The sequence below is a fragment of the Liolophura sinensis genome, chromosome 7, assembly GCF_032854445.1.
Source record: "Liolophura sinensis isolate JHLJ2023 chromosome 7, CUHK_Ljap_v2, whole genome shotgun sequence".
NCBI lineage: Eukaryota > Metazoa > Mollusca > Polyplacophora > Chitonida > Chitonidae > Liolophura > Liolophura sinensis.
In genome coordinates this window covers 17,536,713-17,606,362 of record NC_088301.1, presented here as the reverse complement: position 1 = coordinate 17,606,362, position 69,650 = coordinate 17,536,713, and the positions used below count along the sequence as shown (strand labels likewise).

General features: G+C 38.7%; 2 protein-coding genes and 1 long non-coding RNA gene across 3 annotated transcripts; all 3 read right to left on the bottom strand.

Moving 5' to 3' along the window:
- Window positions 1-38,414: 38,414 nt before the first annotated feature.
- Window positions 38,415-51,509, bottom strand: LOC135470699 (receptor-type tyrosine-protein phosphatase kappa-like). The gene is made up of 15 exons (XM_064749733.1): window positions 51,435-51,509; window positions 51,102-51,138; window positions 50,572-50,634; window positions 50,436-50,533; window positions 49,515-49,640; window positions 46,200-46,351; window positions 45,380-45,515; window positions 43,938-44,087; window positions 42,902-43,001; window positions 42,700-42,773; window positions 42,348-42,482; window positions 41,470-41,592; window positions 40,980-41,128; window positions 40,560-40,695; window positions 38,415-39,707 (listed from the first exon to the last, which is right to left on the bottom strand). Exons 1-15 carry the CDS (start codon window positions 51,507-51,509, stop codon window positions 39,633-39,635), a joined length of 1,629 nt encoding a protein of 542 aa, XP_064605803.1. The 3' UTR covers window positions 38,415-39,632.
- Window positions 51,510-52,440: 931 nt separating this feature from the next.
- On the bottom strand, window positions 52,441-54,485 carry LOC135469691 (uncharacterized). Its single transcript, XR_010444349.1, has 3 exons — window positions 54,243-54,485; window positions 52,866-53,023; window positions 52,441-52,532 (listed from the first exon to the last, which is right to left on the bottom strand). It is a non-coding gene; the product is annotated as an uncharacterized LOC135469691 (long non-coding RNA).
- Window positions 54,486-54,958: 473 nt separating this feature from the next.
- LOC135470698 (multiple epidermal growth factor-like domains protein 10) lies at window positions 54,959-68,497 on the bottom strand. Its single transcript, XM_064749732.1, has 9 exons — window positions 68,437-68,497; window positions 67,532-67,577; window positions 65,412-65,485; window positions 63,717-63,956; window positions 63,207-63,416; window positions 62,370-62,519; window positions 60,486-60,638; window positions 55,257-55,368; window positions 54,959-54,962 (listed from the first exon to the last, which is right to left on the bottom strand). The coding sequence occupies exons 1-9, from the start codon at window positions 68,495-68,497 to the stop codon at window positions 54,959-54,961; spliced, it is 1,050 nt and encodes a 349-aa protein (XP_064605802.1).
- Between the last annotated feature and the right edge of the window lie 1,153 nt (window positions 68,498-69,650).

The following is a 69,650-nucleotide window of genomic DNA, read 5'->3' as shown; positions in this document are numbered from 1 at the left end:
AATTCATTTGTTAGACATTAAAAATATGTACACAAATGTTGGTACGTTTACGTTTAGTTTCACTGTTTCGGACTTGAAGAAAGAGCAGACCTGGATATTATTTTCCAAATATGAGCGTCAAGGCCTATCCAACAGATAGGAGACTTTGTGTATGCACGGCGCCAGTAAAATATATTAAGCGCACAAATAGTCTTAGAAAGAGTGAAACCAAACAATTCATCGGTTATGTTAAATCTCATTTTTAAAGTCAGTAAAGACACAATTTGTAGGTGGTTGAAAATTTGCTTGCATGGGTCTGGAATAGATGTTAGTAAATATAAGCTTTATAGTGTGATGGCAGCCTCTGTTTCAAAGGCCAACCAGTGTTCATTACCTATTGACAGAATTACGAAAACCGCCGGTTGGTGGTCAGAGTGTACTTTTGCAAGGTAAAATAACAAACCCATCAAGAAAGACACCACAGGATATGCAAACGCTGTGTTAACGTAATTGTAAACCTGCTCCAAAGAGAACAAACATAGGTTAATTTCATACTTTGTCCAAATAAATACAAGTGAAGGTGACATTCTGATTCAGTTTTGGTGTTTTTTCTTGGGTTTGTTATGTGCGCGACTACCGTCAGTTTCTAAATGTGGCTTGCCACTGTTTACATGTGCTGAGTTCGGGGAGTGCTGTCTGCCTCTATCTTAGAATATTCCAGAATGCGCTCAGTTCGGTGCCTGTTTGTTTACATCAAGTGTTCAGGAATTTTCTTATTCTGGACAATTCCACCAGGCTATATAAGACGGGAGAGAACAGAGAGCGGAGAACGGAGAATTATTGAGAGTTTGGATGCTTTCGCTGTGTATTACTTTAGTAGGCCTTTTGTGCTGAATTTTGGTGTCTCTATAGCCTCTGGCTTTGTTATATCCTATCTCCACCGAGCACTTGTTCAGTCTGAACTTGTATGTTTAATTTGTGATCTTGTATACACAGTGCTTATTAGTACACGGACCCTGTCTGTGGAATTTTGTGTATATTTCGTCATACACTCAGTTGTACTGTGGATTTTCCCTCTTGTGAATTTGCCTCTGAGCATTTATGCCTGTGTGGTATATATATTGTGGAATATATGCGTCCGTTTGGACTTGACACCGTAAGTACTTTAGTATTTGTATAGATACTGCTATCCTTTCTTGATAAACTTAAGTACTTTAGTATTTGTATAAGTCTTATTATCTGTTCTTGTTAAGCTAATAAATTGTTGTAAAATAAAATCTGCTGGTTTTTGTTACTTTTTTGTGCGGCTAAACTGTCGTGTATTTCGAACAAGCCATCTCTTTATAATACAGACAGTTTGGGTCGTAACAAATTGGGGGCTTGTCCGGGAAGTGAATTTGAATTGGAATTGAAAGGATTTTGTGTAAGTTGTGTCATTTTTCTAGTCTTTGACTTTGTAGTAAATTTTGCCAGCAGATTTTATTCATCATGTCGGATTTTAAGCCCGACGAGTTTATGGAAGCGCCAGATCAGGATATTTTTGATGTGTTAAATAAGAATGATTTGTATGCTTTAAGCAAGTACCTGAATCTTAATATCAAAAGATCCTTACGTAAGAAAGATATGCAGTTTAGTATTGCTAAGTGTTTGGTAGAATTAGAGGAGTTTGATGAAAGTGCATTAGTTGCGTACAGGCCTGAGGGCGATGATTCCACTGTAATAAGACTGAAAGAGTTAGAACTGAAGGAAAACGAAAATGAAAGGTTGTTTAAAGATAAGGAAAATGAAAGAGTGTTCGAATTGGAGAAGTTGAGATTTCAGAGCGAAATTGAAGCAAGAAAACTAGAAGGAGATAGGTCTGGTTTAAGTTTTTCTGATATGCCTCCAAAATTTGACGTCGCTAGAAACATAAGATTGGTGCCACAATTTCGTGAAACTGATGTAGATAAATATTTTCTACAGGATGAGAAGATTGCTCAGAATTAAGAGTGGCCTATAAAGTTTTGGACTACCCTTTTACAGAGTGTGTTAACTGGCAAAGCTATGGATATATACACAGAGTTATCAACAGAACAGGCTGCAGATTATGATTTTGTGAAAGATGTTATCTTAAAAAGATATGAGCTTGTGCCAGAGGCCTATCGGCAGAAATTTAGAAATTTTGAGAAAAGAGATCAGACTTACATTGAATTTGCTAGGCAGAAGGAACAATTGTTTGAGCGATGGTGTTATGCTAAAAGCGTAGATAATGATTATGAAAAGTCGAAACAGATCATTCTGATTGAAGACTTTAAAAGGTGTATTAATGATGATGTCAGAACTTTCATTGAGGACAAAGAGGCTGATACTTTAGAAGCAGCAGCCACTGTGGCCGATACATACACGGTTACACATAAGGTCTCATTTCAGAAAAAGCCGTCTACATTTAGAAAGCCTCAACCCTTTTCCAGCGGTTCATTTAGCTCAAATTCAGGCCCACCGAAACAGGCTCAAAATTTTGACAAATCAGGTGATTAAAGAAGACCTGTTAATTCGAACACTACTCAACGAAGGTCTGACCATACATTTACTGATAGACAGTTTAGCAGGGTTACATGTAATTTTTGTAGGAAGCCAGGCCATGTCATATCAAATTGTTATGCTTTAAAGAGAAGGCAAGAACAGGAGGGTGGCTCCTAGCCTACTGGTTTGTGGGTTACTGCTAAAAAGTCTGATATAGTGAACAAGGTTGATGCATTTGATTATGTTAAAACTCCACCAGTAGATTGTACACAGAATTCACAGGATAATGTTATGAAGGTTTTTGAGCCATTTATTTGTGACGGTAAAGTCTCACTTAAAAGTGACATGTCTTGTGATACAAAGATCAGGGTATTAAGATATACTGGAGCTTCTCAGTCTTTATTGTTACAAGATGTTTTGCCATTTTCTGATGAGTCATATTCTGGATCAAATGTATTAATTAGAGGTGTAAGCTCTGCTGAATTTGAATCTGTGCCTCTTCACAAAGCTTACTTGTCATCAGATATTATTTCGGGTCCTGTTACTGTCGGCATTAGGCCTACTTTGCCTTTTAAAGAAATTCATCTACTACTTTGCAATGATCTTGCTGGTGACAAAGTAATGGTTAATCCTATTGTGACTGATAAACCTTGTTTAAATCAAACTGTTGATCCTGTTGAGAAAGAAATTCCAGATTTGTATCCCTCTTGTGCTGTAACGAGGTCTATGTCAAACAAACTTTCTGATAATGGCAAAAACACAGTAACGGACTTACAAGATACATTTCTTACACAAATGTTTACTCAAGGTGACTGCATTGATAATGATAAATCAGACAATTATCCAATACCTCGTATTGATGACTGTATTGACGCTGTTGGTCAGGCAAAACATGTATCAAAGTTCGATCTGTTAAAAGGGTTTTGGCAGGTTCCTCTTACTCCTAGGGCTCGTGAAGTTTCAGCGTTTGCTACGGCCGATGGACTCTTTCAATACAAGGTAATGCCATTTGGAATGAAGAATAGCCCAGCTACGTATCAACGCCTGATGAATGAGGTCACTTCCAGTTTGGATGGGTGTCGTGTCTACATAGATGACGTCATTATCTTCGCCGACACTTGGGAAGAGCACATTTCCAGAATACGCCAGTTGTTTAAGAGACTTAGTCAGGCTAAACTTACCGTCAATCTTGTAAAAAGTGAATTTTGTTGTGCCACTGTCACATATTTGGGTCATGTTGTCGGCCAAGGTCAAGTTTAAAACTTCGCCTGTGTTGTCAGCACCTAATTTTGAGAAAACTTTTAAGTTAGCAGTTGATGCAAGTGATGTTGCTATAGGTGCACTTTTGCTTCAGGAGGACAATCTTGGTGTTAATCATCCAGTTTGTTTCTTTTCTCGAAAACTTAACAAGTTTCAGAGAAATTATTCAACTGTTGAAAAAGAATGTTTGTCTGTTATTTTAGCTCTGCAACATTTTGAAGTTTATGTAACAGCTTCGAAACAACCTGTGATTGTAAATACTGATCACAATCCACTTGTGTTTCTACAGAAAGTTAAGGGAAAGAATCAGAGATTGTTCCGGTGGAGTTTATTGTTGCAGGAATACAATCTTGAACTCAAACATATAAAGGGAAAAGATAATGTTATTGCAGATTGCTTGTCTCGTGTATAAGTTGTGTATAAATGTTTAATTACATGTGGTTTTACAATGTTGTATATATATTATTGTTTAACATATATTGTTCAACATATATTGGAAGTAAAAAAAAAGTTAGGAAAACTTTTTTTTCTTGAAGGGTGGGTGTGTTATGTGCGCGACTGCTGTCAGTTTCTAAATATAGCTTGCCACTGTTTACATGTGCTGAGTTCGGGGAGTGCTGTCTGCCTCTATCTTAGAATATTCCAGAATGCGCTCAGTTCGGTGCCTGTTTGTTTACATCAAGTGTTCAGGAATTTTCTTATTCTGGACAATTCCACCAGGCTATATAAGACGGGAGAGAACAGAGAGCGGAGAACGGAGAATTATTGAGAGTTTGGATGCTTTCGCTGTGTATTACTTTAGTAGGCCTTTTGTGCTGAATTTTGGTGTCTCTTTAGCCTCTGGCTTTGTTATATCCTATCTACACCGAGCACTTGTTCAGTCTGAACTTGTATGTTTAATTTGTGATCTTGTATACACAGTGCTTATTAGTACACGGACCCTGTCTGTGGAATTTTGTGTATATTTCGTCATACACTCAGTTGTACTGTGGATTTTCCCTCTTGTGAATTTGCCTCTGAGCATTTATGCCTGTGTGGTATATATATTGTGGAATATATGCGTCCGTTTGGACTTGACACCGTAAGTACTTTAGTATTTGTATAGATACGGCTATCCTTTCTTGATAAACTTAAGTGCTTTAGTATTTGTATAAGTCTTATTATCTGTTCTTGTTAAGCTAATAAATTGTTGTAAAATAAAATCTGCTGGTTTTTGTTACAATTTTGTGCGGCTAAACTGTCGTGTATTTCGAACAAGCCATCTCTTTATAATACAGACAGTTTGGGTCGTAACAGGTTTTAATCTCAAAAGCTCATGGGACCTCTTAAAAGTATGGCGTAACAGGCTACAAAAAAGTTAAGCGAGACTTATTAATAAGCTGAAGTTTAACTTGGATTCTATGTAGTCATATACCTCTGAGGGATAACATGCCCAGGCATCTAGGCAATAATTGTTAATAGTTGGGGGTCATGGGGCTTAGGTTGCTCTTTCGACAGTAAACAATAGCAACCTCATGTTATCCCTCAGAGTTGTATGACTAAATGGAATTGAAGTCAAGCTTCAACTTTTGGATTAACCCGTCTGTTGCAATATCTGGGATCAGACAAAATACTCCGCTTTTCATTGGGCAAAAAGTCGCCAGGGGTACAGATACATTCTCAATTCCTGCAGACGACGTCAAATGTGTCTTGTATGTAGGTTATCTCCCTTTCTTGAGTCATGTTATGGCCATATCGGTGAAGCGATTGGACTATACATCTGTTTTTTGCACTGAATTGATGCGACTTTGTGGGGTAAATTCGTTACGACTGACGCCTCGCCCAGTATGAGGATTATTAACTCCATATATTTGCTTATCCTATCACTGAGTAACCATGTAACTAATAATATACAATGCGGTAACATTGCAACCATTATTGAGCCATGTGTGCCCTAAAAATGTACATAGTTTTCGTCAAAGGGGCACATACACGTTGTACATATTTTTTTCACGGTAAACGTAAATTGCAAAGCTGTAAGTGTTACAGGGATAGTAACATGTAATCCACAAATCTAGCACCGTTGTTTTTGAAGGAACACAGAGTGACTTTAATGATTCTCTCCTGGACAGTTTCAAAAGACAATTGTAGGGAAGGTCACTAATGCCAGTCAGATATAAGCTTTCCATATTGCATAGTAGTTAGGCTGAACTAAGAAAGGGTTAAAATTGGTGTCTTTCTTTTTGAAACATGATTTTAACAACTTAGTTCAAGAAAAGGCGGAAAAGTGCAGAACGCTAAATAACAGCATACTCACCTTTTACACAATCAGTTCCGGTATATCTAAGGTCACACCGGGGATTCCCTGTCGTTACAGGGCATTTACCAGTGACAGCGTTACACTCAATTTTGTTGTAACATTTTCCACATGTCTCCTGGCAATCTTTCCCCCACGTGTTGTTTCTACATTCTGCAAAGCACGTCATTTCATAGGCGGCATTTTTATTATTTTTTTAATAATATTATTTGATTTTTTCCTATTTTTTTGTTCCATGCACTTGTGGTGGAATTTGTTCAAAGCTTCCATATAATTTGTTTAAGGCTATGTAGTTTTGTCTTTTTGAAATACAAAATAACACATGCATTTTTTGGAAACCAAATTTTATTGAAAGCTAAGGGAAGCTGTATTATTGTCAACAGTTTTATACTGACTGCGTCTTTCATGCATCACTAAAACGTTACGTGAAACCATTTGGCAGGTACCACACTTTAGTCGCCGTTCTGGTTTTACTCTATATGTTTTTTACATTGTAATTATTTGCACGGAACAACCACTTCGGTTGACGCCTAATACACATCTATTTCAACGCATGGATGCCTGGCATTTTGCCAATTTCTGTTCGCCCTGAGATAAATTCACAAAATTGAAATATATAAGAACAGCAAGGAGAGAGAGAAAAAATTGCTGAAGAGAAAATATACATGTAGCCTGAGAAATTTATGTCAAGGTGGGTGTAGTATCAAGATGAAATCAAGGTGAACCAAATGCCGGATGCGACATCACACATATTTTATTGGACTATGTGGATTCTGCTGATATTCTTTAACATGCAGTTCTACACCCCAATCCTTTAGTCCATTGAGCTGGCTGAATGCTTGTGATACCAGCGATCCTGTCATTTTGTATTTGAAGAGCTTTAGCCTGTACCATAATGTGTATTTCTAGAATATTAAAAATATAGAATATTTAATAGTATTTCATTGTATTATTGTGACTGATAGAATTACCAAATGGCTGTAAAATTGTTGGTGTTTTCTGTCTAATTTCTCGTTTAATTTTAAATATTATTATTCTCACCTGGACGACAACACACCTTCTTTGTTCTAAAATGTTCTCACCACTTTGTGACTATCACATTGCCGGTTTTTACGTTCTAATTTTTGTTATCGTTTCATCTACCATCCGCTTAATGTATAGTGTGCAAGAGATGAACATGTGACAATGATGATACCGACCTGTGTCACATGCCACACCGGAGTATCCAGGTGAGCATCTGGGCTTTCGGTCAGGGCAATGGCCGATCGTAACGTCACATACAGACTCCCCCTCTGAGCAATGACCACATTTTCTCTCACAGTCTGATCCATATGTCCCAGGTTTACAATCTGAAGGAAACACGAAACATCCGAGTCTGAAGCAAATTTCATATCTTTAAATACAAATGAGGCTTACTAAAATTGTACAATATTTAACTGTCGCTTAAGAAGATAAAAACCTGTGATTTCATTTATTGATTTATTTATTTGATTGGTGTTTAACGCCGTACTAAAGAATATTTCATTTATACGACGGCGGCCAGCATTATGGTGGGTGGAAACCAGGCACAGCCCGGGGGATACCCACGACCATTCGCAGGTTGCTGGCAAACCTTCCCACTTACGGCCTGTGATTTCACAAAATAAGATCACCATATGACACAAGTGAAAAAGAATGTTGAGAACATTCAACATTCACAAGCGAAATGAAGAACACCAACAGTATATACAAGAAGTTGAAATGTTTTAGAAAAGTAACATATTCTTCTGTATAACAGCGGGCTACGACTGACCACTGTCCACTGTCCACTGTTTCTGCTGGAAACAATGTCAGTGAAAGCAAAATAAAGCATTTGATTGTAACTGGCGATCAAATCAAATGAAACTAACTTGTTTTACATGTTGGAGGCAAGAATCCTGGTTCGCAAATAGGCGATATCTGTGGACAGTGCCCGGATGTTTTCTTACACACTAACGGTCACTCTTTACAGTTCCCACACCTCTTCTTGCAGTCTGGTCCATATGTCCCATTGGTACACACTTTTACACAAAGAAGAATACATGTATAGATATTAAATGGATGCTATTTAAAAATGATGCTGTATATATGCGCGGAACACATTGTGTACACATGTTATTGTGTCGTTTTAGAGAGTACTGCCTTCTGCTATGCAACAAGCAACTAGGAGAGTAAAGCAGGGGTGTACGTGTATTGTCCTGTAGCCAATTGCCTCCTGTCGCTGGGTTTCCAAATTATCACACTAAACCCTTAGCCATATCCAAATTCCAGGAAGGTTTTTAGATGGGAATCTTACAGAAATCTCTAGAAGGTGCTTTGTACAAGTATGTGCATATAAATAAACAGTTTTGTTTCGTTTTTAGCATAGGGCTAAAACGAAATAAGCCCAAAACACTTGGGCATTGTTTCACCTGTAGTTTTGACGTTTGTAAAGGTTACGCTATCGGAGAGTAAAGATGAAAACCAACTGGCTTGTTTAACTCTTAGATCAGCGATTGGCGTCACACATGATCCAAAAAAGAAATACGCAGACGCTTAAATGTCCAATACGTATATTTGAATAAACTAGGCAAAAATACAACTGACAATAATATACAAAACAACATAAATAATTACAAAAGTAAATACAATTCTCATTGAAGATCTAGATAGCATGACAGTCACAATGTTATTCTTTCCACACAGCTGCCCCAAAACTGAAATTCGGAATCACCCAGAATCAACCTTTACCAAACATGTCAGGTTAGATTTCGGTAGCTCATCATGGATTGTAACTGTTGATTTGACCCATTTAAATTACTGGGTTGATATGGCGCTTAGTTTTTTGGCTGATGTGCATGTACATTTCATATAATATTGAATATACAATTAGGACTGATAAAATACACTTCATGTGACTCTCTTTTAAAACGATAAACATCTGTGCTCTCATTACTTAAAGTACCATATCATACATCCGACAGATGGTTTTGAGAACATCCGACATGTGTGGAAAATGAAGAACACCAACATAATGTACAAGATGTTAAAGTAGTTTTAACTTAAAGTTTTTTTTGTTATGGTAATACATTGTTTTGTATTAACTCGAGCTTGGGCTAACATAACTGGCCATTGTTCCTGTCAAATAAAAAAGTTTCCACATCTCTTCCCACAATCTGGTCCACACGTCCCGGGGGCACATACTTTATACATACACAATCAACAACTAATAAAATAGGCCTACACATCAGGAATTTTTAATACAACCTCAATACACATGTGGACAACAGATTGTCATATCTGGTTTTATTATACACCAAAGTGTCCAGCGCCTACTATATTATATAATAAACACAACTGCCCAATATTTTTAATATATTGGACAGTTGTAACTGTGACGTCACACGGACGGACTACATTTTGTTTGTCAACAAGCAGACGACACAACAAGCATGGCTGCAGATCAATCAGATTCTGACCCTTTTGATCTCACCGACGCTGGAATTTGCATAGTACTTGATCCATTTGATGACCCAGAGCTGGACAACATTTTAGAAGCCAGTTTTACCGCACACCAATTCCCGAATGTCGCCTCAAACCTGATGCAGCTGTGTGGTATTACTCCACTCCAATGGAAAAGCATCGTTAGGGAAAGCTAATGAAGAGGGCAGCCGAGGCTGCTAGGCTGAAGGGCCGGAAAACTAATCACTCGGTCCGAAAAACAACCACCCAAACCCTTGTAAAATATGGCGTCACTGCACATAAAATTTTGCAGGTCACCGGACACAAATCCCTTGCTAGCATCCAGGAGTATGATTCTAAATTAGATCACGTAAAGCAGAAGCAAATGTCGAGTTTACTTCAGGGCATTCGCGCCTTCAGGCAACCATCTCCCTCGCTTCCACCCCCTGGCCGGTTAGTTCAAGTGCAAACAAATGAAGTTTTCACGACTCCGATGCCATCAACTTCCGCACAGAATCCCCAGGATAATTAGCTAACTGTGTCAGCAAACTCTACTTCTCTTTCGTCCTCATCCTGTAAAGATTACACTAGTCTGTTCGGTGGCGCAGTTTTCAATAACTGCACTTTTAATTTTCACTAAAACGTCTGCATTCCTTTTCTTTACACTTCTGTTTGTAAAATACTGCTTCGACCATGTGCGCCTGACCCAGTTTTCCGTCAGCCAATGAAAGTGCTCCATTCAGTATTTCATATTCATCCGTAACCGGCTATCGGCTATTGTTACGCGATAAAAAAAAATTAGCACGGTTTTACCCAATTTGTTTAGAGTTCGAGTTTATTTACTTACGTTTTTGACAAGTGCTTGTATAATAAATAGGTTATTGGATTGTATGGTCCTGTATGGACTCGTCCATACAGGGCCATACATTCCAATAACCTATAAACATACAAGACAGCATATTTTGGGTAGCTGTGGAAGTTACAATGATAAAGAGAGAGGCAGACAGTTTGGTAGATAGATGCCTTCATTCCTCACTCATGAAAGAACCAAAATTCCACAGTTAGCATCTCTAATCCGTACCATGGTTTCTTTTTGTTCTGGGGTCGAATACGCCACAGAACAGAAGCTTAAAAAGGAACTAATATAAATGCCCTCGAAGTGGGGTGATTATGATGCTTTAATCAAAAATTATAGGATAAATAAAAACGGAGCTCTACTTGTGGGCTGAGGAAGTGCATTGTCAGAAACTTCACTTATTTCGCAAATTAGCCTCAAAAACAGTAAGTTGCGAAGATTCCACTCTACTTCGTGGTGCTTGTGCAGAAAACTTATTAAAATATAAGATATTTGGAGTTACTGTGAAGCTATTTAGCGCTGCGTACTTCTGCTAAGTGTGACAAAGATATTCATATCCAATTTCTCGTGGATTATACTAATGCGGTGAGGTCATGTCAATCGCATAAGAGGAACAAGGTCAATCCTGATTAATGATCTGGTGTACAAATGTGGAAATGGTGTATTTTAAGAGACATTTGGGTCTTGATCTATCAACACATTTAAAAACATACCTGAAAAGAATCATCAAACGACAGGCTTTAAGAATAGAAATTTCTATGATCGCACAGAGTGGGCGTTACGCAAAGGTGTCTATTAGAAAATTGTGATGTGGTTTGGGAAGCCACAGATCGATTTGTTTGTATCTCGTCTAAATGCTAAAGTTGGACAAATATGCATGCTGTTCATGTAAATGCTTTTACAGTGCCTTGGCCTAATATTTATTCATACCCATTTTCACCTTTTGGCCTCATCCTAGCGTGTCTACAAAAGATTAGGGAAGACGGGGAGAATGGCCTCTTCATAGCCTCTGCCTGTCTTATAAAAGCCTGGTTTTCTCCCCTGCTGCACATGCTGACAGCAGTGCCATTGTTGCTTCCACAAAGGCCGGATCTAGTGACTTTTTCCCACAGCTCCGCCCTGCACCCCCTTCACGGGAAACTGAAATTCTTAGCATCCAGATTGTCAGGAGATCTGTTAAAAGCCAGAACATTTCAACACACGCTGCCGATATCATCCTACATTTTCCTGGAAGCCATGAACTCATAAACAATACAACACCTATGTGTCCAGATGGGCGGATTTTTGCAATAGGCAACAAACAGATCCAGAGCCAGGAGATGTTATGTAGGTTTGTAAACGACACACATCTGGAACTTCCTTTAGAAATAAAATCTATGATGACCATTTTCAATGTCCGGCCTCCTAACCCAATATATTCAGAAATATGGGATGTCATTAACATGATATGGTTCATTAAAACTTTATCGCCAGTTAAATTTATTTCACTCAAAGATCTCACCATTAAGACGGCAATATTGATTGCTCTTGTGCCTCCCCATGAGCCTTTTTGAAGAATATAAGTATAGCTTAAATACTGCAGCGGAAAATTGGATGAATTAGCTTAAATGTTTGAACTTTACGATGAACTCTTGTAATGTTTACATTTCAGTAATTGTTCCTCTTTATATAAACTCAGATGTTTTTAAATGAGGATATATATTTTTTTCCACAAAAAGATCCCGATCATTTACCCCACATATAGAGAAGCAAATGCGCCGCTAATAAATATCAAAGGAATAACTCTATGTTCGAGGTACAAAGGTCAACTAGAAGATATTTTAATGATATACCTCTTGTAATTTGTTTGAGGGTCGGTTTGTAGCCTGAGGAAAGGGGTACGAAGCCAGCGTTTAGATGGGTACCCGCTATCTCCGAACTGATGAGTGTGGATGAGTGTGGAAGAATTCGAGCGTCATGTGTAGACCCTGACCATTTTTAGACCATATCCAGAATGTTGTACTTCGCATCGACAACAAGTTGAACGTTAATATTGTGGTATTGGTGCAGATTAACAAATTCGTTTTCATATGTGCGAAAAGCAGTGATTTGTACATGTATCCCATCAATAGACCCAATAATGCCTGGAATTGGGCAACAGCGTAGAACGCTTCCTGTTTTTCTCGGAATTCGCGAGCTGTCAGTGGAAAACGAATAAAATGAAAACAGACTTCGAACGGTAGCTGTGATAGCCCTAGATACAGACGGATGTGATACTCCAATGTCATCACCATTGCATACATGCATTTCCTAGTTGCCAAAAAACGAAGAGTAATCAACACTTTTTGCATTGGATTAAGTGCACAGTTTCTGTTCGATGCACTTACAACTTTCAACGTTATCCCTAACTAGTGATTCGATGTACCAAATTCCTGTGCAGCATCCAGACGAAACCTATCTAAGAGCTCCCTGTTAATATACTCCTTCGAACAATTTAGTTGAACGGCCCCCATGTGTTTGTTCGTTAAAAAACTACATAAGAATTTAACAAAAAGATAAAAGTGGTCATGGGCACACTTAGAATTTAAGAATTCCTAACACTTACGTTTTTTTCATGAATGGCACTTAAGTTTTTCTATTAATTGAAGAGTGTTTTAGTGGGTTTAAGAATTTTTTTAACACTAAGACATACCTAAATATCTTTATGAATACGCGCCCTGGTATTTTGCCAATTTTTGGTCGCCGTGGGGTAAATTCACAAAATTCAAATATATAAGAACAGCAAGGAGAGAGAAAAAATTGCTGAAAAGAGAATATACATGCAGCTTGAAAATTTAGGTCAAAGTGGGTGTAGTATCACGATGAAATTAAGATGAATGAAAATGCCTGGTGCAACATTAAACACATTCTATTGAACTATGTGGATTTTGCTGATATCCTTCGACATGCAGTTCTACATCCCGATTCCTTAGTCCATTGTGCAGGCTGCATGCTGGTGACACCATCGATCCTATAATTTAGTATTTTAAGAAAATTAGCCCTTTACCATTACGTATATTTCCAGTAGATTAGAGGTATTCACTATTTAAAGTGCTTTAAATGATAGACCTAACAACTGGCTGTAAAATTGTTGATCTCTTTTGAATGTTATTATTATCAGCTCGAGGAGAGCACAGTTTCTTGGTTCTAAAATGTTCTCACAACGTTGTGACTATCATATTGCCGGTGTTGATGTTCTAAACTAATCATTTAATTTATCGTTTACTAAATGTATAGTATCGCATGTCACCATGATGAAACCCAAACGGGTCACATGTCACATCAGAGTATCCCGGCATGCATCTTGGTATCCGGTCAGGGCAATACCCGACTGTAACGTCACTGACTCCGTCACCTTACAGCAATTTCCACATTTCATCTCACAATCTGATGCGTGTGTGCAAGGGTTACAATATGTTTGTATGTTTGGTGCTAAACGTCGTACATTGTACTTAACAATTTTTAGCCATATGACAACGAAAAGTCATTACCTTTGTGCACATGTACATATAATATATCATCTGGCCGGGCTAATCCATGCCGCCAAAATGCTGCCGCCACTGATCAGTATCTTGCCACACGTACCGGACCAGTCACACTATACTGACATTGTTCCAACCAGTCGTTTGTCCCTCCTCCAACCTAACAGTGCTGAGCGACAGAGATCCCAAGATCCATTTTTAAAGTGTTTGCTATGGACTCGATCTAGGTTTTGATCCTGTGTCTCCCGATTTCGAGGCAAACTCTGTAACTATTAGGCCACCGAAGCCGTCATCACAGCTGAGTACATGTAATTGTATACAGTATTTAAAATGCATCTAAGGTTTTTATGAAATGCACATGATGTGAATGTCTCAAGATAAACACATGTGCTTTCATTAATTAACTACTATAGCATAGCATCCGACAGATCGTTTTGAGGATATCCTACATGTGTGGGAACTAAAGAACACCAAATTATGTACAGGAAGTTGAAGTATGTTAAAAATTAATGTATTACCTCGATCTTTGGATGACATAACTGTTCATTGTTCCTGCCGGATTTAAACATCCTCATATGATAAAAAGGAAATGGAGAGGAGTATATTCTTCAATGGTGAATTTCATGGAAAGTGATTATAATATTTCACTCATACTTTGCTCCATTGCTTTACAGAAAAAAAACATGTAGCATTTGTTTGTAACTGGCAAAAAAATTTTAAAAAATTACCTGTGTCACATTTTAGACCAGAGTATCCCTCCATGCACCTGGGTGTTCTCTGTGGACAGTGCCCGGCTATTGTGTTACATACAGACGGTCCCTGAGCACAGTTCCCACATCTCCTCTCACAGTCTGGTCCATACGTCCCGAGGGCACATACTGATACATACACAATGAACAAACTTACATAACAGGCCTACACATTACGAATTCTTTTGATAGGACCTTAACACACGAGTAGAAAACACAGAAATTGCGAAAGTCAAATGAAAAAGTGACTGTGAGGTCATTTTTATGTCCTCACGTCAGTCAGAAGACAATGCAATACCTTTTGTAAGTCAAATACATCTAACACATATTTAGTTCCACTCTTCTCTTTACTCTAACTCAATGCTGATCCGAGATTTACTGTAGACATGTTGCTCATGTTTTTTTCACTCTAACCTATTTCAGTAGAAGCTTTTGCATAACAAAACGCTGTATTTACCCCACCGAATACGTTATATTTCTTTTCTTAACCTGTAGCTCAAAGGTAAATGCATTATTGCCAGTGGACCACTGCCGATAAATATATTATCGCCTGGAAACCAAAGCCAATAAATACATTATCGCCACAGGTCCACAGCCAATAAATACATTATTTCCACCGGTCCAACGACGGGCGGCACTGGAAACGTATACAACTTCCCCGGTGATCAGCGACATACAACATCATGAGAAAAGTCAAGTCGTCGGTTCGACAGACTTAACCATCTGCTGGATTGATGAGAGCCAGTTGTTTGTGTGCTTTTGTGATCTCATAAGTATGGAATCGTTCTCACACTATTAATTTTTATAGATGGTGTAATTCGTTGTTTAAGAAACTTACCGAAAATCTGTATTTCACACAGACTAAGTGGTTTGTATATCGAGATATTTACAGTGTCCCCAAACACAGGACCACTGACGTTACAAAGTGCGTTGATGATATCTCCGGGACCTTCTTCGGCTGTGGTGTTATCCTGGTAACAGATTTTGTAACTCTGGGAGGAATTTCCAACGGACAGAGAGAAGCCGTTAAGTCGTTGACCACCTGAAGCAAAAACAACAGAATTTGTTGTTGGAGATAAAAATTAGAACGCATTTTTAAATTCATAGTGTTAAACTGCATATGGGGACTGGTTTCGATATTAAGAACTCATCCCTCCAAAAAAGCCTGGGAAAACCAGCGGAGTTTGGCAACTAATTGACAAACCACCTGGCTTAAAACCACAACAAGAACAACAAAGGCTAAATTTGAGCTTGCAACCTCACTGGAGATTCATTACTGAAAGATAATATGCATGGACTCTCGACCAGGTCAACTTTTTAAGGACACTAAAAAGTTAAGTTACACTGGCCGGGACAGGTATTATCATTCCTGTTATATATCCTGAACCTATAGATGTTGTATTGTGCATCCAGTGTCACCGTCCAGAACGCAGGATGTGGATCCCTGTAGGTGTGAGTACATGTGTATGGTGTCGTGTAAAGCTGATGTCCCAGTCTACCATCAACGGCGCGTCCGGAGGTGAGCTGAACCCTCTCTCGCTATAATCCGAAGACTGTGTCGTGCTTTGGTTAAATGCCACATTTCCTGCCATCGGAAGCACAGTATTAGCATCAACATGGTGTTAGATATCATAGTTACATGTTGCTGAGTATAGTTTGATGTATTTTATAAATGATGTTATGTCAGAGCAGCATCCTTTTCCATGTTAATTGTTAAATGGCCAACATTTTTTTCTACACACATACAACAAAGGTCCTTTAGTTATTAATGCTTAGAAATGCCTCAAAAATGCCTCAGAAATGCAGAGTATCGTTTCTTCATTGTTAAACAAGAATAAAAAGTAAACTAGACTTTATTTCAAATTAAACCCTCATCCAAAACATAATTTTACTTAAATGATAGCCAAGTTTTAAGAACAAGGAAACTATTGCACATTGCCAGGCTACTCACAAAAGTACAGACATTAAGCCTTAGACACATAAGCAGGAGATGTACACGTCAAGGTCATGTATGTGCGGACTGAATGATTTATTTATTGATTTGATTGGTGTTTTTACCCCGTACTCAAGAATACTTCATTTATTCAACGCTAGCCAGCATTATGTTTTGTGGAAACCGAGCCCTGGGGAAACCACGACATTCCCCAAGTTGCTGCAAGACCTCCCCACGTACGAGCAGAGAGGCTTCCAGCATGAGCTGGACTTGAACTCACAGCGACCGCATTGGTGAGAGACTCCTGGCTCATTACGCTGCATGTAGCTCGCGAAACAACCGAGCCACGGAGGCCACGTACTAAATGGTGGTTTCCACTACAGCACCAGCAAAAGGTCAGAGAATGCACTGGATTGTCCTTCAACAAAGATTTAGCAAAAGTCAGCAAAGTTTTTGATGTACAAGTAATCCTGCCGATAGGATTCTCATTTTCCTTTTAGGTGCTTCATCAGCTTTCAGCAGTGATTCCAGCAGATATTGAGATGAGACCAGGAGGTAAATATGTAAAATTTCACCAATATCTCAGTATAGACTACACTCTTATTTTCATAAAGTAAACTAACTGTAATCACATTTTACTGGCATATAAATGAGCAAATGCTGATTTTATGGACCACTACTGAGGCTGCAATTACAGATTTTGGTTTTGTTAAGATCAAAACTTACAAGCAGTTGATAATACTCCTAATACATTGAAATATATATATATATACCTTTTCGTCTTTACATTATGCCAGATATAAACCTATATCACGTAAAAAAGCCTTTCAAAAAGAAATTTGACATGCTTTTGCTGTTTTCTAAACACATTGTCTACTGGCTCTGTCCCTGTTCTTCCAACCATAATTTTGACGGAATTTGAAATATTCTTGAGTACGGCGTAAAACAGTAATCAAATCAATCAATAAATAAAATAATTTTTTACTTTGCCTTACGACTGTAGGTTGTTTAATATATAAATGAAAACAGCTGACAGATGAAAATTTACCTAAATATGTAACAACATGTACATGTATATGGATGCTCACACATCATGTATAAGTTCATGTGTTTGGTATTGTGATACTTACGTCTGGAACAAGTAGGACCATCCCAGCCAAGATCACACTTTCCGGAACATTCTCCGGTTTCCTCATTACACTGACTCAAGCAGTTGCCACACAGCTGGCCAAAAACTGAAATTAATAGACACCCATAATTAACAATACATTTTCGTCAGGTTAGATTTTATTACTTCTTTATGTAAATGTTAATTTGGCCCATTTAAGTTACTGGGTGGATAAGGCACTTAGTTATTGGACAATAGGCATAGAAATCTTATATCTTAATCTTAACACAGACATAACACCTAAAACTGCAGTCATTTTCTTCCTGTTACCATGAGTTGTGAAATGAATAACAATACAGAGTGGCAAATGCATTATTTCTATTGAATTTAAATCTTTTTTGTGTAATTCTCTGATGTGCGTGTAACAAAGTTTAAAGATTGTCATGTTTAAAGATGTACGGCCCTTAGCCTGTACACCCATCGCGTTGAGTTAGATCGCCACGTTTGGTATACAATGCATGAAGAGTTGGAATCAAAGCGCAAACAAGATGCATATTTTATTATCGTCAACTTACATACTAGATTGATACGCGATTTGAATACTGATTTCATTTATTCGCCTACACCATACTTTATGTCTTTTTAACATCTGCTTCTCCTTGAATGGTCCAGTCCTAATCTCCTACATTATATGCATTCTTAGTAGTTCAGTAAGGTCTGTTTGGAGTCATACGTTCTTAATGTTAAACATGATGATTGTGGAACAGATCCAATTGATTGGCTCTCGCAAATGTTCTATTTTATAAATTTAATTAGTCGGCACACTTAATTTATTTATGTTTTACGCCGTACTCAATATTATTTTGCTTATACTACGGCGGCCATAATTAAAGTGGAAGAAAATGCGGAAGAGACTGGGGAAACGACCGTCCACAGGGCTGTTGGCAACCATTCGCATGTACGACCGGACAAGCCAGCAGAACCTTGAGTTGTCGGCACACTGAATATCACCAAAAAATCACTGGAAAATGTGACTATATACTACGACCTTAAGCGGTAAGACTTGAAATTAACATAGCGGAGCGAACAGTTCATCAAAGAAACAAAACCGGCACGGATAGCACAGTTGGTAGAGCGTCCGATTCGGGACCGGTAGATCCAGGATCAATCCTTGGTCGAGTCACACCTAAGACTTTAAAAGAGGAAGTTGTAACTTCCTCGCTTGGCGTTCAGCATAAAGGGGACAGTGCAACGACTGGTTGACCCGTATCAGTATAATGGCTCGGGCGGCGCGGCTTACTTGCCTTCGGTAAGTCGTCTCAGTGATGCAGCACTAAATAAAAGAGCGGTGGAAATCCGTCCTGCAACAAGGAGGCACATTACACGTGAATGCACCCTAATGATTCCTTCGTCGTCATATGACTGAAAAATTGTTGAGTACGACGTTAAACCCCAAGCACTCACTCACTCACTCAAAGAAACAAGCCGTCTCAGGCGTGACACAATAGCCCGACTGAGGTTGCCGTGTAGGACAGGTCCTCGCCTGGGTTTTTTTATTGATCTTTTTATATGTATGCGAACCATTTTTCTATATTGTATACGACAGTACTCTACAAACAGTTCTCTATACAAATACCTGGTGTACATATACAGCATGGGTTTTGCCATCGAATTACATACACTCACCTTACCTGTTACTTTGTAAACATTATACTGGTAATTATGTATCCACGGGGTTTATGCCACACTTAACAATTCATCACATCAATGTGTGTGTGATTGATGTTTGGGCCCTTGTAGCACTATAGCTGTGAAAACACACAAGACGGCACTGTACTTTTAATTCTCCACACTTTATGTAACTACACAATCCGCATTAAATGTGAGTACAGTTTAGGTTTTACTCTCAAATATTTTTACAGTGTGGACAAGTAAGACTACTCAGGAGGGGTAGGAGAATAGTTATATTCACCAGCATGGGACTGATGGCATACACAATAGTCTGTTACTTTCAGACAGTCGCCTATATTCAGCTGGCTGTAAATCAGTCATACTCTGTATATTGTCTTTAGTCAACTGTACGTTACAACACGAGCTCTACACATCGATATGTTAAAAATTCATATCCTTACAAAGAAAATGAAGTTAGATCATTTTTTTTCAAATAATAACGTTAAACTGCACAAGCACAGTTTCGACGGCAATACATCACTGACATGGGTGACGTCAGATTTATTCAAATCCGACTGTCATGCTCTGGTATGTCTTGAAGGAAAGTGACACCAGATACCTAATCCCCTATCAACTTCGCTCTAAGCCCTGTTTCTGACACTGCCGTATTTGAAATTATTTACAAGTGGTAATGTAATATAAAATAAATATATAAAGCATATGTTATATTTTGTAGTATAGGATCAATCGGCAGAAGGATTTTAGAGTTGCATGTCAGGAAATTCTGTAATGAAAAACAATGTAGATGGTGCGCGAAGACAACAGTGAAGACTGGGTGTATTACTAGATGGAGTTTGTCCTAAACCCATTGCTGTGCACCTACTGTAAAACAAAATAGTCTAAATCATTTTTTTTTTCTGGTAATACAGCACTGGAGAACAACTTACAAAATAAACAGTAGCTGAATCCACCATCTACACGGACCAAAACAAAATGGCAACAGGTTAAAATGATGACATTCCTTATTAGTAACTTGGAGTGCTAACTTCCAAGCCATTGCGCCGTTTTGATGCTACAGATACTGTGTGTATCTTCTGGTGTCTCAGCTATAGTCTATGTCCGGGTTATTGGTTTCATAACTCTCCTTCTCTTCAAGATACAGGCGTAAACGTCATGATTAGTAATTTGAGATGGTTCACTGATGAATAACTGTGACAGCTTTTTTGATTATTTTACAGAGGGGCCTCCGTGACATACTGCTGGCCGCCGTCGTATAGGTGAAATATTCTTGAGTACGGCGTAAAACACCGATCAAATAAATAAATAAATTATGTTACGGATGTTATTTTAATATAAGCAAATCTGGCAACTCCGTCCCAAACTGGTCTCCATAAATTATAATGGCATGACCTCTTTGGAGATCTGCTATTCAAGTCCTGGACAAGCTTGTATATAAACTAACCATGAAATAAGTAACTGTTTGCAGCATGGTGACTTTACGGTTGTTGTCATCAGCATGGAGAAGTAGGGAGGCAGAAGTGGAAACATATCGCCAACGTGTTCAAGCCAACATCAATAAGTAGGAAAAATGTCATTTAAAAGCCTGAGGCCACGGCAACGAGATAAGAGAAAGTCACATTTATTTCCTCACCTGTCAATACAATGGCTGTACTGGTTTTAAATCTACTTACCAAATGTTATACCCATCAGAAGAAGAAGAGCTCGGCTAATCAGTTTCTTGTGATCCCTCATGTTTAAGAGCAATCCCTGGTCAGTTCTAGGGGCAGTTTATATCACTGAATTCTATTCTGCCCTGAAGTAATTTGCCACACAGTAGGAATTCTCACAGTATTTGACTTTCTTGAAGCTAAATCTGTACAGGTGTAAAGTTCTTCCCACATCTACTGAACAAGTTCACTGAGGTGTGTGGACGATCACCAGAGCTTATTCTGATAACTACAAGCCATATATGGACTAAGGCAGACATGATACAAGACGCCCCCACAGTTGTGTATGAATATACAAGCATCTAGGTAAAACAGTGTCGTCAGTGTTCACCTCTTTGTCAGTATACGTAAGGAAACGCTTGGTGAGCTGACCCTCTGACCCTCCCAGGGCAAGCTCTGTCGTCTGTGCACGTGTGGTTACTCACATCACGAATATTTATATCTAAACATTTCAAAAGACTTTTCAGTGTTAAACTCCCCCGTGTATTTACTATTACACAGGGCTATGTTGTCGTAAGACCGCTTTTCAAAAAAGGAAACCTGAGACACCCACTTAAAAGAATAGTAAATACATAAATCATTTGAAAAGAACACTACACGTGACAATGAATTCACTTCTATTAGTTGTATATGTTTGTGTATGTATCGGCTGTGACCCGACAATGTAAGATGTCCCTTATGTATGACAGTTTTCTTCTACTAGATGTAATTATGGTAACACAATTTCGGGACAATGAAACGTATACATTCGCTTCGTAATAACGTAATCCCCCTTCGGTAAATTAAGGCGAGTTTTGATATTACTGACATACAGGCACTCCACACAACTTAGATTAAATTTAGCAGATGATTTAAACGTTAATATATATTGTTTACAATAAACTCACTTTAACTGTGATCGATAGGCATAAAATATGCAGAATTCCTGTCTTCCCTGACTATGTATGTTAGGTGAACTTGTACCAGCTTTAAGAATAACTGGGCGAGTAGATCTGAGTAAAAAATAACGTCAAAGGGATTGGAATGGCTCGTTAGGGTTAAAAAATATGTATTAAATCTGATGAAATGTGCCTAACTCCTGAAATGTTCGACAAAGGTTCTTCAAAGTCTGGGATTCATTCCATTAGTAGATTTGAATAAAATGTCCAGAATACAATCGTAACTTAATTCTTCTTTAAAACAAAAGGGGCTCTCAACGGGCTTTGGACAGGGACATTGTGGCTTTCCCGTCCCCCTCCACCCCCACCCTACACCCCTCGCCTGTTAATTTTGCACGTATGTAAGACTGCCTTTTGAGCGACATACGATGGCTATTTTCATTCCTAAATGTGTGTAACGAGTTTTTGCGTGAGTATAGCGGTAGATATTGGTAAACAGCACAAATCACCTTGTTGTTTCTCTGTAAATCTGGTGCATGTGTGGTGGTTGACATACGGTCATTCCATAAATTAAATTTGCCTAATGATCTAAACGTTAACATTCATAACTTTATTTAGGATTTCTGTTATGAAGATAATAACCATAAAATATGCAGAATCACCCCAAACCTTGCATGTTGGATGAGCTTACACCAGCTTTAAGAATAACTGGTCGAGTAGATTTCAGTAAAATAACATTAAAGTAGAGGTAATTTATATGTTTTAAATCTAATGAAAAATTCGTAGCTAACAAATTGTTTGATAATCGTTGGGCGAAATTAGGGATATATCTAGTAGTCCAGTAGACTACAGTAGAATTACCTTAAGGCAGTTGTGTTTCAATGAACAGGGTGTTTGTAGATTCGTCTACCATCGTGGGAATGTTCGTTATAGGCCACTTGCCTCTCACCATTATGGTGTAAAGAGCTTTACATCACTCATGCTAAACCTCGTCAGTCACTTGCCAAAGGGCGCTGGTTTATCTCCTGCTCTTGTACTTTTCTCTAGGCATGAGACTGACTAACATTGTATAAGTGAAAGATTCTCGAGTTAAAGGCCTCCCTGGCCGAAGTGTTGGCGTCCATGCTCGACACAATGACCCATGAGCCTCTTACCAATGCGACTGCTGTGAATTTAAGTCCGGCTCACGTTGGAAGATCTAGCAGTAACCTGCGGATGGCAGGTGTTATCCCGTGCTCAGCCTGGTTTACGCTCTCCACTTTGCTTGCCGCCGTCTCAAAGGTGAAAAATCCCTTACTATGGCGTAAAACTCAAATGAAATACATTAACCAAGTTTGTGCCTAAGGCGTTAAACAATAATAAATAAATAGATGACTAAAAGCAAGTGTCATCAGAAGGGCTCCTGAAAGTTATGCGCAAAAGTGTCGTCGTTTTGAGATTTTTAAAGAAAGCAAGGCTGGAATTCCATTTTACACTTGATGGACAACATTGCTAGTGGTTGTGTACGCCCATGCTAGAACACTTTTTTTCTTAATACGTCTGGTGGGTAGATGAGAGTAAGCAGAATTCTTGAGAAATATTCAGGAATAGGCTGGTTTCCAGTACGTGCCCCACGAAGGCGTATGGCAGTGTACAGTCTAAGTAGTTTGTTCATATTTGCTGTAATGTATAAGTATCCTGATATGCTGTATTACATCTAACAGAAAACTAAATTAGCCGAGAACTTTTGACAATATGTATATTTGGGCTTCAGTTCCACCTGGCCCTGTGGAGTAATTAGAAAGTTTGTCACTGGAGATCTGGCTATAAACCCGGAGTTGTATCGTTCCGGAGGCATTTCTCATTCAGCGAAAAAGAGGACTGGCTAAGTCCACTGCACAACATTACCCACTTAACTCGTCTGAATGGCAAGTGACATGATTCAATCAGCCATTTGGCTAATTTTTGTTTTCATTCAGTAACACTACAGATTAACAGCACACAAGTCTGTTCTAAGAGAAAGCTCTCTTTAAATCAAATTAATTAGCAAAGTGGATTAACAATTGGTGAATACATTGACAATTCCAGACGATTTCGTTCAAACAATGCATTTATGATTAACGAAACATTTGTGCAGTGGTAGTAAATACATACACAGGAACACGGGTTTACCAGTTTTATACAAAAACTATAGAGGAATGTATACAGCAAATAAACAAATCCTTATATAATAAAGCACTGGAAAAAAATGTGTAACATTTAAACGCGTGATAAACATATTTTTGCAGCAGATGATAATACCGCTTTATAATGTTGAACATTTACACTGAAAATTTTACATCACTCCGTTTTTTGATTCGCTCGATATTCCACAAGTTTTCTAAGAAAAAAAATTGAGACTTAGTCGGTTCTTTACAGAAAAACCTAAGCAGTACAGACTATTAATCACAAAGCGATTGCAGCACACTTATTAAAAACAAGTGCAGATCAAGACAGTGGAAATTCCGCCAGGCTCAGTCGGTTAGCGCGCTAGCTCTGCGTAATGACCCGGAAACCTCTCACCAATGCGGTCGCTATGAGTTCAAGTCCAGCTCCTGCTGGCTTCCTCTCCGGCCCTAAGTGGGAAGATCTTACAGCAACCTAAGCATGATCGTGGGTTTCTCCCGGGATCTGCCCGGTTTCTTCTCACCATATTGCTGGCCGCCGTCGTATAAGTGAAATATTCTTGAGTACGACATAAAACACCAATCAAATAAATAAATAACGCAAATCACCAAAGAACTAAGAAAGAATATAAAATACGAACATAGGACGGAATCACACAAAAAGAAGGAATCAACAGTTTCCAGTAAACAGTATTCAAATCACGTACATGTGCCATGCTAGAATATAAGTTGTCAATAATAAAATACAATATCTCAATATCTCGGATGCACTTTGATTGCAACCGTTCATATATCCAACGCAGAGATCTATTTCAACCCGATGAATACACAGACCCCAGCGATTTTGACTCAATCGTGAAATACAAAGGCCGAGATTTGGAAGTTGTATCCATATTTCCTTAGAATTATACTCATTGTAAAACTTAAGAAAGTTTCAGTGAAGGCGGTTGATGGCATAACTTTGACACACAAGTTTTGGCAGTAATAACGTTTGACGTGGATTGAAATCGTCACATAACACACAGGATCTGACAAGTGCTACAAGGCGGGATATGTACACACCATATGCAGGACACTTCGGTATATTGCTGCCCAAGTAAAGACAATTTATAATGTCAAAATTGAAGCTATCCCTCTTCTCGTGAAGTATGCGAGAGAAATCCATATGGGTATTTCTGCAAAAATGAGTCCAGATAAGATATACCATAGGGGCAGCCTATGGTTTCATTTAAATTCAGCGAAGATGGACATATATCTTTCAAAGTCTTTGCTACATACGGATTACTTAAAGCTAGGAAATCATCAATATAGCCTTTAGTAAATGAGAAAGGTCTAGCCTGGTGAGGATTACTCCTTAAAAGTTTGTGCATAGTCACAGGCGAGCACAATCTATATACTTATACACTGTTAATGTGTAGTTTCCTCGAATTTCACATAAATGTTACTAATGAGAAACAGCTCATGCTGGCTTCCTCTCCAGCCGTGCGTGGGAAGGTCTGTCAGCAATCTGTGGATGGTCGGGAGATTATTTCCGCCATAATGCTGGCCGCATGGTCGAGGGTTTCTCCGGGATCTGCCCGGTTTCCTCCCACCATATTGCTGGCCGCCGTCGTATAAGTGAAATATTCTTGAGTACGGCGTAAAACTTCAATCAAATAAATAAATCAATCAATATTATTGAGAAACCCAAGTAATTCGATGAACAGCGAAACATCCAATGAGTAGTGACACTTGTATGTAGTGGGACAGACGTTAATATAGCACTGACCAGTTTTATTAAACAGAGTTACAATTAGTGATGAAATTCTATCAATTAAATCTGAGTAAGGAAACCCCAAGTAGAGATGTCCTTATGTACTATGTGTATTTGAGCGTCTACATATGTGTATTGGAGAGAATAAAAAGGCAGAAAACACACCATAATCACTTATATATCAAACACTAGCTGTAAGCCTGCAGTCCCCTTCTATACCGGTAGCTTTTAAATTATTATGTGATATCCCTTCACTATATTCCCTTCCTGGGATATTAATCTATTAGTAACGCCAAACCATTATGTTACAGCCAAAATAATTTAAACACACACATTCTATGTAAAATAAAGTTTGTATATTATCTTATTATACATTTTAACAGAAACATAGATATATACACTGTTCAAATTTGACTGAAAAAGGTGCACGTGAGCGTCACCCGATTAAGTAAAGTTGCACTGTACGTTTACTAATGCAATGTAAACGTAAACAGTTATCTTGGTGAACAGGCCATGAGTAAATTGCCTTTACTGTAAGATTTACTCATAAAAATATAGCCTGGATTTGTAGTCTCCATTGCTGCATACAGTAGTCGGCTTATAGGCCTATTTGCTTTAGGGAAGTAGTAATTTAATATACATGGTTTTAAAAACACAAGCCTCTTACATAACCAAAGGTAAACATTCAGCTGCTTTCAGCTATTTGCATGAAGTTTTAATTATGAAAGATTATACAGTTTCCGATTTACGATTAGTCTTTCCCTCCATGGTTTATCTGATCTTAAAATATAAAGCATTCACAAGCTGTATAAAGTTGTGACAGGGTTTATATCACAGGTATAAATATTATATATAATATCCTATGTGTGATGAGTACATGCAGGTCTATATGCTTTGTTTATAAATCGGATTTTCTATAGACAATTTACTTGTTCCGCTATCCAGTTTTTATGAACTCAAACCAAAAAAGAAAATAAAAGCCCTGCAACTAATAAATGGTCCGTGTGAGTATATATATATAATGGTAGTTCATTTTACATTATAAGGACAGGTGTTTTCATTTGATGTTTGAGGCAATATATATCTTATACTTCTTATAGTCTTTATATATCGAAAGTCAAGGGATTTAATTCAAGAATTATAAAGAAAAGAAAACAAACAAACAGAAAAAAAGCTTACTTCACAAAAATCTTACATTAGCTGAGACATAAAGGTGAGAGATACAGCTGAGAAATAAGTAATAACATGAGGTAAGAAATGCAGATAGACACTTGAAATCACTTTAAAATATAACCACTTTTAATCTTTAATTTCCCTGTGTAAACCAGATTGCCTCACTTATACGACGGCGGCCAGCAATATGGAGCAAGAAAATCTCTATAACACACGTTAGGACTTTGGGCACCTTTTAGTCACTTTTGTAGTGTTTACTGAGGAAGGCCAGCGTTTGGTGGCTGGTGATTTTCCTTCTACCTGATAAATTCATAAAATCAATGTTTACCTTTCTCGATCCAAGTTGACCTAATTCGTGTTTATGGTACGTATGATAAACGGTAGCGTAGGAACAAGAAAGCTGGGCTCTGTGTCTTTGTTGCAGGCGAATTTCAAAATGGTTGTGCTGGAATTTTTTTCACCACTTCAGCATGACCTAAAGCAGTAACAGATGACATTAACACGGCCGATTGTACAGTTTGTCAAACACATAAGCCGTATCTTTTTCTGACGCAAAAGCTGGCTTGAGGTATCGAAAGTGGGACGGACCTTCGCCTCACTCACCCAGTGGGGCTTTTAAAACTACGTCCTGGTGTACATACTGGTGTACATTGTTATGTATGACTAAGGCTTGACTGTTCCAGTTCTGTGTAACCTGTGTTCGTGTTCGCTAACCTGGCGAAGTACCTGTTGAGGACAATTTGTGACTTGTGTGAATTGTGTGTTTATCCCATTGTCTTTACGTTGGATTTCATGGAATACATTCCTTGGGATGCAAAGGTAAACTGGAAACTTGTAAAGACCGGTAATACTGATGTGTATGTTGTTGTTGTTGTTGTTGAACTGTCTGTACGTCTCAATTTATATATAAAGCATTGTTTACATTGTAATATTGAGTCACTGAGTCTGTTTTCTGTTGCTGTTTTCAATACCGTAACAGAAATTGGGGGCTTGTCCGGGAACTGATTGTTTCCCTTTTGTTTTGCACCGGATATTTCAAGTTAAACACAAGTGAGAAGCGATTGCTTAATTTTAACGGTGAATGATTTAGTGGCTAAATATTTACAATGGGAGATTTTGATCCCAAACAGTTTGTTAATGCGCCCGATTAGGATGTTTTTGAGAGTTTAAAGAAGGAAGACTTGGTTAAGTTAGGGACATTTTTAGGTTTGTCCATAAAGTCTTCATGGAGGAAAAGAGATATGCAGCATACTTTGTTGAAACATTTAGTGGAGATAGGGAAGTTTGATAGTTCTGCATTATCTGATTATGAGTTCGAGGGTCAGTCTGATGCCGAGCTTAAGTTTAAGCAGTTAGAGTTAGAAAAGTTGAGATTGGAGGAAAAAGAGAAAGAGAGGGAACATGAGATACAGTTAGAAAAGTTGAAAGTGCAGAGAGAGGAAAGAGAGAAGGAAAAAGAGAAAGAGAGGGGACATGAGATAGAGTTAGAAAAGTTGAAAATGCAGAGAGATGAGAGAGAGAGGCAAGAAAGAGAGAGGGGAAGAGAATTGGAGTTCCAAATGAAAAAGTTAGAGGTAGAGAGAGATGAGAAACCGGGTCCTTCCGGTAGACAGGGTTCAGGATTTGATGTGACCAAATACATTCGGTTTGTTCCATCCTTTTAGGAAAAAGAGGTGGATAAGTATTTTCTGCATTTTGAGAAAATTGCAAATAGTTTGAAGTGGCCTAAAGAGTTCTGGACTATGTTATTACAGAGTGTGCTAATTGGAAAGGCCAGGGAAATTTACACTCAGTTAAGTGTAGAGACTGCTTCCAATTATGACTATGTGAAAGAGGTAATTTTGAAGGGTTATGAATTGGTGCCTGAAGCTTACCGCCAGAAATTTCGTAACTGTGAAAAAGGTTGAGATCAGACATACGTTGAGTTTGGTCGAGCTAAGGAGCAGTTGTTTGATCGCTGGTGTATAGCCAAGAAAATAGGCAAGGATTTTGAAAGTTTGCGTCAGCTTGTGCTGGTAGAAGAGTTCAAGCGTTGTATTCATAATGATGTAAAGGTGTTCGTTCATGTGCAGAAGGCGAGTACACTTGAAGAGGCAGCCAGTTTAGCTGATGATTATTCCTTGACACATAAGGTTACATACACGGGTAAGCCATTTAATTCATTTACACGTAGAAATACCCAGTCACATGCAACAGGTAGAGGTAGCTCTATACAGAAGAGTTCTACACCAGGCTCCAGTGGTTTTACAGCTCATGGTTCACGTAGTTCAGATTGGAATGGTAGTCCTCGAAATAGGGTCACTTGTAATTTTTGCAAGCGGGTAGGTCACGTGATGAGTGAATGTTACACGTTGAAAAGGAGACGGGAAGCTCAGAATGAGTCTAAGCCCACAGGTCTTTGTGTTACAATGCACAAAACATTGCCGGAAGTTACATCAGCAGTTAAAAGCAGATCTGAGTTAGCTGATATGGGATTGGATAAGATTCCCAAATGCTCTATGGATAGCTTCGCTCCGTTTATCAATTCTGGTTCAGTGTCGCTTAGAAGCGACATGTCTGGTGCTACCCCTATAAAGATATTAAGGGATACTGGGGCATCTCAGTCTCTGTTGTTGATGAATACTCTGCCCTTTTCTGAAGAGTCATACTCTGGGGTTCGTGCCCTTATTAGAGGTGTAGAGTCTAGTGACTTTGTCAGTGTTCCCCTTCATGATATTTATTTGTCATCAGATTTGATATCTGGGCCTGTCAGAGTAGGCATTAAGCCTTCATTACCTTTTGAGGGTATTCATTTGTTGTTGGGAAATGACTTAGCGCATGATAAAGTTACTGCTGATCCGTTAATGGTTGATAAGCCTTCTCTGAATTCAGTCACAGAGCCAGTTGAAAGCGAGATAGCGGGTTTATATCCGTCCTGTGTTGTTACAAGAGCTATGTCTAGAAAAGTCAGTACAGACCAGGGTAGTACTGTTGATTTGAGTGAGACTTTTCTCAACAACATGCTGGATGGAGATTTTTCCAAATTAGACAGCCAGCAGGAAGTAGATACTAATTCTGTTAGTGGTGATCAGTCATTTTGTAGGACTGAGTTGATTGCTGAACAACACAGTGATCCAAGTATTTCTTGCTTGTTTAATGATGCAGCTAAAGATGGTGAATCTTTACCTGACCCATGCTACTACTATGTCAAGTCTGGCATATTGATGCGGCAGTGGAGGCCTCCCGATGTTTCTTTGGAGGATGAATGGGCAGTTAAGCATCAGGTAGTTGTGCCCAAGTCTTATCGTAAAGACATACTGACCATAGCGCATGAAACGCCGTTAGCAGGTCATTTAGGTGTTAATAAGACCTATCATAAGATTCTCAGTCATTTTTATTGGCCAGGAATAAGGAAAATGTTACTGAATTTTGCAGGTCTTGTCATGCATGTCAGTTAGTGGGGAAACCTAACCAGACAATCCCCAAGGCAGCCTTGAGGCCTATTCCTGCAATTGGTGAGCCATTCAGTAGAACCTTAATAGATTGTGTTGGTCCGCTACCTAAGACAAAGTCTGGAAATCAGTATATGTTAACCATAATGTGTACTTCAACTCGTTTCCCTGAGGCAATTCCACTAAGGAATATTACTGCCAAGACTGTAATTAAGGCTTTAGTTAAGTTCTTCACCATGTTTGGTCTGCCTAAGTCAGTACAGTCAGACCAGGGTTCAAATTTCATGTCTGGTGTGTTCCAACAAGTTATGCATGAGCTAGGTATTAGCCAGTATAAATCCTCAGCTTATTACCCACAAAGTCAAGGAGCACTAGAGAGATTCCATCAGACACTGAAAAGTATGATAAGAACTTACTGCTTTGAGACAGGGAAAGATTGGGACGAGGGTGTACCTTTGTTAATGTTTGCTGTAAGAGAGTCTGTACAAGAGTCACTTAGATTTAGTCCATTTGAGCTTGTGTTTGGCCATACTGTGCGTGGTCCACTACAGTTGTTCAAGGAAAAGTTTGTGTCTGGTGATAGTGACAATGTTAACCTATTACAGTATGTGTCAAGTTTTCGTACTAAGCTCAACAGAGTAAGTGAGTTAGCCAGAGAGAATCTTACAGCTTCTCAGAAGAGTATGAAAACTAAGTATGACAAAGAGACAGTAAGACGCAGATTTGAAGTTGGTCAGAAGGTACTGGCCTTACTTCCAGTTAGTGGTAAGCCACTTAAAGCTCGTTATTTTGGACCTTATGTAGTAGACCACAGGCTAAGTGATCTTAATTATATTATTTTAATCTAGACAACTTTGTCACATTAACATGTTAAAGCCATATGTAGACAGAGATAGCACTGATCTCAATGTTGTACATCCTAGTGGAGTTGCTATCTCTTGTTTTCCAGTGCCAAGTTGTAAGAGAGAGTTAAAGCGTTTTTTGGGCATGGCAGGTTATTATCGTAAGTCTTGTAGGAACTTTTCATTTGTTAGTGAGCCACTAACTCAGCTGTTAAAGAAAGGTGCTACATTCTTGTGGTCCATTGAGTGTCAGAGATCTTTTGATAGATTAAAGGCCATGCTAAGCAGCGGCCCCATACTTGTAGCACCTGATTTTAATTTACCATTTAAGCTAGCTGTTATGCTAGTCATATATCTGCTGGGGCAGTTTTGTTACAAGAAAATGAAACAGATCACATTGATCACCTTGTATGTTTTTTTTTTCTCGCAAATTTGACAAGTGCCAGAGAAATTATTCGACAATAGAAAAGGAATGTCTGTCCTTGATTCTAGCATTACAGCATTTTGAAGTATACGTGACTTCGTCAAGTTACCCCATTGTTGTGTATACAGATCACAATCCCTTGACCTTCTTGCACAAACTAAAAGGTAAAAACCGAAGATTGTTACGGTGGAGTTTGCTTTTGCAAGAATTTAATCTAGAGATTAGACACATAAAAGGGAAAGATAATGTGATTGCTGATTGTTTGTCACGTGTCTAGTTGGTTTTCTGCAGCTTTGTTTTTATAGACTGTGGTAAACGTTATTGTTATTCATGATTATAAATATGTTAAAGAAAGTTTTATGCAAAACTTTCTTTCCCTGAAGGGTGGGGGTGTTATGTATGACTATTTAACGTTTCCATGTACTGTTAGTCTGCGGACCTTTGTGTTATATGTTATAAGCGTAACAGGCCCTGTTATATACGTACAGCGCGGACCTTGCCGAAAGCACCTTGTTCAATGCTCTGTTTATTTAACTGGCTGTTCATTGACTGTTAATTCTGTGTCTAAGAATAGTTGAATCCACCTGGCACGTATATAAGCCGTGTTTTCTGTGCAGAGTGGAGGTATTTTTGCTGCATCCACTGGGAGCCAGGAGAGTGTGCGACGCTCTCGTATCGAGTCCATTATATTTATATGAGCTGGTGATGCCAGTTTCATTTGGGAGGACAGTTTTTTTATGCCGGCACCGTTTGTGTACCACTGATGTCTGGTTTATGTGAATTTCTGCGGAAGTCACGTTTATTGGTGTTCGGATCTTTATTATGATTATACAGTGTGGACCGTGTAATTTGTTTAACACGCTGACCTCACCTGACCGACAAGGTCGTCAAGGACTCTAAACTGAAGTTTTCAGTTTTGCAAAGGATGTTCGTTCTGCCACAAGGTGACATTACTCTACGTCTCTGAACGGCTCGTTTGTGAGCTTCTGCGGGAGCTGTGACTGATCTGAAGTGGATTATACCTCCATGCCTGTATTTACCCTGTGTTGTGCTCTGCGGGTGTGACGTCATTCAAAGGCTTGACTGTTCCATTTCTGTGTAACCTGTGTTCGTGTTCGCTACCCTGGCGAAGTACCTGTCGAGGACAATTTGTGACTTGTGTGAATTGTGTGTTTATCCCATGGTCTTTACGTTGGATTTCCTGGAATACATCCCTTGGGATGCAAAGGTGAACTGGAAACTTGTAAAGACCTGTAATACTGATGTGTATGTTGTTGTTGTTGTTGTTGTTGTTGAACTGTCTGTACGTCTCAATTTATATATAAAGCATTGTTTACATTGTAATATTGAGGCACTGAGTCTGTTTTCTGTTGCTGTTTTCAATACCGTAACAACATGTGACTGGGGTCCCCACCCTTACAGCAATACAGCTGAGAAAACACAACACGGCCCTGTATTTAACAACACCTTGCCTTTATATGTAACTACACAATCGGCTGTAAATGTGTATTGTCAGACCAGAGCTGTAACAGTTTATCTATAAAAAATGCACCGTAGGTAAAATAGCCAGCAAGTTTTACAACAAAACATACAGTACCTTTTTTTTACAGTTTGGCAGCACCTGGAAAACGTTTGGGTCGAAGCTTCTAATTATGTAGTCTGTGGTAAGGATCGAAGAAGAAAGTTCAAAACAAACAAAAGCTGAACCCATGATGTACAGGGACGGAAAACCACGTATTAGGTTAAAATAACGACATTCCCAGTCTGTGATTAGGAATAGATGTTTGACTACGTGGAATTTAAGCATAAACGTGTCCTTACCGGTGACCTGAAAGCCAATGCCCCATATACATATGCTGTGTTTATTATTTCGTGTCTCAGCTATAGCCTATGTCCGGTATATTGATTTCATAACTATCCTTCTGTCCAAATTATCACAGGTGTTTAAAAACAATAAACATCGTGATTAATAATCTGAGATGGTTCTTTTCTGAATACCAGTAGCTACATTTCCTGCTATCTTACATATGTTCTTTGGCTGTCGGCAGATCTGGCATTTGCACACCAATCAGTCCCAAACTAGTCCCCATCGCTGATAATCACAAAACCTTTTTTCACACCTGTTAACTCATGCCTAGACAAGCTAATACATGCACGAATGTCTAGCTTCATGCAAATATTAAACTATGAAGTCCTCAGAATGGGCAACCATGCAGTGAGTTAGCAATGTAAGTATATCGGAACCGTGAAGTCTAGCAAAAGGAATATCAAAGGGGACGATATACCCCAAACAAACACCTCAGAGTAAAAGCTAGACGCATTTCAGAATATCATCTGTGTGTTTTATGAAGTAGACGTATAACTCTGTTACCTGTCCCTGTTTAAGCATACAGCAGTGTTAAAATAAAGTGGAATAAATAAATGTCATTCCAAAGTTTAGAGCCGAGACAACGGTTAATAACATTTATTTCCTTATCTCTTTGCAGAAAGACTGTGCCAGTTACACTTTCTCAGTAGTTTTCTAATTAAGAGACAAGCATTACACAAGACTAGTGTCTGTTTTCCGCAATGAAAAATGTTGAACAAATACTTTTTTTCCATAAAGTAAAATAGTTACCAAATGTTATTTCCCATCATAAAGCGAAGAACACCGCTAATCTGTTTCCTGTGATCCTCCAATTCTAAAACGCAATCCCTCTTCAGTTATAAGGTCAGTGTATATCCCATTAGGAATCTCCCTGGCTCAGTTTGTTAGCGCAGCGTGATGACCATGAGTTCTATGAGTTCAAGTCCACCCCATGCTGGCTTCCTATCCGGCCATAAGTGGGAAGGCCTGGCTGCAAACTGCGGATGGTCGTGGTTTTTCCCCGGGATGTGCCCGGTTTGAGTACTGCGTAATCACCAATAAAATAAAATAAATAAATAAGTCTAATTCTCACCTGATGCAATTTACCACACAGAGGGAATTCTCACAAGATATGAAGTTTTTATTAAGCTGAACTCGTGAAGATGTAAAGTTCCTCCTTAATCCGCTGAACATGTTCTTTCTGGTATCTCAACGATAACCAAAACTTCTTCTCATAATTACTTGCCACAGATGGACTGAGGACATCAGACGAGACAGAGTTGTGTATCAATGTGACTGTGTTTACCTCTGTGGTAGTATTGGTAAGGCGATGCTTGCTGAGAATCTATAGTCACACAGACCGTCCTTAATAAAGCAAACTCTGTCATCTGTATGGCTGTAGTTATCGCAAGGGAAAACTCGGAAACACAAAACTCCCAGATTTGTTTACCGCTGTTCAAAGTGCGAAACCGAGTTACCCACTTAGGAGAATAGTAAATACGTAAATGGTATGAAAAGAACCTTGCAATTGTTTGTCAACAACCATTTGCTATATAATCTACAGAATTTTGAGACTGCCTTATTGACAGATAGGCAATTGGTATTGAACGATATAGTGGAGAAGGTCTGTCAACAACCTGCGGGTGGTCGTGGGTTTCCGCCGGGCTCTTCCCTGTTTTCTCCCGCCATAATGTTGGCCGCCGTCGTGTAAGTGAAATAATCTTGAATACGGCTTAAAAATCCAATCAAATAAACAAATAAATAAAAAAATAAAATATAGTGAAATATCGAAGGTGTAGGCTTTAGTAGGTGTAACCCGTACGAAATTCCTAAGAATGCTGTGTAAATTTGAGGTGTGCTGACGTCACTAACTTTGTTACATTTAAAGACGGTCCCAGAGGAAAGTGTCCATGGATATACGCGAGCTTTTACTTGGGTGTTGGTTCTGTAACTAACAACGTGTTGGTAAACAACACAAATAACCTCCATGTTTTTTCTAAATTTTGTGTATGCATATCGCCACATTCCATCGTTCTGCAGACGTCAACATTCCACAATTCTGTAAAACGCAGCTTAAATTAACATACGAGCCATCCTTAAGAAGATCGATAAGGATAAAATATGCAAACATTTCTGGTGTCCCCCACTTTGCATGTTGGGTGAGCCGGCGCCAGCTTTAATAATAACTGAGTCCTAATAAAATCCTAATAAAACGGATTAGAGCACCTAAGTGAGGTAATTAATATGTGTTAAACATGATGAGTTTGCTGTATGCTTTACTAATATATTAGTAAATATTAAATATTATACTAATATATTTGATAACGCATGTGTACAGGCTGGGATCAATGCCACTGGTAGATGAGAATAAATTGTCGATAATAGAATTGTAACTTAATTCTTCTTTAAAACCAATGAGGCTCCAAACCCATCGTTTGGGGGGGGGGGGGGGGGCTCATTAAGATTTTCTCAAAAATTATGTATATTGAAAAGTAAAGTATCGATATTGATGAACGAAATAGCCACACTGATCAATTGGTATTCATCAATATCGATAACTTTAACTTTTTGGCCCTCTGATAATTATTACTCCTTCCAGACAACTCGTAATATTTTTAACCGGAATTTTTAAAAAAAGGTTAACGGAACCGAGTAAAACGAATGGAATTCGCGAAGGTTTTACAGGTGCGTTAGCAAATATACTACCGTGTTTCCGTTCTGAGCCCGACACGGTCTGTTGTATTAAATCACCAACCTAGGTGAGACGGCCATGACAGATGCGGTATATTTGTAAATACGGACCTTTAGCCTCATCCTTAAAAAGGAACAGTAACTTCAATTAAAATCAACGAGAAACACTTTTTATGGATACAACTAATTCATTTATCGAAATCAATACAGGATTTATGGATATAAAAAATTGGCAGCGACTTATGGATATCGGTAATTCCTTTATCGATACCGAGAAAATATTTATATGTATTAAAATCTATAAATGAATTCTCGATATCGGTAAATGAATTAGCAATATCGGATGGTCAGGATGACAGGAGGGTGTTTGGTTGGTTAACAACCCCCCCCCCCCCCCCCCCCCCATAACCGATAAGTAATGCGTGGGGTGGGGAGGCAAAGATATTTGAAAATAAAATAATTCACGTCCAAAAATCATTAATATAGCGGGACAAGAGGACAATAATGTCTTACTGTCAGTGCAGTATAATTCTGATTTTGTAAAAAATGACTATACAACGCTAGATAAGCGACGATGTGATAGTTCGTCGCAAACGCTGAATTCCAGTCTCTTGTCAATTTATTTCCGTTAGGATTATCATTCTGACTTCTTGTAAATGCTTTAATAGAAGTGGCTGACAGTTTATGGCACCATCTGTTAGGCCTCATAGGCCTTCTTTGACTTTACTCCCACGTTTCAAAGCTGTTTTTAAGCATGAGCTGTGGTTACATGGAACCTCAGACAATGATTAGTGGCAAGTTCCTGAGTTAAAGAGGCTTAAATCAGTTGTAGACTTAAATTAAGACAGGTTTTAGTTTTCTCAGCTTATTGAGAAGGCCAGAAAAAACGTTCTGATTTTTTTAAAATCCACTCGGAGGTAATTGAACACTTAGGTCCTAATTAAATACAATGGATGCCTTTGCACTGTGGTGAAATAACTCAAACACTGCATGCTTTAAAAGGCGATTCATTATGAGTCCATGGTCAAGAATTATTCAAAGTGCTGTCTTATCGTTACATTTGACAAAAAATCACACAAAATCAATGTAAAGGGACAGTGTTCCAGAATGCCTTGTTTATTTGCAGAAGTTTGTTTTACGTAGAAATGAAAGAAATGCAATTTAGAATCTATGGGGTACAAGAGCTGGTGGAAGAGGACCATCGAGGTTGGTGTTGAGAAATTCACCCCTTCTGTTCACGTTGAACGAAAGCCCAAAATCTGCAGGGACCGAAGACGCCTAAGGAGTTGCGTCGTAACACACGTTTTCAATTGTATGAAGGCTACATGTAGATCAGGTTTAAGCACATATAGCGCGTTTTTTTTAGTGTCAGGACGAGTCCATGCCGCCCATGTGCGGCCTCCACAGAAGTATCATGCCGAAAACACCAGACATGACACCCCACTCGTTATAGATGCCATCCAAACATTTTTCCTTGCTCAAACCTCTCAGCACTGAGCGTCAAGCGAGGCATTCACAAGTACTATTTTTAAAGTCATTTTGGGTCTTACTCGACCCGGCTTTGATCCCACGTCTCCCGACTTCGAATCGGACGCCTTAACCATCGGGCTACCCAAGTCGTACGCCAACGCATGAGACGATGTCTTTATAGACATATCAGAAGACAGGTTTTATAGGACGTATGTATATCGGGCCATAGGATTTGATCTGACTCTGAACTATTCAAATAAATACACAGTTCGTATTCAAAGATTAAAACGAGAAAGTTCATGCAAAACAAAAGCTCCGTTGTATTGCACGAGGCGATGTAACGTGACAGCCTCGTAAAAAATACAGAAGCGTATAATATTGACAAAACAGTTCACACAGTTTGTAATCAAAAGGAAGAAACGAGAAGTTCATGTAAAATAAAAGCCCATTTGTACTGTATGAGGTGATGTAATGTGACAGTGTCGTAACAAAACACACAAGCGTATAATATTCAGAAAACAGTTCCCACTTATGTTAAAATAGTAAAGAAAACATTTACACATTAATGACTTGACTTAATGTTAAATATTTAAAGTAAAACAGTTTCTCCTATGATAATAATACAAAGCCATGTGAAGACAGCGTTATTAATAACCTACTCCCTTAGATTCAGTTTCATAAGTTTGCACAAAAATTTTAGGACAGAGACTTTAGGACTCTCTATACTTGTCCCCGCACCCTTTTATTTCTAGGATTTAACTGTTCTCCTTTGATGAAACTTGCATAGACCTGCATAAACAAGATGTGTTCCGCTGACCTATACATTTATTGTAAAAGGCACATTTATGTGTACCTTTAGTGTTCACATACGGATATATGATGATGTTCTACGTTAGATGGATGCAATCTCTGTTTATACTTTGCTGGACCTCGGATCTTACTGATTCTACATGTTGCTGTTTACTATAGGTACATGTGTTCCACAACTCAGAAACATAGTCACACACACATAAATCATTAAAAAGAACACAAAAATCGTCTGTAATACGTAGTAAAGAAAATATTATTGAGGACGTAATTGCCTGCAGTACATACATATTTAAATCAGAAAATCACGCTCGTTTTATATGACACCTTTTTTATATGATCCAATGCGCATTTAAGCATTCTACAACGAAACAGCCGAACTGGAGCTATCTGAGGTATTCCCATTGGTGAATGAATGTTACGACGCGCTCTGGTCATGTCTTAGAACATCACGAAAATCCAGACAAAGCTTTAGGTCAAAGCCCGTGCAATTTGTAAACACAAACCGATAAACAAATGCATCCTATCAAGTCAGCCGTACAAAAACCATTCCATGACTGAATGATTCGCGTGTGAAAAATGATTTCCTACATTTCCTCGGGATTATTTCAATTACACGTATTCTTATTTATAAACGAACGCGTTACGACGAGGTTTGGTCATGTTTTAGAGGAGCATAACAAAAAGCGAAAATTTTCAGGTAAAAATCCGATGCAATTTGTGAATGCAAGCCGCGAAAATCGGTTGAAGCTGGCAGACAAAAGAATCCTAAAAATATGAACAGTACATATGCATGTGGGCATAACCTTCTCTATTTACACGTACTTCTTGAATTACATGTACTTCTGATACTACACGTACAGCTGATATTATCTGTACTTTCGGATTTACATGCTTACATGCAATAACAATAGTTATCACAAACCTTCAAGACAACAGAATCAACTGTATGCGATTTGGAGAGACTATGATTATAGTATAGAATAAAGCCAGTCCTTTTAAAATGAACAAACATTCGGGATCTTCATTCGTGATTTCCAGAACTGGATCCTTAGGTTCGCAGCGGATGGATCTATAGAAGTCACAGGCAATGTTCTTTCTACACACCACGGTAAGAACGGGACAGATGATTTCTACACGAAGTTAGCATATGTGTGGGCTGTCTCCAGATACTTCAGAGCCACTTGATGTAGGAACTGGAACTGATTCTGTAAATGCAGGACAAAATATAGGGAATATATCATTTGCAATGAAGGGATACAGGGTTTGCACCGTAAAGTTATCTCACATAACGTGGGGTACCGGACAAACTCTGCATACCATGTAATCAACATTTCAACAGATGAACAGGGGTCAAATATCCAAGTCCCAGCTTAACTATCTAATGTCTGAGTTATTTACGTTATACAGATACGGGACTACATGTACGTCAATTAAACTTCATAATTATGTCCGTAATCGAGTTGAGTTGTGAATTTCTAGCGTAAATTGTGGATATGGCTCTCCTAACAAAATTAAATATATGGGTTATTCTGCATCGAAAATATTAATATTGACTGTCTCTATTCAGCTAGCATTATGGCAATTGTGTGAACTACAAACAGGTATGTACTGAGAGTAGCACTAGAACAGTGACGACACAATAATAGATTACAAAAGTTAACACGTGACCGGTGAAATATGTCCTCTCTTAATCTTAAGATCTTTACCTTAATCATGGACTTATTCTACCTTTTATACTTAAATAGTAGCAACTTAGACACCCTTTCACACCATGCCTAAAGCGTAATTGTTTATAGCAAAAACGTTGTACATGTGCATACAAATGTAGCAAAGACATACATGTCTAGAATTACTCAAAATGCCGTGATGTTATTATCTAAAAAAACTAGAGATTCACATCGCCATATGCGTGAAAATTTGCAATACCACTTATTACCAAACAAATATAAGGGAGAGTGGTCGCATGTAATTTTGTAAGAATTGGGTCTAGCAAAGACATTATACATATATGCACATATCGACAATTTGACTATAACCCGATATTGTGTGTTATTTACCAGATCTGTGATGATTTGTGGCCTGTTGGCCCTCATCTGTTTCACCGTGTGGATGATGTTCACTTCCTCGTCCATCTTCAGTCTCTCTATCACTGACGTGGCCACACAGTACAGACCGCTTTTCGTCACGCCGTCTCTGAACATCAAGACAATCAGAGCACTATATGATGTGCGGCACTTCTTTGCACCACTCAGTGACCACATTACTTGAATGTACACGGCATAACGCACTGTCATTCTGGTACCACGTTTATATATGAGAAATTACATGAGATATTGGACACATTAAAAAGGATGATTTGTCATCCATTTGCATTATGCCACAGTGTCGCATATATCACCTTATACACAACAACTCTCTGCACACAGAGTAAAACTTCAAAGAAGTAACCACATACTAAGATTGCAACTGCAATTTACCTACAGTGTACCAAAACTGGTACGTTGCCTGTCTTTTGCTGCCACTGCGTCGCCTCTTCTATGACGGACAGCAGTGAGGCTATCGAGTTGAGGGCTGGATCCCCGGTCCAAAAGTTACACCGGAACTGCTTGATAGGGTGCATTACTTTCTGCAAGTACACATAAGAAGAATATTATGTTTTCGAAGATTTGAAAAACAGTAAAACTTTTCACTGTGTAAAACACATACACTTTGTAGAACGCTAAAATCATTGTGTAAGCGTATCCAGGGGGCACAAATATGACATACTTTTACAAACAAATGTCGAGATCAACACATTGTTTGGGGATTTATGTTCCTGCATAAGCTGTCTACTCCATGAATACTTTTAAACATAAAATATTGCCTCCATCTGATCGGATTTAGTGGATAAACTTCCATTGTCCCAAATCGCCATGACAGAAACTAACGGTAATATTGTCATGCTATTGCAGGTCCCAGGATTCTTACCGTATCCTTGTGAGACAAATGATACGTCCACACCGAAAAACCCTCGCACTCTTGTTTGTCCTTGACTTTCACCACAAATGGGTCAAAATGCTTTCCTTGCAATGGCCAGTATATCCCAAGGTCCTAGACACAAGGTGAGATTTAAAACTTCATCATTAACCTTGCATTCATTTATAGCTACATTGGCGCTGTTGTTTTTGTTTGGGGTCCCTTATAGCAGAGGACATCAGCATTCCACTGCAGCCCAATAACCCAGGAGACTTTCCCCAGTGTGGTCGCTCTGAGTTTCAATTCATTCTGGCTTCCTTTCCGGCCGTACGTTTTCTCACATCATTATTTTGACCGCCGTCGTATGAGTAAATTATTCTTCAGTAAGGCGCAAAACACCAATCAAATAAATAAATAAATTTGTTTGTCCCTTTTTAACAAGCGCAACATCTGCATTCTACATTATCAAACGTATCAGTGTTCTTTTTTAATTTGATTGTGGGCAAGCAACCTGCGGATGGTCGTGGATTTCACCTGGGCTCTGCCCTTTTTCCCCCCACCATAATGCTGGCTGCTGTCGTATAAGTGAAATATTCGTGAGTATGGCATAAAACACAAATCAAATAAAATAAATAAATAAATATAGTTTGAAAAATCCAATTTCTGCATATTTGTGGGTGCAATTATTAAACCTGACACAGTCTGTAGACTTTTCTGTTTGAATGATTAAAAACCATCCGCATGACGTTCTAGGATTTGTGTAAGGACAATGGCGATAATCATTGGATAAAACCAGTCACATGTGAACTGAGCACAACTTTACTATTCACTTTTGAGTAACACAAAAACGGTGGATTACATATTGCAATTCGGTCCTTTACAAGGCTTACCTTATCATCTCGCTCTACCAAGTCTATCATGACGATGACAGTTATGCCGTGGTCGTACACCAGACGCCAGAAATCCAGATCTGTGCTGGGCAGAGGAGTCTGAGTGATAATTAGACCCCTCCTCGATTTGAACGTCTGTAATATAGAATCCAGGATGTACAGTTCGTAAAGTCAAATTATTTTTCCAAGAAACATGAAGCCGTGAACATAGAAATGTGGACTGAACAATTTCATTCACAAAAGTGTAAGTTAGTGGCAAAGGCGTATTTAAATCCTCTGTATAACTGACAAAAAACTGGTATATCAGAAACGTTATCAGGTATTTGGTGACTGGCAGCAGTACTTTACTTACTGGCAGGTATACAGCATTGATGTAGTTATTCCCCTCAGGTACAGGAGTTGACAGGTACGGTCTGCATGTGTCCGCTGCAAACATATAAACACACTACGCGTATATACTGTTTTGGAAAACTACATTTTAAAACTGCTGTCCACAAAATACATCTCATGTGGTGATCTGGGTTATTATAATCTAATTATCAAATATGACATACCTGCCAGGATTCTGTCTGATCTGTTTTTGGAGACGTTGTCCGGATGACGTGCCGCGGTGAGAACAGCTTTATCCAGGGGAGCTGTCAGCCTTTGGAGAGACTGTGGCAGAAGCAAACTGATCGTGAGAAATATGCTTAATGTAACTACTAACAAGAGAAGCCAACTCAAACAAAGAGCTCATAAAACGTAAGGAATGTAACTACTAACAAGAGGGAAGCCAACCCAAACATGATCCCATGAAACATAAGGAATTTAATTACTAACGAGAGAAGCCAACTCAAACAAACAGATCAGATGCGACATAGAAAATGTAACTATCAACAACTCTGAGAAAAGCCAACTGAAACCAACAAATCATGAAACGTGACGAATGTAACTACTGGTAAGAGGCAAGCCAACTCAAAAAGACAAACCAGGAAACCTGAGGAATGTAACTATCTGTAAGAGGGAAGAGAGCTCAAGCAAAGAGATCAGGTGAGACTTAGGAAATGTAACTACCAACAACTCAGGGAAAAAATAACTAAAACGAACAAATCATACAAGGTCAGGAATATAACTACCGGTAAGAGGGAAGGCAACTCGATAAAACAGATCATGGGAAAAGTGTTGAATATAGGTAAGAGCAAGAGGGAAGTCAACTCAAACAAGCAGAGCATGAGAAACGTTGGCAATGTCACTACCAGTATGAGGAGCATTTTCCTGCATGTCACTAAAGTCGCCTGTCAAATTAATAATGAAAATGTAAAAGTGGTCTACAGGATGAGTTTATTTAATTACTACCAATTATGTAACAAAACGCAAAACACTTAAGTTAGGATTTAAATACACACCACTGTGTTTAATTTATTGCACGATAAATATGAAAGAGTCGTGCGACAATCGATCAGTGAATGGCGTGGGCATCTCATTATAGTTTCTGGAAGTTGAGAAGTGCGCGTCGCTTTGTTAATTTGTCTGCCAATTTCTTTGTTTCGTATCCTAATGAGGCTTGGGATATTCGACTTCTTCGATCAAAAATGGGGTTTATCCACACACCTGGAACTGTTCCGCCATCTTGGTCATACCGGTTTCTGGGTCTGGGGTAATCAACTCAGCAAAGACACGAGGGAATTCCACACTATGAACACTGCTACTTCCAGGTTTTAACGCTTCTGCAAGCGCTTCGTGAAGGAATTTGTACTGCTCCTGAAGAATGATGAACACAAATAGCTTGATTGGAATAGATTTTAGGAATTTTATCGCACTTATTCTTAACAGAATAAGAAGTAAAAAGGAATACTATTGCCCCTCTCGCAAAAACGGTTTATCATGGAGAAATATGAAAATAAAAAAAAGGTAAAATATGAAGTAAAATTCATCGTTAAAGCATGTTAAAGCTATGAGTAAAAATACTTTCATTTATTTGCTCTGAGAGTTGAAAAGTATTCAAATATTTGAAAATTATGGTAGGCATTATGAGCTATACTGACAGTATCTAGGAACTCTGACGTCACCTTTTTTCCTCATGTTCACCAGAAGGAAGGAAGTGTTGAAAACATTATTCCAGTAATATTTCTCTCATGCGTAAAAAGAGTTTTTCCAACATTCAGTGTCGTGTTTCAGTGAGTTGAATAAACTCCTTGTGACGTCAGAGTTACTAAACTCTGATATTATGGTCCATAAAGCCCACCTTAAAAGTCAAATGATTGAGCGTCTTTTCCTTTAAAGTTGAAGAAATCATAAAAATGACAGGAAGTTCAGATGAAAGAGTGCGCAAAGTTATTCCTAAATGAGGTCTTCAATACTTTTTCCGATTTTTCCTCGAGGACAAAAAGACACTTGAAAATAATTTTTGTACGGTGGGTATTTAAGACTAACTTTTGGTATTCATAATCTTTTTAATGATGTCATAAATGAGGATGTAACACAGGTTTAATCAATATTTTTGTACTAGAATTTGTTTTTCTCAGCTAACAAATGTATTAAACCTCAATTTGGATCATACTTATATTTTAATACGTTCATAAATATTATCATAATTTAGATTAAATGCATATGTTTCGATAAAAACAACAAACTCACATACAAATAAATTTATTAGACAAGCATCACATCCTTATTTTGAAAATTATTATGAATCAAAGACAAATATTAAAAGTTGGTCCCAAATACCCACCATACTAAAATGCTTTCAAATACCATTTTCTCTTGACCCCCCCCCCCCCTTCCCCGCCCCAAAATATTAAAGATTATACTTGCAAATAAGTTTTGACGACCTTTTATTCGATATTGGCATCATTTTTATATTTTCTTCTCTTTTAAGTAAAGATGAAACAGATAACAAGGAAAACAAGTCTCTTCGATGTTTGCTTAAAGCAGTCAAATCAACCAGACAAGGAGGTATCCCCATTGGCCAAAGGCTTATTGCGTTGTGATACGAGGCAGTTTAGACCTGTTGACGGACGATGGTTTCGATATGTGATAACTGTGATATTTACCAGAGTCTGGACCATGTTAACGCGCTGTTCCCGGAGTTGCCTAACACAGGCAGGCACATCCACCACCCCCTCGTCATGAGCCTGGGCGATCAGGTAATCCAGAGCTATGTACGTTCCCGTACGACCCACACCAGCACTGTATGGAGGCAAAACAACCTATGAGAATACCGTATACGATGCAGTGCTTTCACTGTTTTTCAACTGTGTATCGTTGATTCGATAAATACACGTAGGCTTACATGTACGTCACCAAAATGCTTTGTCGGTAGATGTGTATCATCTTTGCACTTGATAGGTAATTTTACAGTTGCAGTTCTTACATAAAACACCCATAAATGTAGATTATGCGAAAAGACATAATTATTTATTTATTTATTTGATTGGTGTTTTACGCCGTACTCAGGAAAATTTCACATATACGACGGCGGCCAGCATTATGGTTGGAGGAAACCGGGAACAGCCCCTGGGAAACCCACGACCATCCGCAGGTTGCTGGCAGACCTTCCCACTTACGGTCGGAGAGAAATCCTGCATGAGCTGGACTTAAACTCACATCGACCACATTGGTGAGAGAATCTTGGGTGCGAAAAGACATAAATGTACTATTGACGTCAATTTGATGGCAAAAATGACAAAAGTTTTAATCTCGAATTGTCGTTTTAATTGTAATTCAAAAACTGGTTCACATTATGTAAATAAACGATGTGAAAACCAGCAACCAGTAAAACCAATACTTTGGAGTAAGAAAGTCGACAGTTTGTTTTTACCATGGTTAGGTAGGTTAAACACCTGGCAAAGAGTTCAAGGTTTCCTGGGTTACCTGCAGTGCACGACAACTGGTCCACTGACTTGCGTCTGACAACTGTTAACTTTATCCCGGAAGTCGAGTAACGCAGTAGCGTGCGCAGGCGCACCGTGATCAGGCCAGGCCGTAAAGTGGAACTGTTTCACAGTTTGACCTTCCTGCTTTCTCTGAAGAAAAAGGCTAACATCAAATGCAAGAGTTTATATCCATCGGAACAGACATTCGTATGATAGCCGTCAACCACAAAGGACGTTCCAGGTCAATAATACCAAGGTCAATTCCCAAACCGGCAAACACAAACCACAAAAAACAAAGAAAGTATATAAACTATGAAAACACAGTGCTGCCCGATCCATAGAATCTACTCTACTCTAGGCGTATCATCAACCCATAACATGCGCAATTTGATCGGAAGTGACGCGGATCCTAAGCGGATCCTACGGCCACGATGTGCGGCCCATGCGTTAATGTTCGGACCATCTTGATCGTATCTCATGCAGGTCTTGATCTACCGGTACATGTTGCCGTTCTACGGCACTTTTGCCTTTTCCTACACACTAGCTATAAACATGACACGATGTATTATCAGTTTGCTTACCTGGCGGGGCAGGTGACGAGAAAAGAGTTGATGAATGGTGTATCATTCGCCTCAACCTAACTCATTCGAGCCAGGTAAGAGGTAAGCTAGCTCAGTGCTTGACTTCTGAGTTTTACTTTACCGTTTCTCGACCAAGTTTATGTGGAAATATAAAATCGTAGATGTAGAAACTCATTCCTGGACAACCCGAGATGATGCAAGTTACCGTCAAAAGCTGTTCTAATAATTAGCCATTTGTGGTGCCTAAATTATCATGTATAAGTTCTGTTATATCTATGTACTATATCTGGCACTTAAATTAACTTCCACGGAAAAATTTGATACTGAAGAAAATCGTGTACTGTACATGTACAGGTAGGTAATGGTTTTGCATTTACCGAATAATTGTGGCAGGACAAAACTCGATTGGCGTATTATCATGATTATATGCGAATTACAGTAACCACGCAGCAAACTAGACCGTTTGGGATTTTTTTGTTTCTCTCAGAAAACAAACCAGGCTGATGTCGAACAACGCGGCATTTATAGTAGGTTAGAGAAATTTACGTGTAAGTGTTATTGCATGTTGTAAAACTCCACGCGGTTGATTGTCAGATCCGATGATGTGAACATCTTGCTGTCACATTACGCCCATCCTACGTGGTTGTTCCGACACACATTCGTGCCAGGTATGTCGCTATGATCGAGCAGTACTGTAGAATGGAGTCATATACAAAGAGAAACAGTCAGCAGTTTTCAATGATGTTGGAAAACGGAAAGACATGCCCTAGGCGACTGAGTGAAATTAGTAATAAAGTGTGTACCATGCAAGAACATAAGTTGTCGATAACAAAATATGTATCTCAGTCGCGATTTGATTTCAACTGTTTATATATCCGACGTGGGGATCTAATTCAACACGATGAATATACCATCCCTCGCCGCGGGTTAAGCGATATTAGACACAATTATAAAGCAGAACACGAGAGATTCTGGATGCTCTGTCCGTAGTGTAATTAAACGAGAATTGCAATCATTGTAAAACGTAAGAAACTTGGAGTGAAGGCGTTTGATAACTTTGACACACTATTTTTTGCAGTAATAACTTGTGAATCGTTTGAAACCGTTACACATCCCACAGGATTTAACAATTGCTACAAGACGAGAACGAGATATGTACACGTTATATGCAGGAACCTTATATTGCTGTCCAAATAAGGGTAATTTACAATTTCAAAATTGAAACCATCCCAACTATCCCTGTTGGGATAGTGGTAAAGTCTGCGAGAGAGGAAAACATTCTGGTCTCTGTGCAAATATGCATACATGTCCAGATAAGATGTGTCATGTGGTGAGTCTGCAGTCTCCTTTAAATCCAGCGAAGGTGGGTAAATATCTTTCATTGGCTTTGTTATACGTGGATTGTTTGAAGCCAGCAGATCATCAACATAGCGTTTAGTGAATGAGAAAGATCAATGGGCCTGGTGACGATTACCCTTTAATAATTTCTGCACATAATGGTATTCATATTAGGACAGGTATAGGTCGGCTGAAAACGGTGTAGGGTGGGGGTGGGTGGGGGTGGGGCGCGGGGTAGTTTGTATCCATCAGAATACTTATGCACTGTTAATTAATGACAAATTCAAACAGGTTGATGTACATCGAAACATCCCATGAAATGTAACCTTTATATGTAGTGGAACTGACGAAAGCTTTGTTGCTTCTGACGTTAAAATAGCGGTGACCGGTTCGTTAAACACGGACAAAATTAGTGATGAAATACGGTGTATTAAATCCCTGTGAGAGGAATAGCGAATGTTCGTTGTGGCGTTTATCCTCATCTTTGTAGACTTGTAAGTAAGATGGATATGCATATTATATTGTATGTTCTTCATTTCGTTCTTGGCTTTGTCTGGTAACATTATTGCTTTTGGTATTGATTCAAACAGGCACAGGTACTAAGAGGTTTATTATGTTTGGCATGTAACAGTACATTGCATGTTTATAGTTGTAGATTTTCCACGTGTTGTCACGTGACGTGTTTATTTCGGTCGCAGCCAGGCAGTCTTGTCTTCTAACTGGGAAACAGCGCCATATTCTCCACAGGTACTACCATAGTGCGGTGGATGTCCAATTCTTGTGGGACAAACCAGGCCGGAGCGCATCTGTGTCATTTACGTGTGATATATGAGCGAAATTCGGTCATCGTATCGCCCACTGCTATGCTCTACAGGCTGTTCCCGGATCTAACTCCTGTAGCCTATGTTTTAAACTATTCGTTGTAAAACTATTTTACTTATCTTATTTTCAGGGTGCTAATTAGGACGTGTATATGTAGGAGTAATTATAGATTAAGTCACACGATATCTTTTGAAAAACTGCATCTGCGGGGCTAATGTATTCGGCTATGCTTTACAGGGCTTTCAATACATAATCCCGGCACGTATTCACGGCATGACGTCACCCCACCAAGGCTCCGCTGTCGACTAGATAGGCAGAAGGTTCAATTTCAATGCTTTTTTTTTTAAATGGAGGTAGCTAATAAAATAGTTTTTTTTTAATGCAGTTTACAGACGAACACTGCATAAATATTGTATTTAAGGAGTATTAGTGTGAAAATAAGGTCGTTGAGCATCTCTTTAAAGGTTTTACATGAACAATTGGAATAAAACCCCATACTGAGCAGATTGACAAGATGCCGTATTCAACCAGTTACCTGTGACCAAGTACATGTGTAATTCTTTTTATCTTACCTTAATGTGTGTCAGTTGCAGAGTTCTCACGGTGAAATCCGCGTAATTCTCCTCCTCCAGTAATGTCACTGTGATCAGACCAAAATTCTCTGATCCTTCATCAGGCCAGTATTGAGAGCACTTGGTCTAACAACAGAAACAGCATGTACACCTGGATATTGTTGGTGCTCATATTTAAGCTGTCGATGATTCTCGTGCTCCCATATTATAAATCACCTTTTGATTTTTGAGCAGAGTGAACTATGGTAAATTGTCAAAAACTTCGCATAAAAAACCGGAATGCGTACAACATCGAAATAAGTTTGTAAAGAATCCGTTTTCGGAAACGTTTGTAACACAACAAAACTGCCTGCAAAGGGTTTCATTACAGGAAAAGACAGCAAATAGTATAACCTCAGTTATTTATGAAGATAGGCGAAACAGATCTAAACGGTATTTTTTCTGACGTTTTAGTACAGTTTCTCCATTTTAGTCAACTTTTAATTAACAATTCTAACGAGACAATGTGCCATGCTGGAGCAATATGTCAGAATACAGATTGTCGCCCCATTTGTACCTCACTTATATATAGTTAAGGGGCCATAACTGGGATCGGGTGACGTAAGCGGAAATAGATGCGTCCTCGGGTTATATAATATCTCAGGTCTCGTTGGTTAAAACTGACAACCGGGTGGCGATTGCGACTGTCCTAATGTGCGCAATTTTCTTCACTTTGAACTGAGATATCTCTTTTGTGCAACACCACAAAAGCAAAGTTATATTTATGAAGCTTCTTGTAGGATTCTTTATAGACGCATAAACACATTTGTTCTGGGGTTGTTTTTTCTGGAATTCCTTTTTCAGGCTTTCTCCAATGATGTCACGGCTCTACTTCAGTACTTTACGGACACTGTCAGGGTGCCTTGTAACACACATATGTACCTTTGCTGCCTCTTTTAGGTTGGTCACCATGACGATCTTCCCAGACTTCTGTTCCCAGATCATGCGCAGAAAATCGTTCAGGATGACATCATTGGGCCCTATACAAAAGTCATTTCATAAAATGTTTATAAAATTCATGACAATGGCGATTTTAACAGTTGGGATCTTTCCGATGATATGAATAAGATGAGAGGAGAATCTGAAAACAATGGTTTAGTCTTCAATCTTCAGTACGTTTCGTCTAAATTAATGGACGTATATTATTCTTTTTTAAAGTGATCAGTTTTTTAATATTAATATTTACTCTTTGCAATTGAGTATTTTTCCTATGGCAATGTTTTGAAGAAACTGGCGCAGACCATTTCTTTATTCTCCCAAAGACAAATGCCGTACAGGTGGTCCATGATAATAACAGCTCATCCAGCTGTGAACATTCACTTGTGACCGAATGCCATTGTTGAATGGCCATTAGTTGCTTATGGTTACAAACATTCCGACTCTCAATTTGCAATTTTGTTCAAAATGACGGCATAGTTTACACTTTCCCCTATTTTCCATTAAAACCAAATTTATTATGTGATGATTCAATGATGCGTTTCTTTTCTAGCACCCCTTTATATTCTAAACAATGATTACAAGTCCAACCAGTTCAAATATATTACTTACCCTGTGAAGCAATGTACTTCTTTGGTTCGTTGTAACCCTGTAAATGTGAAAATGAATTAGTCACCATTCTATTTAGCCAGTAGAAAACGTCCATCAGCGCGCCTTATATGGAAATACAGGTATCGGATACGATCTATAAAACAGTTGCGTTTAGTTCTGCATGCGTAATGCTAGATGTCTTTCACACTTCTTCGAATACTAAAAATCAATTCTAACCGCAATTATGGTAGCTGTAGGCATATCAAAACAATCTGTGCTCTGTACTTGTTTTCCGACACATCTTATAATTAGTAAGTTAATCTACCAGATTCTGTTTTAAATGTTATAACTTACATTGATATAACAAGCATTGATGTAATCCGTGTCCTGGTCATCTGTTACGGACAACAACACCCTAGAATGGGTCATCTGGAACACATATACAATGGAGTATAGATTTAGCCCAATATCTGATATTTGCTGAGTTAGATTAATCCATGTGACCTGAAGCACACTTAAAGAAAGGACAATGTTATTATATACCGTTCAAATAATTTCATTTGAAAAAAAATCATTTGAAACGTAACTACATATTATGTCTGTATCCAATTACATCGTTACTAACAAACAAAGATAAAGAAAAACATCAACATTTTTTATCCCAACTTCTTAAGAAGAGGTAAGCTTAAAGATGTACCACGCCAGTCTAGCATACACTTGGAGACGACCGATCACCTGTCTCGCTGTGTTTTAAAGGCACATAATATATCACATCTTCTCTTCAGGTGAGTCTTATGCTCACGAATGTCCCGTTTTTCAGTTTCGTTCGCCTCCCTTTATGAGAAACTTTTAAGAACTATTTTTGTATAGTAAATGCAATGAAAATAGTTGCCTTACATTTCTGACAAGTCCCATGACACATGGCGCCTTTTTACCGTTAGTGGTGACAAGAGTTCGGATTGGAAACTACCTTATTCTGTGATTCCAGCTATTTAAGGTACATTTTTCCACCTTCATTTTTTTTTTTTGCCTTGGTTGTGCTTTTGTGTTGTCATTACTTGTACAGATGCACACCCTTGGGAACCAAAATAAATATTCCGCTTCATTCCTGCTCAGATAACGCCTTCAATCCCTTGTTATGTTAGAGAGGCCGTAACTTAAGTAAGCTTCTACCAACGTGAGGATTTTACCAGTAACGTCAGGTAGGTCGACAGTGTGATATGGTTTTGGATCCGCAGAATCAATGATTATTCCAAAACATTCGTGTATCCTTTTTAAAGATATAATCTTTAAAGCTGCAGCATTTTTTTCATCTTAGAGCAGTTTAGCCAGGTTACATACCACGACTAAGCTAAAATACTCACACGCTACAAGGCTGCGATAACGGCTTTTGGCTTTGTTCTTGGGTCTGTCCGCCGCAGTGTGTTTTGCCTGCAAGCCCACCAGGAATGTCTGGAAGACATTATAGACATACATAAAAAGTTGTGTTTATATATTCACATTTAAACCTCTTCTTTCTGCATGTTTTCGTTCCTATCTCTCACCGGGTAAATTTCGATAACTGGTTAGTATAGCTCAGAGATTCCTATATTAAAATGAATGGCAACCGTTGTCACAATGGCACAAACATATGGAACGAAACCTAAAGCAGATCACTTGTGAACACAAACATTTTCACAGGTGAGTGGGACAGGTCTTTTAAGCCACAGCAATTCCATTCATTATCATGTAATCTTGGGGCTATGGTAGCCGACGGCATTACCGACCTACAAAATGTGTCATTACCTCAAATTCTTTCTTGAATCCTTTTCCGGCATTTCTCCTCACGAAGTAGTCTGGGAACTCCTCGACAGGCACCGTAGAGGGGACGACGTCAGCGTTAACGTAAGGATTGACGTCACCCTGTGATTCGTCATCCGGATCATTGCTGTCGTCCTCAAACGCTGTGAAATGTGAAGCATGTACATGTACACTAGAAATTTGTTTATGGCTTTCTTAACAGTGGTTTTTCAAGTATTAAATAGACATAAATAGGTCGTTCTGATCATAAACGCTCGAAGACCCAAACAACAAACTCTTTCAGTTTTGAGCAAGACTTCGTGAAACACGTCTAAATTATTGACTGATCGGTTGAACAATTACTGAAACTCTATGCTCAAGAATTGTTTAATTATACCATGGTGACCATGCAATTATAGGTGTAGTTGTGCCCGGGTAAACTGACGAACTTATTACTGACAATTAATCACAATTTGATGACGAATTTCCCCCTTTGCTACGTAAGTACGTGCACAATGAATTGGTGGAACGTCAAGCATAATAGGTGAGGACAACATACAAATCAGATAAAACAGGGTGAAAACTTAATTGATCTTTAATATTTTGTTCGATTTTTTCTTTCAGGAGAAAAGTCAACTGGAAATCATTTTTGCACGGTGGGTATTTGGGATTTGTATATATTGTCTTTGCATAATAATGCTTTAAATATAAAAGTGATGTATGTCTAATAAATTCGTTTCTATGTTAATTTGTTGGTTAAACCCAAACATATCAATTTATTCTGAATTATGATAATATTTATGAACATATTAAAAGTATAGACATTATCAAAATTCTGGATGAACACATTTGCTAGCTGAAAGCCAGTTCTGACGTAAATATATTTATCAAGCCTGTGTTATGTCCTCAGTCATAACATTTTACGCAACGACAGTATGTGCCAAGAGGTCCCAAATACCCACCATACAAAATGATTTTCTGGTGTTTTTTTCTCTTTAACGAAAATTAGAAAACAATCAATTAAAAAGCATCTTTGCAAATAGGTTTGCACATTTTTTTATCGGATTTTGATATGATTTTATATTTTTTCCTCTTCTTCAATATACGACTGCACAGACGGGTGTACAAAAAACCGTTGACAGCGTATTGCCACCAAGGGCAGCAGGGGAATCTACTTCCCTGTTCACGAGTGTCCTGATAATAAACCAGCTACCTGACAAGCAAACAGCTACAGCTGGATTCGTACTGTTGATCTTACTGGTCAGGAGACTGGTAGTCGCACGCAGCCAGCGCTGTTGGCAACTGAGCCACAAAAATGCACAATTTCATGCCAGTGTAATTTGAGTTTATTGGTAGATTAGGTTTAACTGTTGATGTCCATACCTATGTTATCCTGTGGCTCCCTGTTATCTGGTTGGAATATTCTACCCTCTGTCTGATGGTCATGATCATCAGACTTGTGGGCTTCTCTACGTCGTCTTCTGTAATATCTGCATAATCAAAAACATACTTGCATTGGAAAAGGTGATCCACTGGAGCATAATTTAATTAACAAGCCGTACAAAAACATAATCTATGACGGTGAATTGGTAACAGATTTAAGAATTCGTATGGCTTTATCTTCTTTCAAAATCAAGACGTGTGCAAAGTTTTGTGAGAGCAAGTATATCCCATATCGATATAAGCTGTCAGAACAATAACCAAATACCGGAATGAAAACTGAGAATTTGTGTCAAAGTGGCCTAATCTCAAACGATGCCTGCAGCCTGTCTCCATGAAATCATATATAAAATTTCAATTCAGAATGGTGGCCCTCCGTGGCTCAGTTGGTTAGCGCGCCAACATAGCGTAATGACCCAGGAGTCTCTCACCAATGCGTTCGCTGTGAGTTCAAGTCCAGCTCATGCTGAATACCTCTCCGGCCGTATGTGGGGAAGGTTTTCCAGCAACCTGCGGATGGTCGTTTGTTTTCCACGGGCTGTGCCCGGTTTCCACCCACCATAATGCTGGCCGCCGTCGTGTAAGTGGAATATTCTTGAGTACAGAGTAAAACAGCAATTAAATAAATAAATAAAATAAATCAATTTTGAATAGCCAATCTAACTGTTTTGAAAAAATAGTACAAAACATGGAAAACCAGCAGTATGATTGTTTATTATAGAGGAGTAGTTCCAAAACTTGAACTTGACTTGTAACCCATCATAGTAAAGCAATGTGCCATTTTGATCAAACGCCCGTAAGTGCCTCCCAACACGTATCCTTGTACCGGTATGGAGCTGGTAATCAACAGAATCCTTTAACATACAGTTGTATTGAACCTACATTGACGTAATACATGTATTTCTATGTACCAATAGGGTGTCTGCAGTGGGAACACAAGGTATCAAGTATACATACCTAACTGTGACCATGACAACAACAACAACTATAGTGATCAACACGACAGCTGCAGCCACTCCACCGCCTATGTATGCAGGGTCAACCTTACGGCCAGGTGATATTTGTGCTTCTGAAGTGAAAACAGCAACTACCAGAAAACCCTGAATACTTATTATCTCAAGGAGTTCTGTCTACTGCTAGTGTATTCTTACTTTGGCACGACCTTGACAACATGCATGTTTGAGTCGAGATACGTTGGTATAACCCCGCTTGACAAATAAAAAAATTACTTGTTGGTCCGGTGTCAGTATAATGCCACTGAGCGAGGCGTTGTATTTGGTGATTGTGGAGAATAGCTTTACCATAACCACATTAATGGCATAGGTCAAGATGATTTGCCGCACGTGTTCACTATGGTCTAAACCTAGCATATAATTATTTCTCAACGATTGGATTTTCCAACAGTTATGTTCACAAGTTGGTGTGGTCAATTAAAGTCATAGATTAGTTTTAAATAATGAACTAAGTACCATACAGTCACACAACTGAGAGCCGATCAAAACAAAGCTCTGTTAGGTCATACCTCTGAGGGACCCAATGAGATTGTCATGTGCCTGTGTGAGCCAGTGCTAACAACGTGTTTGTCGTGGGCAGTTATGTCCTATGATATCGCCCGTGTTGGAGACAAAATACGTGTTTGTACCAGATATGGTTGGTGTAATTACGAAACTTAGAACTACTAGGTTCAGCGAGGCTGGTTCTTGACAAGCAGTGGTCAATCAAAATGCGCTGGATTCGGTGAAAGTTCTGTAACATGGTTTCCTAATAGTAGTTGAGTCACGCGGTGGGTCAACGAGTCAACATGGCATGCAGCCATTGCAAGACAGTAGAAAGTAGGAAGAAAGTAGGTCAACACTGTCCTGAACCATGCGGTGGTTCAGTTTTAGTGCAAAAGCATTGTAAAGGGAAATCTAAACCTTCCAAAGAAAAGGAAAAGCTTCCTACGAAACAAACATAGGAAGGCAGTTCTGAAACTAGAAAAGTGTCGACTAAAATATTGGCTAGTCAGACTGAAATCAGCGGTAAAGTGGCCTCATTGTGGTCCGACTATAAATATGATTAGGGCGAGACTCTGATTCTCACCCTTAATGAGCCACCTGAATAACTAACTCGTCTGTCGTCTTTTATAGACCGGGAGGGTGATCAAATCCCCGATGTTGAGGAGGAAAATGCTCTCCATGAACAATGTGAGGGAAATGTAGATGAGACGAGGCGGAGATTGTTAGTGGATAATTTCAAAATGGAATTGAGGATGAGCGTTATAAAGACTTATCTAAATACAATTTGAAACCAGAAAAATATAAATGCTTGAACGGTAACCGTTTTAAGCAACTAGTATGGGGCATTCTAACCACTGTTACTTTAATAATGGACAGCAAACTTAAAGTAACGCTGCCTTGTCTGGTTAAAGCAGGAATTTGCGTCACTCCGATATCTTACAAGCCTGCAAAAAGGGAATAAGAGTCTGCGGGCATCCTGCTGGTGCCTGCATGCACTCGCTTTACTGAGACATACTAATTTTCATAATTTATATCTTCGACGACGTGAGATTATGAAGGCTATGCTGAGTCCAGATTACCAGCGTTTATGTTCATCCCCAGTTGCTTACTGCAAATTTTTATTTGGGAGTAAACTGGAGAAAAAGGTAGAGAGCATACAAGATGTCAATCGGATGGCTGTTAGCCTCCGAAATAGTGGACGAAGAAGCATGGAGTTCAGAGGTCAGGTATTCCGTATTACACCGGCAGCACAGGTTTAAACTGCCGATGGGGTCGTCCCAACCTGCAGACGGGTTCACAGAGAAACAGGTGGAGCAAAACCAGCAGAGATTAACGACGCCGAAGGCAGTTGTTGATCAATTAAATGGAAATAAGCAACCTTTTACGGCAGGTCGTAATAAAGATTATATCAGTAAATAGAGACAAATAATTTCTGATGAAAGTACACTGGAAACTGCCTATGGTTGGACAATTGAATTTGACTCCCTACCTGGTCTCTACGGCAAACTTTAGAAACATCTGTTGATTTGCTTGAATCTTTATGATTTACTATCAATGTTCAAAAACTAAGCTTAAAAATAAACAATTTAGGTTTATTATATTGAAAGAGGGAAAATGGAAGTTACAATGATAAAGGAAAGGGAGATATGTTGATAGATAGATGCCGTTCACTGGTCAAATAAAAGAATAAATAGTCAACAGTTGGCATCTCTAATAGGTACCATGGTTTCTTTTTGTTCTGGGGTCGAATATGCCACAGAACAGAAGCTTAGAAAGGAACAAAATAAATGTCCTCAAAGGCAGTGGGTGATTATGATGGTTTAAAAAAAATTATAGGATAAATAAAAAAGACCTCCACTAGTGGGCTGAGGAACTGCAATGTCAAAAACGCAACTTATTTCGCAAACCCGACACAAAAAATGTAAGTTGCCAAGCTTCCAATCTACTTTGGGGTGCTTGTTCAGAAAACTTATTAAAATATAAGTTATTTGGAGTTACTGTGAAGCTATTTGGCGCTGCGTACTTCTGCTAAGTGTGACAATGATATTCATATCCAGTCGTGGATTATACTAATGCGGTGAGGTCAAGTCAATCGCATGGGAGCGACAAAGTCAATCCTGGTTAATGACCTGGTGTACAAGTGTGGAACTGGTGTATCTCAGGACAGATTTTGGATCTCGGCCTCTAAACACATCTAAAAACATACTTGAGAAGACTCATCACACAGCAGACTAGAAGAATAGAATTTTCTATGACCGCACAGTGTGGGCGTTACACACAGGTGTCTATTAGAAAACTGTGATGAGGTTTGGGAAGCCAGAGAACGACTTGTTTGTATCTCGTCTAAATGCTAAAGTTGGACAAGTATGTTTCTAGGACATTCACCTGCTGTTCATGTAAATGCTTTTACAGTCTCTTGGTCTAACATTTATTTCTACCCATTTTCACCTTTTAGCCTTATACCCAGCGTGTCTACAATAGATTGGAGAAGATGAGGGGACCAGCATCTTCATAGACCCTGCCTGGCTTATAAAAACCTGGTTTTCTCCCTTTGCTGTGCATACTGACAGCAGTACCATAGTATTTTCCACAAAGCACGGATCTACTGGCTTTTTCCCACAGCTCAGCCCTGCACCCTCGTCAGGGGAAACTAAAATTCTTAGCATCCAGATTGTCAGGAGATCTGTTAAAAACCAGAACATTTCAACACACGCTGCCAATTTCATCCTACATTTTCCTGGAAGCCATAAACTCAAAAACAATACAACACCTATGTGTCCAGATAGGCGGATTTTTGCAATAGGCAACAAACAGATCCAGTGCCAGGAGATATTTCTGTAGTTCTGCATTTTCGCACAAGCAGAGCTTTTTAGTAATAAGATCTATGATGACTTTTTTCAATGAACGGCCACCTTACCCAATATATTTAGAAATATGGGGTGTCATTAAAGTGTTGTGGTGCATTAAAAGTTTATCGCCAGATAAATTTATTTCACTTAAAGACCTTAGCATTAGGACGGCAATAGTGATTGCTCTTATGACTGCAATTAGAAGTGAAACATTTCATTTGTTAGACATTAATAATATGCACACAAGTGTTGGTATGTTTACGTTTAGTTTTACTGTCTCGGACTTGAAGCAGAGCAGACCTGGATATAATCCTCTAAATATGGGAGTTACAAAGATTTATCTAATATAGGTTATCTAGGATAGGTTATGGCCTATCCAACAGATAGGAGACTTTGTGTATATACGGCGCTAGTAGAATATATTAAGCGCACAAATAGTCTTAGAAAGAGTAAAACCAAACTATTCATCGGTTATGTCAAATCTCATTTTAAAGTCAGTAGGGACACAATTTGTAGGTGGTTGAAAATTTGCTTGCTTGGGTCTGGAATAGATGTTACTAAATATAAGCCTCACAGTGTGATGGCAGCCTCTGTTTCAAAGGTCAACCCGTGTTCATTACCTATTGACAGAATTAGAAAAACCGGAGGTTGGTGGTCAGAGTGTACTTTTGCAAGGTAAAATAACAAACCTATCAAGAAAGACACCACAGCATATGCAAATGCTGTGTTAACGTTGCTGTAAACCTGTTGGCAAGAGAGCACCCATGAAGAAAGACACCACAGAATATGCAAATGCTGTGCTAACGTAATTGTAAACTTGTGAGAAAGAGAACAAACGTAGGTTGATTTAATACTTAATAATGTCTAAATAAATACAAGTAAAGGTGACTTTCTGATTCAGTTTTGGTGTTTTTTCTTGGGATTCAATCTTAAAGGCTTATGGGGCCTCTCAAAGGTATGGTGTAACAGAACAGAAAAAAAAGCTAAGCGAGCCTTATTAATAAGATGAAGTTTAACTTGGATTCTATGTAGTCATATACCTCTGAGGGAAAACATGCCCACACATTTAGGCATGCTGTTAATAGTTGGGGGTCATGGGGCTTAGCTTGCTCTTTCGACAGTAAACAACTGGCTCACGTATATGTACAGCAACCTCATGTTGTCCCTTATTTGGCAAAAAGTAGGGTACAGAGATATTCTCATTTCCTGCAGACAACGTCAAATGGTTCTTGTAAGTAGGTTATCTCCCTTTCTTGAGTCATGTTATGGTCATATTGATAAAGCGCGATTCGACTATACATCGGTCTTCTGCACTGAATTGATGGGTCTTTGTAGGGTAAATTCGTTGCGCCTGACGCCTCACTCAGTGTGAGAATTTTTAACACCATATATTTGCGTATCCTATCACTGAGTAACCATGTAACTAATAATATACAATGCGGTAAAATTGCAACCATTATTGAGCCATGTGAGCCCTAAAAATTTACATAGTTTTTGTTTAAGGGGCACATACACGTTGTACCTAATTATTTCACGGGAAACGTAAATTGCAAAGCTATACGCGTTACAGAAATAGTAACATATAATCCACAAATCTTGCACCGTTGTTTTTGAAGGAACACAGAGTAACTTTAATGATTCTCTCCTGGACAGCCTCAAAAGAAAAGTGTAGGAAAGGTCACCAATGCCAGTCAGACATATATATTCCGTATTACAGGGTAGTTAGGCTGAACTAAGAAAGGGTTAACATTTGTGTATTTCTTTTTGAAACATATTTTCAACAACTTAGTTCAAGAAAAGGCGGAAATGTGCAGAACGCTAAATAACAGCATACTCACCTTTTACACAATCAGTTCCGGTATATCCTAGGTCACACCGGGGATTCCCCGTCGCTAGAGGGCATTCACCAGTGACAGCGTTACACTCAGTTTTGTTGTAACAGTTTCCACATGTCTCTTGGCAATCTTTCCCCCACGTGTTGTTTCTACATTCTGCAAAGCACGTCATTTCATAGGCGGCATTATTGTTATTTTTTTAATAATACTATTTGATTTTTCCCTATTTTTTGTTCTTTGCACTTGTGGTGGAATTGTAGAAAGCTTCCATATAAGTTGTTTAAGGCTATGTAGTTTTGTCTTTTTGATATACAAAATAACACATACATTTGTTGGAAACCAAATTTTACCGAAGGCTAAGGGAGGCTGTATGATTGTCAACTATTTTATACTGATTGCGTCTTTAAAGCATCACTAAAACGTTAAGTGTAACCATTTGCCAGGTACCACACTTTAGTCGCTGCTCTGGTTTTACTCTATATATTTTTTGCATTGCAATTATTTGCACGGAACAACCACTTCGGTTGACGCCTACTACCGTCTATTTGAACGCATGGATGCCTGGCATTTTGCACTTTCGACATGCAGTTCTACATCCCGATTCCTTAGTCCATTGTGCTGGCTGCATGCTGGAGATAGCAGCGATCCTATAATTTAGTATTTTATGAGAATTAGCCTTTACCATTACGTATATTTCCAGTAGATTAGAGGTATTGACTATTTAAAATGCTTTAATTGATAGACTTAACAACTGGCTGTAAAATTGTTGATCTCTTTTGAATGTTATTGTTATCACTTCGAAGAGAGCAGAATTTCCCGGTTCTAAAATGTTCTCACAACGTTGTGAGTATCATATTGCCGGTGTTGATGTTCTAAACTGTAATCATTTATATTATCGTTCACTAAATGTATAGTATCGCATGTCACAATAATGAAACCCAAACGTGTCACATGTCACATCAGAGTATCCCGGCATGCATGTTGGTATCCGGTCAGGGCAATAACCGACTGTAACGTCACAGACTCCGTCACCTTACAGCAATTTCCACATTTCATCTCACAATCTAATATGTGTGTCTAAAGGTTACAATGTGTTTTTATGTTTGGTGCTAAATGTCGTACATGTACTTTTTTTAGCCATATGACAATGAAAAGTCATTACCTTTGTGCACATGTACATATAATATATCATTTTGTGGCAGAACTAATTCATGCCGCCAAAATGCTGCCGCCACCTATCAGTATCATGCCACATGTACCAGACCCAGCCACACTATACTGACACTTGTCCAACCAGTCAATTGTCCCTCCTCCAACCTAACGGTGCTGAGCGACAAGAGTCCCAAGATCCATTTTTAAAACCTTTGATATGACTTGATCTAGGGTTGATCCTGTGTCTCCCGACTTCGTGGCAACTATTAGGCCACCGAAGCGGTCATCACAGCTGAGTACATGTAATTTTATACAGTATTTAAAATGGAAATACTGTTTATATGAAATGCACCTAAGGTTTATATGAGATGCATGTGATGTGATTGTCTCAAGATAAACACATGTGTTCTCATTAATTAAAACTATTATAGCACAGCATCCGACAGATCGTTTTGAGGATATCCCACATGTGTGGTAACTAAAAAACACCAAAATTATGTACAAGAAGTTGAAGTATGTTACAAAGTAATCTATTACCTCGATCTTTGAATGACATAACTGTTCATTGTTCCTGCCAGAATAAAACCTCCTCATATGATAAACAAGAAATGGAGAGGAATATATTCCTTAATGGTGAATTTCATGGAAACTGACTGTAATATGTCACTGATACTTTGCTCCATTGCTTTACACAAATTCGAAAAGAACATGTAGCATTTGTTTGTTACAAATTACCTGTGTCACATTTCAGACCAGAGTATCCCTCCATACACCTGGGTGTTCTCTGTGGACAGTGCCCGGATGTTGTGTTACATGCAGACGGTCCCTGAGCACAGTTCCCACATCTTCTCCCACACTCTGGTCCATACGTCCCTGGGGCACATACTGATACATACACAATGAACAAACTTACATAACAGGCCTACACATTACGAATTCTTTTGATAGAAACTTAACACACGTGTAGGAAACACAGAAATTGCGAAAGTCAAATGAAAAAATGACTGTGAGGTCATGTTTATGTTCTCACGTCAAGCAGAAGACAATGCAATACCTTTTATAAGTCAAATGCATCTAACACATATTTAGTTCCACTCTTTTCTTTACTCTAGCTCATTGCTGATCCGAGATTTACTCTGGAAATGTTGCCGATGATTTTTTCACTCCAACCTTTTTAAGTAGAAGCTTTTGCATAACAAAACGCTATATTTACCAACCGAATACGTTATGTTTTTTTTTCTTAGCCTGTAGCTCATAGGTAAATGCATTATTGCCAGTGGCCCAACGCTGATAAATACATTTTTTCGCCAGCGGTCCACCGCCAATAAATACATTATCGCCAGGGGTCCACCGCGGGTCGGCACCGGTGATGTTCAAACGTACTCAACTTTCCCGATCACCGCTGATATTCAACGTCATGAGAAAACTGAAGTCGTAGGTTCGGCAAACCTAACCATTAGCTGGGTTTATGAGAGCCAGTTGCTTGTGTGCTTTTGTGATCTCACAAGTATGGAATCGTTCTCACACAATTAATTTTTATAGAGGGCGTTATTCGTTGTCTAAGAAACTCACCAAAAATCTGTACTTCACACAGAGTGAGTGATTTGGAAGTGTTTATCGAGATATTTACAGTGTTCCCAAACACAGGACCACTGACGTTACAAACTCCGTTGATGATATCCCCGGGACCTTTTCCGGCTGTGGTGTTGTCCTGGTAACAGATTTTGTAACTCTGGGAGGAGTTTCCAACGGACAGAGAGAAGCCGTTAAGTCGTTTACCACCTGAAGCAAAAACAACAGAATTTGTGGTTGGGGATGAAAATTAGAACGCATTTTTTAATTAATAGTGTTAAACTGCATATGACTGGTTTCGATATTAAGAACTCATTCCTTGAAAAATACCTGGGAAAACCAGCTGAGCTTGGCAGGTAATTGACAAACCACCTGGCTTAAAACCACAACAAGGAACAACAAAGGCTAGATTTGAGCTTGCAACCTCACTGGAGATTCATCACAGCAAGATAAGATGCAGGGACTCTCGACCAGATCAACTTCTTTAAGGACACTAAAAAGTTAACTTACACGGACCGGGACAGTCACTATCATTCCTGTTATATATCCTGAACCTATAGATGTTGTACTGTGCATCCAGTGTCACCGTCCAGGACGCGGGTAGATCATTGGTCGTGTGAGTACATGTGTACGGTTCACTCAGTAACTGAAGTGCAGTCCTACCATCAACGGCGAGTCCGGATGTGAAGTTGAACCCTTTCTCGCTATAATCCGAAGACTGCGTCGTGCTTTGGTTAAATGCCACATTTCCTGCCATCGGAAGCACAGTATCAGCATCAGCATGGTGTTAGACATCATAGTTACATGTTGCTGAGTATAGTTTGATGTATTTTATAGATAATGTTATGTCAGAGCAGCATTCTTTTCCATGTTAATTGTTAAATAGTTAATTTTTTTTACACACATGCAACAAACGTCCTTTGGTTGTTCATGCTTAGAAATGCCTCGGGAATGGAATGTATCGTTTCTTCACTGTTAAACAAGAACAAAAGTAAAGTAAATTTTACTTCAAATTAAACCCTGATCCATCCATATTTTCTTAAAAAATAGCCAAGTTTTAAGAACAAGGAAACTATCGCACATTGCCAGGCTACTCACAAAAGTACAGACACTAAGCCTTAGACACATAAGCCAGAGATGTACACGTCAAGGTCATGTATCTACGAACTAAATGATTTATTTATTTATTTGATTGGTGGTGTACCACGTACTCAAGAATATTTCATTTATACAACGGCAGTCAGCATTATGTTGGGTGGAAACCAAGCCGGGGAAGCCCACGACCATCCCCAAGTTGCTGCAAGACCTCCCCACGTACGAGCAGAGAGGAGGCCAACATGAGCTGGACTTGAACTCACAGCGACCGCTTTGGTGAGAGACTCCTGGCTTATTACGCTGCAGTAGCTCGCGAACCAACTGAGCCACGGAGGCCACCCACTAAATGATGGTTTCCACTACAGCCCCAGCAAAAGGTCAGAGAATGCACTGAATTGTCCTTCAACAAAGATTTACAGTCAGCAAAGTTTTTGTTGTACAAGTAATCCTGCCGATACGATTCTCATCTTCTTTTTAGGTGCTTCATCAGCTTTTAGCAGTGGTTCCAGCAGAAACTGAGATGAGACCAGGAGGTAAGTATGTAAAATTTCACCAATATCTCAGTGTGGACAAGGCTCTCACTTTTTTTAAAAATAAACTAACAGTATTCACATTTTACTGGCATATAAATGAGCAAATGCTGATTTTATGGGCCACTACTGAGGCTGCAATTAGAAGTTTTGATTTTGTTAAGATCAAAACTTACACGCAGTTGAAAATACTCCTATCACATTGAAATATATATACCTTTCCGTCTTTACATTATGCCAGATAAGTAATACCTATATCACTTAATAAAAAAAAAATTCAAAGTGAAATTTGACATGCTTTTACTGTTTTCTAATCATATTGTCTACTGGCTCTGTCTCTGTTCTTCCAACCATAATTTTGACTGAATTTGAAATATTCTTGAGTACGGCGTAAAACATTAATCAAATCCATAAATAAATAAAATAATTATTTACTTTGCTTTACGAATGTAGGTTACCTAATATATTAATGAAAACAGCTGACAGATGAAAATTTACCTAAATGTGTAACAACATGTACATGTATATGGATGCTCACACATCATGTATAAATTTATGTGTTTGGTATTGTGATACTTACGTCTGGAACAAGTAGGACCATCCCAGCCAAGAGTACAGTTGCCAGAACATAGTCCAGTTTCCTCATTACACTGACTCAAGCAGTTGCCACACAACTCGCCTCACACTGAAGTTAATAGACGCCCATAATTAACTTCCAGAATACATGTTCTTCGGGTTAGATTTTATTACTTCTTTATGCAAATGTTGATTTGGCCCATTTAAGTTACTGGGTGGATAAGGCACTTAGTTATTGGACAATAGGCATAAAAATCTTATATCCTAATCCTAACACAGACATAACACCTAAAACTGCAGTCATTTTCTTCCTGTTACCATGAGTTGTGAAATAAATAACAATACAGAGTGAAAAATGCATCATTTCTATTGAATTTAAATCTTTTCATGTGTAATTCTCCCATGTGGGTGTAGCAAAGTTTAAAGATTATCATGTTTAAAGATATACGGCCCTTAGCCTGTATATCCATCGCGTTGAATTAAATCGCCACGTTTGGTATACAATGCATGAAGAGTTGGAATCAAAGCGCAACCGAGATGCATATTTTATTATCGTCAACTTACATACTAGATTGATACGCGATTTGAATACTGATTTCATTCATTTGCCTACACCATACTTTACGTCTTTTTAACATGTGCTTCTCCTTGCATGGTCCCGTCCTAATTTCCTACATTATATGCATTCTTAGTTGTTCAGTAAGGTCTGTTTGGAGTCATACGTTCTTAATGTTAAACGTGATGATTGTGGAACAGATCCAATTGATTTGTTCTCGCGAATGTTCTATTTTATGAATTTAATTAGTCGGCACACTTTATTTATGCTTTACGCCGTACTCAATATTATTTTGCTTATACTACGGCGGTCAGAATTATAGTGGAAGAAAATCTGGAAGTGACCTGGGAAACGACCCTTTACAAGATTGTTGGCAACCATTCGCATGTATGACCGGACAAGCCAGCAGAACCTTGAGTTGTCGGAACATTAAATATCAGCAAAAATCACTGGGAAATGTGACTATATAATACGACCTTAAGCAGTAAGAGTTGAAATTAGCATAGCAGAGTGAACAGTTCGTCTCAGGCGTGACACAATAGCCCGACTGAGTTTGGCGTGTGGGACAGGTCCTCGCCTGGGTTTTTTTTAATGATCTCTTTGTATGTATGCGCACCATTTTTTCTATATTTTATATGACAGTACTCTACAAACAGTTCTCTATACAAATACCTGGTGTACATATACAGCATGGGTACTGCCATCGAATTACATACACTCACCTTACCTGTTACTTTGTAAATATCATACTGGTAATTATGTATCCACGGGGTTTATGCCAAACTTAACAATTCATCACATCAATTATGTTTGGGCCCTTGTAGCACTATAGGTGTAAAAACACACAAAACGGCACTGTACTTTTAATTCTCCACACTTTATGTTACTACACAATTGGCATTAAATGTGAGTGCAGTTTAGGTTTTACTCTCAAATATGTTTACAGTGTGGACAAGTAAGACTACTCAGAAGGGGTAGGAGAATAGTTTTATTCACCAGCATGGGACTGATGGCATACACAATAGTCTGTTTCTTTCAGCGAGTCGCCTATATTCAGCTGCCTGTAAATCAGTCATACTCTGTAAATTGTCTTTAGTCAGCTGTACGTTACAACACGAGCTCTACACATCGATATGGTAAAAATTCATATCCTTACAAAGAAAATGAAGTTAGATCATTTTTTTCTAAGTAATAACGTTAAACTGCACAAGCCCAGTTTCGACGGCAATACATCACTGACATGGGTGACGTCAGAATTATTCAAAAGCGAGTGGCATGCTCTGGTATGTCTTGGGGGAAAGTGACACCAGATACCTAATCTCTTATCAACTTCACTCTAAGCCCTGTTTCTGACACTGCCGTATTTGAAATTGTTTACAAGTAATATAAAATAAATATATGAAGCATATGTTATATTTTGTAGTATAGGATCAATCGGCAGAAGGATTTTAGAGTTGCATGTCAGGAAATTCTGTAATGAAAAACAATGTAGATGATGCGCGAAGACAACAGTGAAGACTGGGTGTATTACTAGATGGAGTTTGTCCTAAACATTGTTGTGCACCTACTGTAAAACAAAATAGTCTAAATCATCTTCTTTCTGGTAATACAGCACTGGAGAACAACTTAAAAAATAAACAGTACCTAAAACACCATGTACACGGACCAAAACAAAATGCCAACGGGTTAAAATGATGACATTTCTTATTAGTAACTTGGGGTGCTAACTTCCAAGCCATTGCGCCGTTTTGATGCTACAGATACTGTGTGTATCTTCTGGTGTCTTAATTATAGTCTATGTCCGGGTTATTGGTTTCATAACTCTCTTTCTCTTCAAGATACAGGCGTAAACGTCATGATTAGTAATTTGAGATGGTTCACTGATGAATAACTGTGACTGCTTTTTTGATTATGTTACAGAGGGTCCTCCGTGACATAATGCTGGCCGCCGTCGTATAGGTGAAATATTCTTGAGTACGGCGTAAAACACCGATCAAACAAATAAATAAATTATGTTACAGATGTTATTTTAATGTAAGCAAATCTGGCAACTCCGTCCCAAACTGGTCCCCATAAATGATAATGGCATGATCTCTTTGGCCATCTGCTATTCAAGTCCTAGACAAGCTTATATATAAACTAACCATTAAATAAGTAACTGTTTGCAGTATGGTGACTTTACGGTTGTTGTCATCAGCATGGAGAAGTAGGGAGGCAGAAGTGGAAACATATCGCCAACGTGTTCAAGCCAACACCAATAAGTAGGAAAAATGTCATTTAAAAGCCTAAAGCCACGGCAACGAGATAAGAGAAAGTCACATTTATTTCCTCATCTGTCAATACAATGGCTGTACCGGTTTTTAATCTTAAAGATAACTTCACTACATAAGCGACAATCAATGTGTCGCTGTACATTTTCCACAGTGACAAATGTTGAACAAATACATTCTAACTCAGTAAGTAATATACTTACCAAATGTTATACCCATCACAAGAAGAAGAGCTCGGCTAATCAGTTTCTTGCGATCCTCCATGTTTAAGGGCAATCCCTATTCAGTTCTCGGGGCAGTTTATATTACTGAACTCTATACTGCCCTTAAGTAATTTGCCACACAGTAGGAATTCTCACAGTATTTGACTTTCTGAAAGCTAAATCTGTACAGGTGTAAAGTTCTTCCCACATCTACTGAACATCTACTGTGTATGAATATATAAGCATCTAGGTAAAACAGTGTCGTCAGTGTTCACCTCTTTGTCAGTATACGTAAGGAAACGCTTGGTGAGCGTATACAGTGACGCTGACCCTCTGATCCTCCCAGGGCAAGCTCTGTCGTCTGTGTAGGTGTGGTTACTCACATCACGAATATTTATACCTGAACATTTCAAAAGACCTTTCAGTGTTAAACTCTCCCGTGTGTGTTTACTATTACTCAGGGCTATGTTGTCGTAAGACCGCTTTTCAAAAAAGCAAACCTGAGGCACCCACTTAGGAGAATAGCAAATACATAAATGATATGAAAAGAACACTACACGTGACAATGAATTCACTTCTATTAGTTCTATATGTTTGTGCATGTATCGGCTGTGACCCGACAATGTAAGATGTCCCTTATGTAAGACAGTTTTCTTCTACTAGATGTAACCATGGTAACACAATTTCGGGACAATGAAACGTATACATCCAGTTCGTAATAACGCAATCCCCCTTCGGTAAATTAGGGCGAGTTTTGATATTACGGACATGCGGTTATTCCACACAACTTAGATTAAATTTACCTGATGATTTAAACGTTAATATATATTGTTTACAATAAACTCATTTTTACTGTGATCGATAGGCATAAAATATGCAGAATTCCTGTCTTCCCTGACTATGTATGTTAGGTGAACTTGTACCAGCTTTAAGAATAACTGGACAAGTAGATTTGAGTTAAATAACGTCGAAGGGATTGGAATGGCTCGTTAGGGTTAAAAAATATGTGTTAATTCTGATGAAATGTGCCTAACTCCTAAAATGTTCGATAAATGTTGTTCAAAGTCTGGGATTCATTCCATCAGTAGATTTGAATAAAATGTCCAGAATACAATCGTAACTTAATTCTTCTTTAAAGCAAAAGGGGCTCTCAATGGGCTTTGGACAGGGACATTGTGGCTTTCCCTTCTCCCCCCTCCCTTCAACACCCCCCG

Bases quoted from the DNA above. Each gene is read 5' to 3' on its own strand.
- LOC135470699 (XM_064749733.1), bottom strand. From the start codon at position 51,509: ATGACCCATTCTAGGGTGTTGTTGTCCGTAACAGATGACCAGGACACG. The intron at 50,635-51,101 runs GTAAGTAATATA...CATTGTTTTCAG, and splicing joins GAAGTACATTGCTTCACAGG to ATTCTCCTCTCATCTTATTC. The intron at 49,641-50,435 runs GTACATATGTGT...TTCTGTTGTTAG, and splicing joins ACCTAAAAGAGGCAGCAAAG to ACCAAGTGCTCTCAATACTG.
- LOC135470698 (XM_064749732.1), bottom strand. From the start codon at position 68,497: ATGGAGGATCGCAAGAAACTGATTAGCCGAGCTCTTCTTCTTGTGATG. The intron at 63,417-63,716 runs GTAAGTTAACTT...TTTTTGCTTCAG, and splicing joins TAGTGACTGTCCCGGTCCGT to GTGGTAAACGACTTAACGGC. The intron at 62,520-63,206 runs GTGAGTTTCTTA...TGTATGTATCAG, and splicing joins GTGTGAAGTACAGATTTTTG to TATGTGCCCCAGGGACGTAT.